This window comes from Pelobates fuscus, chromosome 3, assembly GCF_036172605.1.
Source record: "Pelobates fuscus isolate aPelFus1 chromosome 3, aPelFus1.pri, whole genome shotgun sequence".
NCBI classification, from domain to species: domain Eukaryota; kingdom Metazoa; phylum Chordata; class Amphibia; order Anura; family Pelobatidae; genus Pelobates; species Pelobates fuscus.
The window spans coordinates 196,620,028-196,692,116 of NC_086319.1; the positions used below are offsets into that span (position 1 = coordinate 196,620,028).

Below are 72,089 nucleotides of genomic sequence, written 5' to 3' on the forward strand. Positions count from 1 at the left end.
CTTAAAATTGCAAAGCTTCTGAAGCGTGATCATCGAACAATCAAGCGTTTCATTCAAAATAGTCAACAGGGTCGCAAGAAGCGTGTGGAGAAACCAAGGCGCAAAATAACTGCCCATGAACTGAGAAAAGTCAAGCGTGCAGCTGCCAAGATGCCACTTGCCACCAGTTTGGCCATATTTCAGAGCTGCAACATCACTGGAGTGCCCCAAAGCACAAGGTGTACAATACTCAGAGACATGGCCAAGGTAAGAAAGGCTGAAAGACGACCACCACTGAACAAGACACACAAGCTGAAACGTCAAGACTGGGCCAAGAAATATCTCAAGACTGATTTTTCTAAGGTTTTATGGACTGATGAAATGAGAGTGAGTCTTGATGGGCCAGATGGATGGATTGGTAAAGGGCAGAGAGCTCCAGTCCGACTCAGACGCCAGCAAGGTGGAGGTGGAGTACTGGTTTGGGCTGGTATTTTCAAAGATGATGGCCTTTTCGGGTTGAGGATGGAGTCAAGCTCAACTCCCAGTCCTACTGTCAGTTTCTGGAAGACACCTTCTTCAAGCAGTGGTACAGGAAAAAGTCTGCATCCTTCAAGAAAAACATGATTTTCATGCAGGACAATGCTCCATCACACGCGTCCAAGTACTGGCTGGCAAGAAAGGGTATAAAAGAAGAAAATCTAATGACATGGCCTCCTTGTTCACCTGATCTGAACCCCATTGAGAACCTGTGGTCCATCATCAAATGTGAGATTTACAAGGAGGGAAAACAGTACACCTCTCTGAACAGTGTCTGGGAGGCTGTGGTTGCTGCTGCACGCAATGTTGATGGTGAACAGATCAAAACACTGACAGAATCCATGGATGGCAGGCTTTTGAGTGTCCTTGCAAAGGAAGGTGGCTATATTGGTCACTGATTTGTTTTTGTTATGTTTTTGAATGTCAGAAATGTATATTTGTGAATGTTGAGATGTTATATTGGTTTCACTGGTAAAAATAAATAATTAAAATGGGTATATATTTGTTTTTTGTTAAGTTGCCTAATAATTATGCACAGTAATAGTCACCTGCACACACAGATATCCCCCTAAAATAGCTATAACTAAAAACAAACTAAAAACTACTTCCAAAAATATTCAGCTTTGATATTAATGAGTTTTTTGGGTTTATTGAGAACATGGTTGTTGTTCAATAATAAAATGAATCCTCAAAAATACAACTTGCCTAATAATTCTGCACTCCCTGTATATTATATATATATAATATATATACATATTATATATGTAACGTCATACAAAGTGTATTTTAATATTAATATAAGTACATATATTAATATTAAAATACACTTAGAATGACGTTATATATATATATAATATTTATATATATATATATAATAGATGTACATATACATATTATATATAAATACGTATAATTAAAATAATAAATAAATAAAAAAATAAAATAAATAAATAAAATATTGAAATTTAATATAAATTATATATGCATATGTAATTTCATTCTAACTGTATTTTGTCATTAATACAGGGCCGCCATCAGGGCATGACAACCGCAACGGTTGTCATGGGCCCGGCGGTCCTGGGGGGCCCGGACTGCTCAGGTCATCCGGGCCCCACATTCAGTGGGAACATACCGGGTCGCAGGGGGCCCTGCGACCCGGTATGTTCCCACTGGGCCAGCCTCTTCTCCTGGCTGGCCCTGCTGACACCCGGCGGGCGCGCGAGGGAGCACTCTCCTTTGAGTGCTTCCTCTTCAGCTCCCTCGCGCACCGTACTGATGCCGGAGCCGGAAGATGACGTCATCTTCCGGCTCCGGCATCAGTACGCGGCGCGCGAGGGAGCTGAAGAGGAAGCACTCAGAGGAGAGTGCTCCCTCGCGCGCCCGCCGGGTGTCAGGAAATTTGAGTGAGTGGGGGTGGGGGTGGGGGGGAGAGGGAAGGGAAGGGAGGAAATTTGAGGGAGGGAGGAAATATGAATGAGTGGGGGGGGGGAGGGAGGGAAGGGAGGAAATTTGAGGGGGGGGGATTTGAATGAGTGGGGGGGGGGAGGGAAGGGAGGAAATTTGAGGGAGGGGGGAGGGAGGAAATATGAATGAGTGGGGGAGGGAGGAAATATGAATGAGTGGGGGGGAGAGGGAGGGAAGGGAGGAAATTTGAGGGAGTGGGGGTGGGGGGGGATTTGAATTAGTGGGGGGGAGAGGAAGGAAATTGGGGGGAGGGAGAGGTAGGAATTTGAGGGGGAGAGGAAGGGAGGAAATTTGAGGGAGGGGGAGAGGATGGGAGGACATTTGAGGGGGGAGAGGAAGGGAGGACATTTGAGGGGGGAGAGGAAGGGAGGACATTTGAGGGGGGGAGAGGAAGGGAGGACATTTGAGGGGGGGAGAGGAAGGGAGGACATTTGAGGGGGGGAGAGGAAGGGAGGACATTTGAGGGGGGAGAGGAAGGTAGGAAATTTGGGGGGGAGAGGAAGGAAATTTGAGGGAGGGGAGGGAGAGGTAGGAATTTGAGGGGGGAGAGGAAGGGAGGAAATTTGAGGGGGGAGAGGAAGGGAGGAAATTTGAGGGAGGGGGAGAGGAAGGGAGGACATTTGAGGGGGAGAGGAAGGGAGGACATTTGAGGGGGGGAGAGGAAGGGAGGAAATTTGAGGGAGGGGGGAGGAAGGAAATTTGAGGGAGGGGGGAGAGGAAGGAAATTTGAGGGAGGGGGGAGAGGAAGGAAATTTGAGGGAGGGGGAGAGGAAGGAAATTTGAGGGAGGGGGGAGAGGAAGGAAATTTGAGGGAGGGGGAGAGGAAGGAAATTTGAGGGGGAGGGAGGAAGGAAATTTTAGGGGGAGGGAGGAAGGGAATTTGAGGGGGGGGGAGGAAGGAAATTTGAGGGGGGAGGGAGGAAGGAAATTTGAGGGGGGAGGGAGGAAGGAAATTGGAGGGGGAGGGAGGAAGGAAATTGGAAGGGGGAGAAGGAAGGAAATTGGAGGGGGGAGAAGGAAGGAAATTGGAGGGGGGAGAAGGAAGGAAATTGGAGGGGGGAGAAGGAAGGAAATTGGAGGGGGGAGAAGGAAGGAAATTGGAGGGGGGAGAAGGAAGGAAATTGGAGGGGGGAGAAGGAAGGAAATTGGAGGGGGAGAAGGAAGGAAATTGGAGGGGGGGGGGGAGAAGGAAGGAAATTGGAGGGGGGGAGAAGGAAGGAAATTGGAGGGGGGAGAAGGCAATGAGAGGGAGGGGGAGAAGAAGGAAATTGACGGGGGTAGGGGGAGAGATTGACATCCATCACACACACACACAATGCACCCCTTGCACACAGAAAAACACACAATGCATTACACACAGACACACATACACAAGCAATGCATCCCTTACACACAGCAACACACAATGCACCCCTTCCACACACTCAGTGCATCCCTTACAGACACACACACTGCATCCCATACATACACAAACTCACCTTGCAGCCCTTACACATACAAACACAGACTCACACAATGCATTCCTTACACACATCAGGACATCTCCCCCCCCCCCCCCCCCCCCCACACACCCCTGTGAACAAACTCATTCGTGGAACATGAAGGTGGACCCTGGGACCCAGACCTTGAGCTGTGTAAAGGTCCCTCAAAAAATGGAGCTGTTTCCCGTTTTCCCAGAGCATTGATTTTTGTGACCACAGTTACAAACCGCCTCCAGAGAGCCTGTTCTACACCAGACCAGTGGAGCCAGACGGCAGCTGAAGCCCATCATCATCCTCATCTGGTTGTAAGTAGGCAATCTAGTATATTATTCGTGGCACTAATCTTTAATTTACCTCACATTAAAGGGACACTATAGTCCCCAGAACCACTGCAGCTTAATGTAGTGGTTTTCTGGTGTCTATAGCCTGTCCCTGCAGGCCTTTTATTGTAAACACGGCGGCACTGCGTTAGTTAACATGGCAGATCATATGGGTGGGGCACTGTGATGTCACATGGGGGGCGGCAAACTTTACTTTTGCCTAGGGCGGCAAAAATCCTTGCACCGGCCCTGCAGACACTGCATCCCTGTGGGCGGACTCAGGGGGGGGGGAGGGGGGGGGGACTCGGTTGCAGGCGCCAGGGGGCCCAGACCTTGAGCTGTGTCAGGGGCCCCAAAATTTCTGATGGCAGCCCTGCATTAATATATATATCGGTAACACAATACACTTAGAATGACATTCTATATATATCTATATATAAAATACAAATAACCGCAAATATATATATATATAGATAAATACATATAATTACATAAAAGATTACATTAGTATACACGTAGAATTTAAATACCTATAAATGCATATATATTAAAATTCTACGTGTATATTTAAATAATCTTTTAACGTAATTATGTGATTTGATTAATTAAAATTTGATTGACATGCCTGACAACACAGGGAGAAAGTGCAGAGAATTTAATTCGCAAGCACTATATTTGACCCTGTAACTCTCCAAGACACCATAAAACCTGTACATAGGGGGTACTGTTTTACTCGGGATACTTCGCTGAACTCAAATATTAGTGTTTCAAACTGGTAAATTGTATTACAATGATGATATGTTAAGTAAAAGTGACCTTTTTCGCATTTTTTACAAGCGAACTGCAGTTTTATGGTCTATATTATTATTGTAATATGTTTTACTGTTTCAAAACACTAATATTTGTGTTTAGTGAAGTCTCCTGAGAATAACAGTACCCCCCATGTACAGGTTTTATGGTGTTTTGGAAAGTTAGAGAGTCACATATAAGGCTTGCATTTCATTTTTTTCACATTGAAATTTGCCAGATTGGTTATGTTGCCTTTGAGAGCGTATGGTAGCCCAGGAATGAGAATTACCCCCATGATGGCATACCATTTGCAAAAGTAGACAACCCGAGGTATTGCAAGTGGGGTATGTCCAGTCTTTCTTAGTAGCCACTTAGTCACAAACACTGGCCAAATATTCGTTTTTTGCTTTTTTCACACAAAAACAAATATGAACGCTAACTTTGGCCAGTGTTTGTGACTAAGTGGCTACTAAAAAAGACTAAACATACCCCACTTTCAATACCTTGGCTTGTCTACTTTTTCAAATGCTATGCCATTATGGGGGTAATTCTCATTCCTGGCTACCACACCGTCTCAAAGGTAACATTACTAATCTGGAAAATTTCAATTTGAAAATGGAATGTTCTATATTTGACCCTGTAACTTTTGAAAACAACATAAAACCTGTTAATGGGGGGTACTGTTGTACTCGTAACACATCGCTGATTACAAATATGTGCATTTTTTTTTGCAGTAAAACCTAACAGTATTATGACATTCACAGTTAAAATGTCAGACGGAAATGCAAATTTTTAAAAAAAATCTTATTTTCTCACATTTTTTTAAAATTTTATTCATAATAAATTATGTTCCATATATGAATAGTTAATGATAAATTAAAGCCCTGTTTCTCCTGAACAAAATGATATATAATAAGTGTGGGTGCATATAATTTGAAAGAGGGGAACTACGGGTGAACAGACATATAGCGCAAATTCTAGTTTTTGTTTACGTATTATTTTGATGAGAACGTGCACTATTGACTCCATCCTGAAGGGGTTAATAGTTACCTTTTAAACTGGAATGTAAACGTGTTTCTGAGAAATACAGGTATGTACTTAAAATCTATGGGTTAAAATACAGTTACCATCATGCTGTGTGTGTAACATGTATGCATTATTATGCTTGTATTTTGTTTTATGATCTGTTACTAATAATAATCATCTTGCTACAATTATAATGCAATATTGGTTCTGCTACACACTATTAAAACTAAACCTAAAAGACGCTTCAAATTAGTTTACAGAACAGAAATATCCAGTGTTACCCCCCAGCTGTTGCAGAAATACAGTTCTTAGAATAACCTGGCAAAAACAAACACTGGGGAATGTAGTATGACAATGAACTCTGCAAAATAAAAAACAAGAAAAAAATAAAAACTACCAATATAAAAGTAAAGTAAAATGTCCCTACCGCCCACCGGTGCTGCATTGACGTAATTTTTTTGCGCAATTGTGAAATTTGTTTTAGAAAGGAGGGTTTTTAAAAAAAAAATATGTACTTACATTAATTTCTATATTTCTGCTTTATGCATGTTTACACACATATAATTTAAATTTAATGAATTTAAAAACGCTTCCATTTTCCTTTTTATTACAAACACCAACAACAATGCTATATTAGGTGGCCATTTGTATTACGAGTTACCATAAAAAGAAGTTTAAACCTTTTCTTCCTTTATTTCTATTTAATTTTTTTCCTTTTTTTAATTTTTCTTCCTTTTCCTTTCTACTTCTTTTTTCGCCTTCCTTATTGTACTCACCAGCAGGAAGGCTGAACTAGGTGGCCCACTTTATTATTAGTCAACAACAAAAACAGAAAACAGAAAAAAATGCACATATATATATATATATATATATCAAATGTCTTTTTCCTTTCTCTGTATTCCTTTCTCTGTATTATGTGATCCTCATCGATCTTAGCGGGCACCTTCCTGAATGCTGGGGGTGTGCCCTTAGCTAGCCAGCAGCCAGTACTCGTCTTGCTGCTAGTGTTACTTTATTACATACAGAGCTGTCTTTAACATGGGGCAAATCGTGCAGCTGCCCTGGACATGTTGTGTACCTGGGTCTGAGTCAGTGTGTATCCGACAGTGTGTGTGTCAGTGTGTATATCTGGTTATGTGGGTGTCAGTGTGTATCTGACTGTGTGTGTGCTAGTGTGTGTATCTCGCTGTGTGTGTGTGTACCTGATTCTGAGTCAGTGCGTGCATCTGGCTGTGTGTCTGTCAGTGTTTTTATCTGGCTGTGTTTTTGTCAGTGTGTGTATCTGGTTGTGTGTGTTTTTGTCAGTGTGTGTGTATCTGGCTGTGTGTGTGCATCTGACTGTGACTCTGTATCTGGCTGTGTTTTTGTCAGTGTGTGTATCTGGCTGTGTGTGTCAGTATCTGGCTGAGTGTGTATCTGGCTGTGTTTGTATCAGTGTAAAAGAGTGATAAACAAGAACAGAAGGTGCCTGTAGCAAGTGTGTTAAAAAATGATAAGCTTAGAGTCATGTCTACAAATGCTCGCAGTTTAGGGAATAAGATCGATGAACCTGGGGCAATAATGGCAGCTGATAATGTAGATTTAGTGGCTGTAACTGAGACATGGTATAATGAGAAAAATGACTGGGACATGGCAATACCAGGGTACTCTTTATATAAAAAAGACAGGGAAGGCAAGAAAGGGGGAGGGGTGGTCCTGTAAGTAAAGAATAGCAAAAACTCTAGCCTAATAAAAGTTAGTGAAGTGAACATAGAGTCCGTTTGGGTTACGTTAGAATTTGGTAATCACACAGTAACTGGTGTAGGTGTAATTTTTAGGCCCCCAGGACAAATAGAAGAATTAGATAATCTACTAGTGGAGGAAATAGCTAAAATGACAATGAAGGGGGAAGTTATCATCATGGTTGACTTTAATATTCCTGATGTGAACTGGAAAATAAAAATATCTGCTTGTGCCAGGAGCACACATATTCTAAACTCCCTACTGGGATTGTCTCTAAAACATGTCGTTGAGGAGCCAACTCGTAAAGAGGCCATACTAGATTTAGTGTTAACAAATGGAGATTTGTATCAGATATTACTGTACGTGAATGTTTAGGATCCAGTGATCATCAGTCAGTGTGGTTTAACCCCTTCAGGACCGGCCTGGATTTGCAATGTTGTACGTTAAGAACCAGGGCTATTTTAACACTTTTGTTGTGTTTGTGTTTAGCTGTAATTTTCCTCTCTCTCATTTACTGTTCAAGTTATATATTGGTTTTTTTTCAGGACAAGAAGGGCTTTCTTTACATACCATTATTTGTATCATGTCATATAATTTACTTTAAAAAAAATAATAAAATATGGTGAAAAATTGAAAAAAAACATGTTTTTTGACTTTTGCTTGAAAAATCTTTTACTTACCTATGAAAGCCAATGAAAGAAACTGCTAAATAGATTAGAAATTTTGTCCTGAGTTTAAAAACACCCAGTGTTTACGTGCTTGTTTGCTTTTTTTGCAGGTTATAGGGTTAAGTACAAACAGGAAATTGCTGTTTCAAAATATATATTTTAAAAATGTATCAATAGTGACATTGTAACACTATTATCTGTCATACATCTCTGAATCAAACCCCACATGTACATATTTTTTTTAAAGTAGGCAACCCAGGGTATTCAATATGGAGTATGTCCAGTCTTTTTAGTAGCCACTTAGTCACAAACACTGGCCAAAGTTAGCGTTCATATTTGTTTGTGTGTGAAAAAAGAAAAAAACTAAATTGAACGCTAATTTTGACCAGTGTTTGTGACTAAATGGCTACTAAAAAAGACTGGACATACGCCATTTACAATACCTTGGGTTGTCTTCTTTTGCAAATGGTATGCCATCATGGGGGTAATTCTCATTCCTGGGCTACCATACGCTCTCAAAAGCAACGTAACCAACCTGGCAATTTTCAATGTAAAAATATTTGACCCTTATATTTGACCCTGTAACTTTCAAAAACGCTATGAAGCCTGTACATGGGGGGTACTGTTATACTCGGGAGACTTTGATGAACACAAATATTAGTGTTTCACAACAGTAAAATGTATCACAACAATTATATCATCAGTAAAAGTGCTGTTTGTGTGTGAAAAATGCAAAAAAGTCACTTTCACTGACAATATCATCGCTGTGATATGTTTTACTGTTTTGAAGCACTAATATTTGTGTTCAGCGAAGTCTCCCGACTAAAACAGTACCCCCCCATGTACAGGTTTTAGGGTGTCATAGAAAGTTACAGGGTAAAATACAGTGCTAGCAAATTAAATTCTCTGGACTTTTGGCCTTGGTTGTCCGGTAGGTCCCTCAAATTGCAAATTGCAATTGCAAATTGCAAAATTATATGACATGATACAAATAATGGTATGTAAAGAAAGCCCTTCTTGTCCTGAAAAAAAACAATATATAACTTGAACAGTAAATGAGAGAGAGGAAAATTACAGCTAAACACAAATCAATAAAATTACTTAATTATGTAAAAATATTACATAAGTACGCACGTAGAATTTAAATATATATGCATATTTATATATTTACATATATATAAATGGGCTGAATCCTATATAGGGAAGAAATAACATAACATAGTGCAGAACTATTTGTTTGCAGTGTTGAAATATATGACAAATGGCCACTCACAAAAGTAAGATGTATAATTGCCTTCAAAATAGGTGAAGATGCAATTCAGCCCAGGAATTGGAGGGGTTTCTTTCTCCAAGTGATGTAATTAAATGGTAAAGAGGTCCAATTAGTAAGCAATTTGCATGTGCAGAATAAAATTTTATTTTTTTTACTCACATAAAAGTATAAAAACGTCCTACGTGTTTCATCCTGTCTAAGGACTTCCTCAGGGACAATACAGCAGTTACAAAATCAGAATACATATAAATACCCCCCTTCTAGTTCTTATATATCTTCCTTCTTGATTGAAGATCATTTTCAGTTGGTCTTTCGTGCTCCGTTTGGTCACATAGATATTTCCGGGTTCGTGACCTTTTCTCACATTCTACGCTTGCGTTCCACGCTTGTAACTGCTGTATTGTCCCTGAGGAAGTCCCCACTTGGAGAAAGAAACCCCTCCAAGTCCCCACTTGGAGAAAGAAACCCCTCCAATTCCTGGGCTGAATTGCATCTACACCTATTTTGAAGTCAATTATACATCTTACTTTTGTGAGTGGCCATTTGTCATATATTTGTAGTAGTAAAAAACTAAATGTTAGCATTTATTAATTATAAAAAAAATAGAGTAAGGAAGATAGACAGATCTATAAGATTAGGCAGAATGAGGCTAAGCAAGTTATAAAAGCTTCCAAATCACACACAGAAGAGAAAATAGCACAATCAGTAAAACAAGGGGACAAAACATTTTTAAGATACATAAAAGAGAAAAGGTTAAATTAAAAACAAAAGAAGGAAGGTATGTAGAAAAGGATAAAGGTGTAGCTGACTGCCTCAATTAATATTTTTGTTCAGTATTTACAGATGAAAATGAAGGAAAGGGGCCTCAGTTAGGAAAAATGACAAATGAGTCATTTGTTACATGTGAGTTTAAAGAGGAAGAGGTTCTATTTGAAATTTCAAAAGTAAAGACAAATAAGTCAATGGGGCCTGATGGAACACACCCAAAATTATTGAGAGCTTTGTGGTGTACTTGCAAAACCATTAACAGATTATTTTAACCAATCATTATTAACAGGAGTAGTACCAGAAGTTTGGAAGTTAGCGAATGTTGTGCCCATTCACAAGAAAGGTAGTGGGGAGGAGTGGGGCAACCATAGGCCAGTAAGCCTTACATTAGTAATGGGGAAAGTAATGGAAACCATGTTAAAGGATAGGATTGTTAAACATCTAAAATCACATGGATCTCAAGATCAGAGACAGCATGGGTTTAGTTCAGAGAGATCATACCAAACTAATCTTATTGATTTTTTTGATTGGGTAACTAAAATAATAGATAAGGGTGGTGCAGTAGACATTGATTACCTAGATTTCCTCAAGGCTTTTGACACTGTTGCACATAGAAGGCTTATCAATAAACTGCAATCTTTAAGTTTGGATTCCAATATTGTTGAATGGGTAAGGCAGTGGCTAAGTGACAGGCATCAGAGGGTTGTAGTCAATGGAGTATATGCGAAGCATGGTCTTGTCACCAGTGTGGTACCTCAGGGATCTGTACTTGGACCCATTCTCTTTAATATTTTTATTCGTGGTATTGAAAAAGGTCTTGATGGTAAGGTATGTCTTTTTGCTGATGATCTGTAATAGGGTTGATGTTCCAGGAGGGATAAGCCAAATGGTTTAGTTAAACTAGATAAATGGTTAGAGTTGTGCCAGCTGAAATTTAAAGTGGATATGTGCAAGATAATGTATGTTGGATGTAAAAACCCAAGGGCAGTGATTTATATATTTAATAGTCTTAAAGCAGCACTGTCATGCCGAACTTACCTTTCCCCAAACAATTCCTCTTCTCTCCCTCTCTCAGGATCTGTTATTCATTTTTTCCTGTCTGCTCTAGTTTTCTAGTTTGTTCAATCGTGATAGGATGCAATTCGGGAGTTTGTTCGGATCGCAATTTCATTCGAACGAATGAAACTCCGATCCTATTCATTGCCGCAGCTGCATCTTGCAACCGCTTAGTAGATAACTCCCTAATTTGCACGGTATCAGGGAGCTATCTACCAAAAGGCTGAAAGATCTAAATTGGTCTTTCAGCCATATTTACTAATACTAAGTAAAGATTACTTAGTATTAGTAAATTCAGCCCCTACTCGCTATACCGCGAGTAGGGGCATGTCTACTAAGAAGTGAGCAGCCTGTGGCGGGGGGGACCTACTGTCCTCCGCCCCCTGGCCCCCACCCCTGCGTGGTGGGTGGGGGCCATAAATCACAATGGGGTGAGGCGGACCTACTGTCCTTCCCCCCGGCTCCCCCTCTTATCCTTTATGGCCCCCACCCACCACTCAGGGGTGGGGGCTGGGGGATGACAGTAGGTCCCCCCCATTATCCTTTATGGCCCCCACCCACCGCTCAGGGGTGGGGGCCAGGGGGGAGGACAGTAGGTCCCCCCCACCCCATTGTGATTTATGGCCCTCACCTACCACGCAGGGGTGGGGGCCAGGAGGAGAAGACAGTAGGTCCCCCCCACATTCTTATTTAGGGCCCCCACCCGCCACGCAGGGGGGGCTATTCGTTTTTTTTTTTTTTAACAGTGAGCAGCTCACTGTTTAGTAAACATGCCCCTACTCACAGTATAGCGAGTAGGGGCATTGGGGAGATTTGAATCTCCCTTATGCTATTATGGGGGTCATATTGACTTCCATAGAGTGAGGGAGGACATGGGGGGCTTAGGAAGTGGCGAGGAGCACTGCTCCCTGCCACTTCTATCTTTACATATTACAAGGAGGGAGCTGCGTGCCGTTAGCTCCCTCCTTGTAATACACTAAACGAATGAACAAACACTGATATTCCTGTTCGCATGTCCAAGTGTTTCACTGGGCATGTGCGGGAATCTCAGTCTGTCTAGTGTGGGCAGATGACGTGTCCCACAGGGACTTCCTCTACCCACACAAAGATGGCGACGCCCTGAATATAGATCAGGGCAGAAAATAAAGATTAAAAATAGGTAATATGGGGGGCTTAGGGGCATTTAGGGGTGACTAAGGGGTCGGTTAGATGTAGTGGAGTCGGGAGGGGGGGTTGACAGTGCCGCTTTAACCTCAACATCTGAGGAAAGGGATTTAGGGGTAATTATTTCTGATGACATGTAATAGAGGTAGGCAGACATGAAATAGAGCAGCAGGAAATGCTAGCAGCATGCTTGGTTGTATAGGGAGAGGTATCAGCAGTAGAAAGAGGGAAGTGCTCATGCCATTGTACAGAACACTGACGAGACCTCACTTGGAGTATTGTACGCAATACTGGAGACCGTATCTCCAGAAGCTCTACTAAACTGGTTCATGGATTGCAGGATAAAACTTACAAGAAAATGTTAAAGGATCTTAACATGTATAGCTTGGAGGAAAGACGAGACAGGGGGGATATGAATAGAGAAAATTTATGCCAAACTTACCGTAATTTTCTTTTCCTGGCTATTTCTCATGGCAGCATCACTTATGGGTAGCTCCTCCCTTAGCAGTCACAGGACAGGAATTAAAATTAGATTAATTAATTAGACTGATAGGTATAAAGAGTCCCTCCTCCCCTTACACCACAGTCCAATTATAAAGCTGAAAATAAAAAATGGGCGGGAACCCTGATGCTGCCATGAGAAATAGCCAGGAAAAGAAAATTACGGTAAGTTTGGCATAAATTTTCTCTATTCCTGGCTAATCATGGCAGCATCACTTATGGGTAATACCCAAGCTCACAGAAAATAGGGTGGGAATAAAATCACGATAAAATACACAGAACAAATTATTATGCTATGACTGAATTTAATATCAACGGGACAAAGAAACCGTAGACAAGACACTCTTCCCAAATGAGGTGGAAGGAGTATCCACATCTAGTTTGTAGTGTTTCATGAAGGTCATCGGGGAAGACCAGGTGGCTGCCTTGCAAATGTCATCGTATGGAACCTCTGCCCAATTAGCCCATGAAGTCGACAATGCCCTGGTTGAATGAGCCTTTATCTTCAGTGGAGGAGAGCGATCTTTATTGAGATATGCCTTTCTGATTACAAGAGCAATCCAACGCTTCAACGTAGATAGAGAGGCTGCCTCACCTCTCCTGGCCCCTGAAGGCAAAACGAAAAGCTGGTGAGTTTTCCTGTAAGGAGCAGAACGTTCAAGGTACATAGACAGGCAGTTCATGACATCCAAACGTTGCCACTTGATCTCCTCTGGTGAAGAAGGATTGGGGTAGAAGGATGGCAGGACCACCTCTTGAGAGAGATGGAAACGAGAGACCACTTTAGGCAGAAATGCTGGATTAGGTTTCAGGCACACCCTATTGTGGTAGAATTGTAGACAAGAAGGCAGGGTGGAGAAGGCCTTGATCTCTGAAATTCTCCTAGCGGAAGTAACTGCTACTAAGAACAATGTTTTGTAAGTTAGGAGGACAGCATCCAAATTCTCAAGAGGAACGAATAGATCCTCAGTCAGGTAGTCGAGAACAAGCGGAAGGTCCCAAGGAGGGGTAGTGGATCTCGAAGGCGGTCTCAACTTGAAAGCTGCCTTGAAGAACCTGGAGATCAATGGGTCTGATGACCAAGAGGTGTTGCACAAAGCTGACAGGGCCGAAGACTGAACTCTAAGAGTGCTGATGCTAAGACCCTTATCCAGACCTTCTTGCAGGAACTCCAAGATTTCAGTGTTGCGAGGGCGTATGAAGTCAACTCGCTTGGCCGAAGCCCATTCCTGAAACACATCCCAGATTCTATGGTAGCATGAGGACGTAGAAGCCTTCCTTGAGTGTAAGAGGGTATTGACCACTGCTTCTGAAAGGCCTAATTGTTGAAGTCTTTCTTTTTCAAGACCCACACCCCCAATTTGAGGCGTTCCGGATGAGGATGGGATATTGGACCCTGCGTTAGCAGATCCTTCAGAACAGGCAGGGGCCGAGGCTGTTCCTGGCTCAGCGTTGACAGTAGGGGAAACCACGGCCTTCGAGGCCAAATCGGGATTACGGCAATAACCTTCTTCCCTTCTGCCCAAACTTTTCTCAGGAACCTGGGTATCATGGGTAGGGGAGGGAACGCATACCCCAGATCGAACGACCAAGGAAGAGATAGAGCATCCTGGCCCAGTGCCTGACTCTCTGGGTGGAGGGAGTAGTAATTCTCCACCTGGCGATTCCTGAACGAGGCCATCAGGTCGATCTGGGGCATGCCCCACCGATGGGTGATCCAAGCAAAAACTGACTGGTGAAGTTTCCATTCTCCCGGGAGAATTTCTGTTCTGCTGAGAAAATCCGCCGCTACGTTCTCCGAGCCTGGGAGATAGATAGCCTTCAGTCCCTGGAGACAGGTCATGGCCATTACCATTAGAGGAGCTAGCTCTTTTAAGAGCTGCTTGCTCCTTGTGCCTCCCTGGTTGTTTACATACGAGGCCACCGCTCGGTTGTCCGTCTTGATCAACACCCAGGAATTCCTGATCTTCGGAAGGAACACCTGAATGGCCTTGGAAATAGCTCGCAGTTCTCTTAGGTTCGAGTGGAGCCGACTTTCTTCTCGAGTCCACCACCCCTGAGTCCATGAGGAATCGAGGTGGGCACCCCAACCAGAAGAACTGGCATCCGTCGTAATAACGGTCCACGGAGGCTCTTCCAAGGGAAAGCCCTTCGCTAGGTTCTTCCCGTTCTTCCACCAGTTCAACTCTCTTCTTACTGGCAGTGGCAGAGATATTTTCTGATCCCAATCCGTTTTTTCTCTGTCGAACTGGAGAAGGAAACAACTCTGTACAGGGCGAAACTTCCATTGGGCCCACTTCACCAAACCTATCGTAGATGTTAAAGAACCCAGGAGACTCATGACTTCCCTTGCCGAGGCCCTTTCGAGAACCTGGAGCTTCTTGACTTTGTCTTGTATCTTCATGACCCTCTCTGGAGACAAAAACACACGGGCAGAAATTGTATTTATCACCGCTCCGAGGAACACGATGGTCTGAGATGGAATCAGGGAGCTTTTTTACCTCTACCTCTCATCCTTATGACGGCAATCAAAGAGACAAGGACCTTCGAGAAAGTCCTTGGCGCTAAGCTGAGACCAAACGGAAGCCCTCGGAACTGGAAATGTCTTCCTAAAGCCCAGAACCGAAGGAACTGCATGTGATTGCTGTTTACAGGGATTTGGTAGAAGGCGTCTTTTAAGTCTATGGAGGTCATCCAATCTCCTGGTTTTACGCACTTTAGGATAGTCTGTAAGGATTCCATTTTGAATGTCTTTACGTCTAGAAAAGCGTTCACTCCTTTCAGGTTCAGGATGAGACGCCACTTTCCCTGGGGCTTTGGGGCCAAAAACACAGTGGAATACATCCCCTGGAACCTTTCGTGAGTAGGGACCTCCTCCAACACCCTCTGTTCCAGCAGAGTGGAAATGCAAGTCCTCATGGCCCTTCGTTTGACACCTTCTGACACTCTTGATTTTCTGAAATGGGCAGCATATGGACGAGAGGAAAATTCTATCCTGTAGCCTTCTTTTATGATCGAGGTGACCCACTCGTCTGTGACATTTGCGGCCCATACCGGGTAAAAGAACTGCAGTCTTCCACCCACCGTACCCGGATGGGCCCGAGGACCTTCAGAAGGTCTTCCCGGAGGTTCTGGCACCTCTACCTCTGGAAGCCTTATTGGAAGAGGAGTGAGAGAAGGACTTCCACGAAGAGTTCCTGGAATACTCCCTTCCGGGCTTGTAGCTTCTACTGTCCCGAAAGGACCGATCCTTAAATCGCCTGGTTTTCCAGGAGGAGGAAAAACTCTTTCTGCTGACTTGTGGAAGAAACGCTTTTTTCCCATCAGCTGCTTTCTGAATGGCATCCTCCAGGATCTTACCAAACAGGAGGTCCCCCTGGAACGGGAGACCACACAAGGACACTTTGGAGGCATAGTCCGCCCCCCAGGAATGAAGCCATAAGGCCCTTCTGGAGGCCACAGATAGGGCCATACCTTTGGCAATCATGCGAGTGATGTCCAGGGAGGCTTCAGAGCAAAATTCAGTAGCAAGGCTCAAATCCTTGAGACTTTCCAGGAGATGTTCTCTACGGACACCTTGACCAATATCTTCCTCCAAATTAGCGAGCCAAACTCTTAAGGCCCTGGAGAGAGTGGTCAGCGCCACTGCCGGATGAAGGGCGGAGCCTAGCGCCAGATAGGCTTTAATTAGGTCACCATCCATACGCTTTTCCATAGGTTCTCTTAAGTATGCCATGGAGTCTATAGGAAGCGTGGTCTTTTTAGCCATATGGATCACTGCGGCATCAACCTTGGGAACCGAATTCCAAAGGCAGCAGTCCATGGCAGAATAAGGATAAGTCCTTGTGAATTTGTTTTTCAAGGTGGACTTCCTCTCCGGCTTATTCCATTCCTGAAGGATCATGTCCCTTATAGAGGAATGTACTGGGAACGTTGGTCTATTAGGTTTCAAGTCCTCAAAAAACCTGTCAGCCTCTCTCAATTCAGATTTTTCTTCCGTGAGGCTAAGAGTGTCTCTGAGGAGGGTAATAAGTCGATCTATAGATTTAGAGTCCAGAGACCTGGAGGCATAGTCAGCCTCCTCCTCCCCCTCATCAGAGACCTCCCACAGGTCAGGATCCTCCTCAGAGCTGGAAGACTGAGGTTCCGCTCTGCGTCTCTTAGGAGGGCCACCACATCCCGTGGTAGACTTAAAGCCCTCAGCAATTGCACGGGAAATCCAAAGCTTAAGGTCGTCCTGCGGCGAAGTCTTACTGGGGACATTAGCCGCTTCCGCCAAGCATTCCCTGCAGAGGTTCCTTCCAGGTGGAGCAGGCGATGAGCAATTAATGCATTTATTGGACTTTTCCCTTGATTTCCTCGCTGGGGAATCCAGATGCTTGCTGGGGCTGAAATAAAGCCATATATGACATATATTACAGGCTTAGTTTGGCACTCTTTTTAACAACCCCCCCAATAGAAAAAAAGAAATGGCTCACCTATGTTTTCTAGAGAGGGATCTTGCAGAGGCAGAGGGGGAATCCATACTACAAAGGAGAACCAAAGGGAAATTCAACACACAATACCCAACCAAAGGTCAGAGCAGACTGACCAGCAGAGAGAGAGAGAAAAAATAAATAAATAAATAAACACTCAAACCTCAAACAAGAATTATCAGGAATCCTACCTTATAATGACACAAAAATTCCTCCAGGCAGCCAAGAAACAGCAAAGGATGAACTGCAGAGAAGCCAGGAACGAGATCGCTCGAACAGCTGATGCAGAGCACAATCAGACTGTCAGAATCTGCCAGGTTAAATAGAGCCGGGGAAAACCATCCGGTCCGCGCATGCGCAGACCGCTGGAACGCACGCCGTGCGTTCCAAACGCTCACGGCCAATGAAAATCACTTCCGGGTTCGCCGGATCCGGCCGCGAGCACCAGCCTGTCTGCTGGAACGCAAACTGTGTCCCAGCCTGCGATGCCCGAACCCCCAGGAAGCCACAGTCAGTCGGGGAAGAGCCCCATGGGCCAGAAGGCATAACCACAAATCCTGGAGACCCCACAGGGAACCAGACAACACACCAAACCACAGGTAGGACCACTCCAGGACCCCATAGTATGGATTCAAAGAACTGCCAGAAATAGGCGTGGGGGGGATTTTTGACCCCAATTAAGAGGGGCAAGCTGATAACAAGGGGAATTTTTAAGGAAGACCAACCCCATCAGACAAACAGAAAACCAGTGTCTCCCTCAGAACACCTAAATCCCACGCAGCGGTTCAGTACTTACACGGAACCTGACCCAGTTAGTCCTGCTCATGCAGGCTGTTTACTGGGGCCTTCAAATGAAGAGAGGCTGAACTTCATTTGGAACGAACCCACGACAAACGCAGGAAGGTGGCCATAAAATAAAAGTAAAAAGTCCTGAAGAACTCGCTAAGGACAGGAAAAAAGACTGTGGTGTAAGGGGAGGAGGGACTCTTTATACCTATCAGTCTAATTAATTAATCTAATTAATTCCTGTCCTGTGACTGCTAAGGGAGGAGCTACCCATAAGTGATGCTGCCATGATTAGCCAGGAAAGAAACATTTAAATGCATAAAGGGAATCAACACAGTAAAGGAGGAGACTATATTTAAAAAAAGAAAAACTACCACAACAAGAGGACATAGTCTTAAATTAGATTGGCAAAGGTTTAAAAACAATATCAGGAAGTATTACTTTACTGAGAGAGTAGTGGAGTGTAATGCGTGGAATAGCCTTCCAGCTGAAGTGGTAGAGGTTAACACAGTGAAGGTTTAACCATGCATAGGATCGGCATAAGGCTTTACTAGCTATAAGATAAGGCCAGGGACTAATGAAAGTATTTCGAAAATTGGGCAGACTAGATGGGCTGAATGGTTCTTATCTGCCGTCACATTCTAATTTTCTATGTGTATGTATACCTGTGTCTGTGTACTTGTGTGTCTGTTTGTCTGTGTATGTGTACCGGTTTGTGTATATGCGAGTCAGTGTGTGTAAGTGTGTATTTATGCAGGTCGCAATGCATACATCCCATCATTCTAGTGCCAACATTGCATACAAAAACACTACTACATTCCAACGCTTAAACTGCACTCAAATACAGCAATGCATGTGTATCTGTGATCCTGTGTGTATCTCAGTGTTTGTGTAAGTGCGCTTGTCTGTGTGTGGCAATGCATACATACCAGCATCCCTACACCAACACTGCACACAAATTCATCCCTGCATGTGTACCTCTGTGTATGTGTACCTGTGTGTCTGTGTGTATCTTAGTATGTGTACATATCTGTATGTGGATGTGCCAATGTTTTTATCACAAGTGCGTGTATCTGAGTGTATTGATGTGTCCAGGTGTGTTCATGTGTCAGTGTGTTTGTGTGTACTGCGTGCTAATGTGTATGTATATCTGTGAATGTATAAAAGGCATACATCCCAGCAATCAAACACAACATGCAAACACAACATGCAAACACAAACATTACATAAATACACACCCCTGAATTCAAACTCAAACGCATGCCGGAGCATTGCCATGGCAACCCGCGGCAATGCTATCACGGCTCGCGAGAGGAAAGGGTATGCTGCTGCTGAAGGGTGCAAGATGACTCCTGGGAGTTTGCTATTGCCACCAGACCACCAGGGAAATGTGTCCCCCCTTCCTGGCCACAGGTAGGAGGCAGGGATGGGGGAAATAGTGTGATGTATGTGTGGATGCAGTGTGAGTGTAGTGCATGTAGTGTGTTTTGTATGCAGTGTGTGTTTGTTGTGTGGGATACTGGGGGAAGTGGGTGCAGTTTTTTTTTCAATTTGTTCAGCTTATTCCCACCTCCCTGCCTCTTGCCTGAGAAGGGAAGGGGGGAATAAGCCCAACTAATTAAAAAATTAGCCCACACAAAATACACTACATCCACTAGACAAACACACACTGTATCCACTACACACACACTACATGCACTACACAAACACACACTGCATCCACTATACAAACACACTGCATCGGCTACACAAAAACGCACACTACATGCACTACACAAACATGCACACTACACAAACATGCACACTACACAAACACACAAACTACATAAAAAAGACACACTACATGCACTACACAAACATGCACACTACACAAACATGCACACTACACAAACACACAAACTACATAAAAAAGACACACTACATGCACTACACAAACACGCACTGCATCCACTATACAAACACACTGCAACGGCTACACAAAAATGCACACTACACAAACACGCACACTACATGCACTACACAAGCATGCACACTACACATACACGCACACTACAAGCACTACACAAACACACACACTACATGCACTACAGACAGACACTGCCTCCAGAATAAAAACACACACATTGTGTACCTGTCTATCTGAGTGTGTATCTGTGTGTGTTTGCATCTGTGTATCTGTATGTCTGTATTTGTTTGTGTGTCAGCGTTTGTATCTGTGTATCTACGTGCGACTGTGTGTCTGTGTATTTGCATGTGTGTACCTGTGTGTCTGTCTGGATTTGTATGTGCGTTTGTATCTGTGTATTTGTGTCAGTGTTTGTGTCTGTGTAGCTGCATGCGTGTCAGTATCTGTGTGTGACTGTGTGTCTATGTATCTTCATGTGTGTACCTATGTGTCTGTGTATATGAATCTGTGTGTGAAGCTGTGTGTCTGTGTATCTTCATGTGTGTATGTGTATCTGTCTGGCAGTGTGCATCTGTATGTCTACATATTTGCAAGTGTATCATTGTGTGCATATGTGTGAGTGTGTGTGTGTGTATGTGGATACATCTTAGCATCTTGCCAACACTGCACACAAATACACCCCTGTATTCAAACCTCAACACTACAAACACACCTAAGTATTAGAACACCAACATTATATATAAACACACCACTGTATTAAAAAAACACACTACACACAGATGCACGTCTGCATTCAAATGCCAAACACACACCTACATTCACTTACATACTCCATACAAAAACATGCTTACATTCAAACACACAAGCACTGCTCAGTGCTAAATACATTAAAAACAGTTTGCATTTTTTTTCTTTACATTTTAAAGTTGGGGGTGCTAAACTTAGGATCCACTCCGGGTGCCAAATGCTCTAGGTACACCCCAGAATTCTAGTAATTAAGGCACTAAATAATAAGAACATGAACACGTGCCTTGGTCATGAAAGTTTTTCATAAATATATTAAAATATCTTATCTGTGTATTATCTGTATAGTTTGTAAATATTAAACTCTCTGACATTATACATGACTAAAAACCTCTTAGTGCACTGCACACGCATGCAAACTTCTTCAATCAACATTCGCCCTAATATCTGCTTCGTTTAGTTTGACAGGCCTTAGTTACATTCTACAGTATAACTCACCATTCAGGAAGTCTAACCTAATTGGCTTTAATGCCATATCTTCCCCGAAGCATCATATTCAACACTATTGGCGGCTTACTACAAACATCAAACACATACTTGTTCTGTACCCCAGTTTAGTGTATGAGCTACGCCGGTGCTCCCTATACTTAACCCATATTGCCATCCAATGCATAATTACCAGCCAGTCTGACAAGTGCTTCTAAATTACAGAGATTACAGGATGGTTTTTCTGCAAGAAAAAAATTTGATTTTTTTTTTGAAGCAGGTGTGAGATTCAAAGTAATGCAAACAGCATTAGAACAGCATTGCTAAGGACAAGAAAGAAAGAGAACTATTAGACCTTGGGTTAAATTTCTGTAAGGCAGAGTACTGTACATACTTATTATACAGCCAAACATTCCTGTTTTTATCATATGTAGATTTTTACTGATTGCATGCAAACCTGCAGGTGTGTCAGCTTGGGGCGCGGTTCGCGTCAGGGAAATACTACTTCTCAGATCAGTGATCTCTGCACCACTCTCTGTGCCAAGTGCAGGAGTTAATTACTCAGGCCTGCAGATAACGTGGAATTAAGCTGTTATTGCACCAAAACAGGGCAGCCATAAAGAACTGTAGAGATACAACTTCAAAGAGGAGGCATCTTATCTCAACCACAAAGATATATCGCACACCACTCTCAGGTAAAATTAAAGATGTTGGCTTTGTTATATAAAATAAGATGTGCAGTTACTGGGTACATGGGCATTAAAATGTTCCTGTAGAATTCTCTCCACGTAATATAGAACGTTCTAAATGGGCTGATTCTAAAATTATTCAACCATAGTGTTGCTTAAATATGTTATGGGTCTTTGTCAAAAAGTGGTCCTAATCCTGATATTGAATGGCTCACTCATTTAACATTATTGGCATAAACGCATCATCCTGGTTTTTAAAGGGGAACTGTTACTTCTCTTTTTTTTTTTTATGTTATGTTTACTTATCCCTATATTTAACAATTCTGAATTTGTGAGGTGTAAAAAATAAAATAAAGGGTAGAAATGCACATGCATTTATCCTGCAACTGGACGCCTCCATCTTAGCTCCCTGCCAATCATTGTTATAGGTTCGGTCCTTTGCACCTGTCAGTCAGCAGAGAAAACATATAGAAAAGAGGAGAAAGGAAACAATGTTTCTCCTTCTCCTCTTCATTTGCAATGTTTGCCTTGGCTTTTCTTGGTCTATACTGTTTTATGATGTTTTTCGCTTAATCTTTAATTTAAATTTAACAGAAAAGGTTTTGCATGAGAAAAGTTAACTCAAGCTATGGGTGATGTGAATTCCAGAGAAGTGATAGTTCCCCTTTTAGAAACAGATTGTGATGATAGAATGTCTATTTATGCTACTAAGATTCTATGTAGAAATACTAAAATTCAGAATTCTTTTTATAACTTCTGACAATTCACACTTGGATGAATAACCCTGAGAGGAGTTGATTTCTGGAAAAAAGAACAATTTGCTGCTTTGCTTATCTGATATTCTTTTTTTGTTTTGCTTAGTAAGTAATCATGTGGAGTGAGACCTGATAAAAAAGAGAACTGGTTTACATTTTATAGTTGTTGTCTTTTGGACAAAGGTCAATAAGTCAGGGTTGCAGGGGATACCGACACATCCATTTAATGAACTAAAAAAAAGAAATTGTTGACTAGTTACTGACATCCTTTTATTTACAATATTGTGATGGGGCAAGATTTTATTGGCTTTTCTTTGCACAGAGGAAATGATCGCTATAAGCACAAGTAACTTGTAATGACAATTTTCACAAGAATACTCATATGATTTTTCACAAGGATACACTCATATGATTTTTAAAATCTTGATTTCTACATTTGACAATAGTAATGAGTGTGCCTAACTTTAAATAGAATAATAAGGTGGGTTCATGATAGTGTCACTTTACCGACATCCATAACTGAGTCATTTGTCTATAAGTAGGGGTTTCCTGTATGATATCCTAGTAAGAACATCACCAACTGGAATCATAAGTCAGAAATAGAGAAAAAGAATTCAGTCCCAGACTGAGTGACCCTGGCAATCTTCCTTGTTGCCCATTCACCCAGAGACACTGCAAAATGAGTAGAAACCCAGATACGATATTGGGATTGTAGCTAAACCCTCAGGCTTATACCCTGAATCTCAGCATGGCATCATAGGAATTGTAGTCTGCAGCTGGTGGAGTGCTGGAAGTTGCCTATTCTTGCTATTAGAAAAAGAAATCTAAATCATTGACGTTTGTAAGTATTTAGTTACCCTATTTCTGTCCTTTTTGTAAATCTTTCTTTTAGGTAGTTTATTATTCTTTATTCTTATAATTGCCGTTCATTTTTATTTTAATATTTTTAACAAAGATAAGAGTCTCAATGGAGTATTTTTACAGGGATATTTACTAAAGTGCAAATTGTCGAGAATGCAAAGTAAAATCAAAGAAAATTTCACATTTTAGCCACAATAGCCAAATTGGAAAAATTCTCCGTCAGCTATGCTTTCAGTTCAGTTATTTTCCCTTGTTATTTGAAATTCACTTTGAATTACCAACAATTCATACTTGACAGGGTTATGTGCTAAACACCACATTGTAGCATTATAAAATCTGAATTGCAAACCTGAGAATAATATAACCAAGGTGTAAAAATAAATTCCTAACAGATTAATCCTATTTTCTAATAACCAAGATATAGTAAGCGTAACTATAAACACCAAGAGAACATATGACAGTTTACAGTATAAAAGTATTCATTTTACAATAGCAACACAATCTGCAATCCTTGAGTGACTAAACTGATATTAAACATGCTGCATATAAAATGGGATGACAGTATCCAGCTTGAATAGGAGATTTACTTATTAGCAGAGATACACTAAACATCAGTGTATCAAGCCTAGTGTCGGTGAAAATTAAAAACATAAAGTGTGACTGTTTTAAATACCAGCTCTGCTATGGACTGTCTTTCTGAATTAGTGACTGGTAGCTAGCTATGCCTGGAGGCTTTTAGCTAGAGAGTGAGGAGTGAGGAAATTGTTATATTTAGTTCGGATGTGACCTGGGGGTATACCAGAAACGTGGACAGTAAATTTCTATGACACTTTGTGTCTTTCTAACTCTTCTCTTTATAGTAACAACCCCTGGATATTGGGCTACGGTAACATCCCCAGGACGTACTTGAAAACCAGTGTAATCTGAATGTACTTTTCCTGATGAAATACGTTGTTATTAATATTATTTATAGCTGGATAACATTTTACTAATTGTTTTTCCAACTGTGTTTCTCTTTCTGAGTTTGCTGATTTAATAGTGAAAAATATACATTTAGGAACTTTGTTGGATTTGTTAGATTTGGTGTCAGCAGTAGGACCATATATATGCAGGAGGAACGTACATGTTCCAGCTGAGCTTGATAGGCAGGTCACGGAGAAGCACCACATATGAAGCCTATTATGACGGTGATTTCCCCATAGAGGCAGAACACGATAAAGCGTGAGAAAGGGAGTGTTCTTGAAGTGTAATTACAGCTGCAGAAGGTGCTTGTTTCTACTATGTTGAGAGACACATATGTAATTCACTAAGGGTAATTCACTAAGTGCGATGATTATGGCTTACAGCTCATGAAAACCCCAAATCCACAATCTCAGTAAATTAGAATATTACATGCAATCAATAAAACAAGGAGTGTGCATAGAACAATATCGGACCACTGAAAAGTATAAGCATACATATGGACTCAGTACTTGGTTTGGGCCTCTTTTGCAGCAATTACTGCCTCAATGCGGCGTGGCATGGAAGCTATCAGCCTGTGGCACTGCTGAGGTGTTATGGAAGACCAGGATGCTTCAATAGCTGCCTTCAGCTCTTCTGCATTGTTCGGTCTCATGTCTCTCATCTTTCTCTTGGCAATGCCATGGGGTTCAGGTCAGGCGAGTTTGCTGGCCAATCAAGCACAGTAATCCCACGGTCATTTAACCAGGCTTTGGTGCTTTTGGCAGTGGAAAATGAAGTCAGCTTCCACATAAAACTTGTCTGCGGAAGTAAGCATGAAGTGCTCCAAAATCTTCTGGTAGATGGCTGCGTTGACCCTGGACTTGAATGAAGCACATAGGACCAACACCAGCAGATGACATGGCTCCCCAAATCAACACAGACTGTGTAAACTTCACACTGGACTTCAAGCATCTTGCAGTGTGTGCCTCTCCATTCTTCCTCCAGACTCTGGGTCCTTGGTTTCCAAATGAGATGTAAAAGTTGCTCTCATCAGAAAAAAGGACTTTGAACCACTGAGCAACAAACCAGGTCTGTTTTTCTTTAGCCCAGGTAAGACGCTTCTGACCTTGTTTGTTGTTCAGGAGCGGCTTAACAAGAGGAATACGACATCTAAAGCCCATGTCCAGGATCCGTCTGTGTGTGGTGGCTCTTGATGCACTGACTCCAGCCTCAGTCCACTCCATGTGAAAGTCCCCAACACTTTTGAATGGCCTTTTCCTGACAATCCTCTCCAGGCTGCGGTCATCCCTGCTGCTTGTGCACCTTTTTCTTCCACACTTTTCCCTCCCACATAACTTTCTAATAATGTGCTTTGATACAGCACTTTGGGAACATCCAACTTCCTTCGCAATTACCTTTTGAGGCTTTCCCTCCTTATGGAGGGTGTCAATGATGGTTTTCTGCACAACTGTCAGGTCAGCAGTCTTCCCCATGATTGTGATTCCTACTGAACCAGACTGAGACCATTTAAAGGCTCAGAAACCCTTTGCAGGTGTTATGGTTTAATTAGCTGATTAGAGTGGGACACTGTGAACCTAGAATATTGCACCTTTTCACAATATTCTAATTTACTGAGATTGTGGATTTGGGGTTTTCATGAGCTGTAAGCCATAATCATCGCACTTATGACAAATCACGGCTTGAACTATCTTGCTTTGCATGTAATGCGTCTATCTCATTTATTAATTTCCCCTTTTACGTTGCATTACTGAAATAAGTGAACTTTTACATGATGTTCTAATTTCTCGAGTATCACCTGTATTTACTAAATCCAAATGGAGTCAGGATATGGTTGTTTTGACCGATTCTGTATCATTTGTCAGGAAAATCAGTTCCATTTGCATGTGAACCACTATAACACAAACCGGACATTTATCTACTGAATATAAACCAGACACATTCCCTAACATGTGCATTAACAAAATATCATTCACTTGCTAGTAGCTGGCAGACAAATAGATAAAAAAAAAAAAAAAACCTCAGCAACGCAAGGGTAAAGCAGGGATAGCCTGCCCCTACATTAAAAAAGTAAAATAAATAAATAAATTATATTACTATAAGAGAAGTTTTAGACCTCCCTATGACCAAACCTGCCATGCGTACTGATTAGAATGAGGCTTGCTACCCAGTAGCTGAAGAAGTGTTGTTTGGTAGACAGAAAATGGATCCAGATCACATTTTTCTTTTGTAGTGTTTCCCCTTCCCTTCTTTTGTTTATGTTTGCACTTATTTCCCTGCCACACTTTTTGTATTTCTGCCATGTATATTAATTGTTACAATAAGCCAGCATATTCAAAGAATGTTTCCTGCCGATGTTCCTGGCAACATCTGGGATTGCGGTACATTTTATTTTTGTTTGCAACCGAGTAGACATGTGCATTCCATAAACCAATTGAAAATGAATTGATTCGTTGGGCATAGAACCCCTCTTGAATAATTTTTAGACTGATCAAAAAGTTTAACTAAGGTGAGAATTCAAGGTGACGTAAATTTCAAATTTAAAGGGACACTATAGTCACCAGAACAGCTACAGCTTATTGTATTTGTTCTGGTGAGTAGAATCATTCCCTTCAGGCTATTTGCTGTAAACACTGCCCTTTTAGAAAAAATGCAGTATTTACATTACAGCCTAGAGAAGGCATAGGCAACCTTCATCACTCCAGATGTTTTGGACTACACCTCCCATTTTGGAGGATATAGTCTACAACATCTGGAGTGCCAAAGGTTGCCTATCCCTGGCCTAGAGATAACTCCACTGGCCACTCCTCAGATGGCTACTAGAGGTGCTTCCTGGGGCAGCACAGTGTGCAGCACTGCCATTCAGTGTCTTCACCCTTTGCATGGAGACACTGAACTTTCCTCATAGAGATGCATTGATTCAATGCATCTCTATGAGGAGATGCTGATTGGCCAGGGCTGTGTTTGTGCTGGCTCTGCCCCTGATTTGCCTCCTTGACAGTCTCAGCCAATCCTAGCATTGTGATTGGTTCAGACCACCACTTCTGATGATGTCAACATACAGTAGGCAGATCAGAGGCAGCAGCTGCAGACTTGAATACTATATTTAGGGGGCAAGGAGGCGCCCGGGTGGCTAGGTGGTGGTTTTAACACTATAGAGTCACTATAGGGTTTGTGTTCCTGTCGTTATAGTGTTCCTTTAAGGGAAAACATTCTGCAAATCAACTATGCTTCCAGTTTGACTATTTTGGCATTAAATTTGAAATTCACTTTTCATTCTCACTTAAAGGACCACTCTAGTGCCAGGAAAGCATACTCGTTTTCCTCGCACTAGAGTGCCCTGAGGGTGCCCCCACCCTCAGGGACCCGCTCGCCCCCGGCTCAGGAAAGGGGAAAGGGGTTAAATCTTACCTTTTTCCAGCGCTGGGCGGGGAGCTCTCCTCCTCCTCTCCGCCTCCGTTCCTCCCCGTCGGCTGAATGCGCACGCGCGGCAAGAGCTGCGCGCGCATTCAGCCGGTCACATAGGAAAGCATTCATAATGCTTTCCTATGGACGCTGGCGTGCTCTCACTGTGAAAATCACAGTGAGAAGCACGCAAGCGCCTCTAGCGGCTGTCAATGAGACAGCCACTAGAGGACATAGGGGGAAGGCTTAACCCATTCATAAACATAGCAGTTTCTCTGAAACTGCTATGTTTATGAAAAAATGGGTTAACCCTAGAAGGACCTGGCACCCAGACCACCTCATTAAGCTGAAGTGGTCTGGGTGCCTAGAGTGGTCCTTTAAGAGAATGACCCTGTAAAAGTCAATTGACAGGGGCTCTATGGCCTCAATATATTTTTTTCATGTGTAAGACTTTTTTCAAAAAAATGTTGTCTAAAATTGGGGGTCGTCTTATACATGGAATGTCACTGTAGGGCCTAAGTTAAGATAGCACCTGCAACATTTCAGTGAATGCTGTGGCAAGGAGAAAGAGGCCCCTTTATGCATGGGAGCTGCAGCAGACATCAGCACTTTTATGCCACACCATAAAAGGAGCAGCCATATTAAGGTTTGCTCTACCTCAGGTAGGTCTTGCTTTCTGATTTATATTTATGGGGGAGGAAATGGGGATCAGGGAGAAGAGGGAAAACTACTGTTACATCCCAGAATGCCCTCACACCATCTGCTTTATTGTCTTATAAACAGCCTGTCGTCATGGCACATATGTATGTAGACACATCGCTCCTACCGCTAATTGCATCATGAATATACCTATCTAATGTCACTGCCCCTTCCTCTTCTGATATCAGACCTGCCATCTTGACAGGTACGCTCTTTAGTGAATAAACCCTTTAGCTCACTATGTAAGAGTGGGCTGACAACAGAATTTTCCAATTTAACTATTTTGGAATATCTTTTTTTCATTCAGTTATCATCTGGCTGTTTTACTGCTAACTATAGTGCATTTATACTCAGTGGTTTGTTAAAAAAACCCTCATCAACCACATCAATAAAATCATTGACGGGTGAAATGAATAACATTGATTATATCATTACAATGGAACCTGTCGCAGTTGGGATATACAAGGCAGCAAGTGATCAGTCAGTTCATGAAGTTCATGTGTTGGAAGCAGGAAAAATGGACAAGTGAAAGTTCTGAGTGATTTTGACAAGGGTCAAATAGTGATGGCTAGATCACTGGGTCAGAGCAACTCTAAAACAGTAAGTCTTGTGGGGTGTTTCCGGTATGTAGTGGTTAGTACCTACCAAAAGTGGTGCAAGGAAAGACAACCAGTGAACTGGCATCAGCATCATGGGTGCCCAAGGCACATTGATGAATGTGAGGAGCGAAGGCTAGCCCACCTGGTCTAATCACAAAGAAGAGCCTCTGTAGCTCAGATAGCTGAAAAAAAATATTTTGGCCATGATAGAAAGGTGACAGAGCACACAGTGCATCACAATTTTCTGTGTATCGGTCTACATAGCCCTAGATCAGGTCAGATTGCAGATGATGATCCTTGCCACCTCCAAAAGTGTTTTCAGTGGGGACGTGAGAATCAGAACTTGACAATGAAGTAATGGAAGCAGGTTGCCTGGTCTGAGGAGTTATTTTCTTTAGATCAAATGGAGGCTGGGTGCAATTGTGTTGATGAACTATGGGAAAAAGGTAATGTTATACTATTGACTATGTTCTGCATCCTGTCACACTGCCTAAATTGTTCAGAAATGGTTTGAAGAACATGACAAAGAGTTCAAGCTGTTACCTTGGCCTCCAAATTCCTCAATCTGATTGATCTCTGGGGTGTGTTAGAACAAATCTGATCTATAGAGGTCCCACCTTCCAGCAGATACTGTCTTGGACTTAAAGGATCTGCTTCTATCGTCTTGGTGCCAGATACCACAGGACACGTTCAGACGCATCACACCAGTTTCGGCAGCACAAGAGGACCTACAAGAAATTAGGTGGATTTAATGTTGTGACTGATCAGTGTATGTATTGTGGACAACTGACAAGGACATTTCAAATTTTAAGTCAAATAACTGAACTGGAAAACTATAATTTCCTGATGATTTCTATTTTAAGTGAATTAATATTATTTAAGTTATATAGTATCAGCATATTACATAACACTTTGCAATACTACATTGGGGAGATAAAAAAATAGTATTACCATACAAAGTTATTTTGACAGAAACTAGGGGTTAAGAGGGTCCTGCACACAATCTAAGAATAACCTTGACCCTTAACAAAATTTGACTATGATGGTATTGGGAAATAAATACCAAGGGACAGACTAGTAAGCGGTTATTATTTGGAGAGTTTTGGGGTATTCTAGATAGTAATTCTCAAGTATAATAAGGCATAAAACTCATCCAATAATTAGTCAGCAACAATGCAACGTTTTAGATAAATTCTCTCTAAATTCTCAATCAATCATTCTCCTTAAATGTATGTGAAAAATTCTACATGACTTTAATTCAGGCTGTATATCAGATTTCAAAAGACAGCACACATGCCAAAAATATTTTCATAATATGTAAATTACCTGACTTGAGGGAATACCTGAAATTGTAAACGTTTTTGGATTAAATTCAAAGTACTGTACAATTCATTACACCATGTGTGTGGCCAGCTGGATTTAAACATTTTAATGTGCTTTGAAGATAAAAGGGATTTTGATTATGATTGTATCTGTATAAAGCTGTATAATGTCTTAGCAACAATGAATTTGAGAACCTTTTTTTCTAAAGAGGAACTTTATAACATAAGGACATTTTGTAGTGACGCCTTTAACCTTTAATAAACAATCCCTGCCTTTGCCTGTGGTAAAAAAAATGAAACCATGGCCCTGTTGGTAAAGGGCAAGCAGATAAACAAAATTATATCTAACAATGCAATTTCCTACACGCTCACACACGCCATGACTTAGCTAAATTTATAAAGGAACACAGTTCACAGCTCTCTATTACGTCAAGGTAACACTAAAAGTGTTATTCAAAGTGAATTTCTAATTTAAGGCTAAAATAGCTCAAATGGAAGCACGCCTGACTTGGAAAATGTGTCTAGTTCAACTATTTTGACCTTAAATTTGAAATTCACTTTGAATTCCTGACAATTCTCACTTTAGTGTCCTATTGTATTTTACACCCCACCTCCTATAGATTGTAAGCTTGTTTGAGCAGGGCACTCTTCAACCTATCATTCCTGTAAGTTTTCTTGTAATTGTCCTATTTATAGTTAAATCCCCCCTCTCATAATATTGTAAAGCGCTACGGAATCTGTTGGCGCTATATAAATGGCAATAATAATAATAGTGAATAATCCTCAAACTTTGTAATTTTCCACTAAGTTAACAGAGGATTTAATGAGTTTAAATTAGTGAGTTTCTGGCCAGTCAACTAGTACAAAATGGTATTCACTCAACTACACTATTAGTTTGAGCATCTATATTTTTGGTCATGCTACAACCGAGGCTACTGGCCATTAATACATTTTATTTTATTAATGTCCATGAGCCATTTGAATACTGGGTAGATCTCAGCTCGCAGACAGGGCCCTCATTATCTTTGATGTGGGTATGTGTATATTGTACTATTTCCCCCCCCAATTGTACAGCACTGTAAAATATGTTGGTGCGTCATAAATGCCAGTACTAATATTGAGGATACATGTAAGAATGTCATGGGTCCATTGAACAAGTAGTAATGTTATATTGCTCTGCAATAACTGGGGTAGGTTAATCCAAGATGTAAACACTGTTAGCACTCTTTGCAAGCTCTGACAGAGCCACTGGTGGCGGCATGGCTCATGGGTGGAGCTGGGAATTGGCAAGTTGCCTTCTGTCACACCTTAATTTCTTAACAATTATATCACATAAGTACACTCTGGCCTGAAAGACATGGGAACAATATACACAAGATTGCAAAATCTTATCGAGAGGCTTTTGTCACTCTGCGGACCCACAGTATGGGCCTCTTTTTTATCATGTGCCTACCATGGCAACTGTTTATGTGTCTCCATATTCAGAACATGTAAGAGGTTTTCCAACTGAAATATAAGCCTTTTCATAGCATTTGAACAATTTTAAAGGGACACTATAGTCACCAGAACAACTACAGCTTATTGAATTTGTTATGGTGAGTAAAATCATTACCTTCAGGCTTTTTGCTGTAAACACTGTGTTTTCAGAGAAAATGCAGTGTTTACATTACATCCTAGTGATAACTTCACTGGCCACTCCTCAGATGGCTGTTAGAGATCCTTCCTGGGTCATGGCTGCCTAAAATGCATCCAAACATTCAGTATCTCCTCCCTCTGCATGCAGACACTGAACTTTCCTCATAGAGATTCATTGATTCAATTCATCTCTATGAGGAGATGCTGATTGGCCAGGGCTGTGTTTGAATCATGCTGGCTCTGCCCCTGATCTGCCTCTTTGTTAGTCTCAGCCAATCCTATGGGGAAGCATTGTGATTGGATCAGGCTACCACTTCTGATGATGTCAGCATGCAGATCTACAGCTTCAAGCTTGAATACAGTAAGATGTTGCTATATTTATGGAGGCATGAGGAGTCCAGGGGGGCTAGATGGTGGTTTTAGAATACATGTTTGTGTTCCTGACCCTATAGTGATCCTTTAATGTTTTTTTTCTTTTTTCGCATGTCTCTTTCTTATATGCAATTTCTGGTGGGTAATATTGTCCTTGAAAGACTAAATAGCTTTGTATAATAATGGTCAATTTCATTTGTTAAGATCAAGGGATTTATCCATGAAAATAGTGATTTAACAATTGGTTTGCACATGTTAGGCCATTGGAGCTACTCCCCAACAATTCAACAGATCTGGGTGGGGGTTTCTCTTCCAGTTTTTCTATCACCCTTAAAACTAGCATTCTAGTGGCATTCGTCCCAACAATATCCAAGTTAATTAATACATTCTGAGAATCAACCCATTTTTGGAATAGTAAAATATTTTGCAAAACGCAAGTTAATCGTATTGGAGAATTTTGTTGGCAGCCCACAAACTCCACACTTTAGTAATCAAAGAAATTAAAGGTTTGTGGAAAAACTAATTATACAAAATATGATTAGATAACCAATCAGTTACTGTAGCTGAGTTGGATCATTTATCCAAATCAGGGATTTTAGCCTAAAATATGCAAATCTGTTTTCAATGTACTTCAGTTGGGTGTTTACTGAATAAACCCCTAAGTATCCTGAACAGGCACTGTTAAACTTTTCAAGTTATTCTCATAGTGTGGATTTTGTACAGTGAAAAAATAGCTGTGGGTTTTAAAAGGAAAACACACATGTATGTGTTTTCCAGACATGCTTCCCAGTCCTTCGACTATTCTGGGCATATCTCCACCCAAAATTAATTACAGATGCAAAAAAACAGAACACTTTGACATATTTCACAACTACTGTGGTGTGGGAATCTGAATTATTTCAGAGTAATGTGCGCTCCCAATCCTGATGTATAATGTGTTATAGCTTTCATGGGCTTTTCAATACAGCAATATCAGTCCTGGAATTAAAGCACTAAACAGAGTACCCTGCACCAAGTCTGAGCCTTGAGAGAAATCAGGCTGGCCATTAGACAACCAGAATTCTTAGTTAAAACTTCCTATATATCAATTTTGTTGAAGTTGTGCATGTGACTAATACTGTCTTTCATTCTTGAAGACAGCGCATGCATGGACTGCGGCTTTGCCAATACTTTCTGCACAGGTTTAAACTTATAGCACTGTTTACTCAACCATAAAAAGAGCTGAGTGTAAATTGATAACTTTAATATGGCTGCTCTCAGTTCCTATGTGGAGAGTGGAATTGCTCTTGGGGATAAAATACGTATCCATACGTAAACCCAGGCCTCATTACAGTCCTTATTACAGGGTCCTGTCCCGCCATCCTGATTATGTTTCCTGGTGTCCTGCTTCTAGGAACCTTTCATTGAGCTGGCCTTCCCCATTTCTAAGCAGGACCACCCATTATGGGCATGGTCATTGATGAGCGTTACATCACTGGCGACTTGCTACCTTAGAGCAAGCCGACATGTTTAGATCTCTTACCTCACAATGGTGGCAGGTATGTAAACTCGACTTTGAACAGGAATTACTTTACCCACAACCCAAGACAGGCTGAGAGTAAAGGTGACGGTGTAGGATTTCTGCTTTCACCCCACTGCTCCTTTAAAAACTCTGCCCACCCCCACCTTTCCTATCTTTCTCTAGCTTTGAAATTCACTCAATTTGTCTGTTCAAATCCATCTCTGCTAATATAGCTGTTATCTATTGTCCCTGTGGTTCCCCTAGTCTGTTCCTTGACCATTTTTCTGCTCGGCTTCCCTACTTCCTCTCAAGTAATATTCCTTCCCTAATTCTCAGGGATTTCAACATTCCTATTAACCCATCCATGACCTTAGTAGCTTCCAAACTCCTTTCTATTACCTCCTCACTTGGCCTATCACAGTGAAGTAATACTCCTACACATGTAGCTGGCAATACCCTCAATCTTATTTTTTTCAATGCATGCACTATCTCTAAGCTCCACAACACTCCATTTCCTCTCTCAGGTCACAACCTCTTATCATTTGTTCTTGAAAGACCCCTCACTCAACAGCCTCACCCTAACCCTCTTCAACTCAGAAGGGACCTGAATTCTCTTGACCTCCAGCAACTCTTAGCTGATCTCCATTCCATCCATCCCCACCTTCTCCTGTCCCTCTCTGGCTATTTCCTCCCATAATGCTACCCTTACCGCAGGCCTTCACTCCAGCTACAGAGCAGGAGGTAGCTTTGCTTCTTCTCTCCTCTCGTCCCACAACCTGTCCGCTTGATCCAGTACCTTCCCAGCTTATCAGATCTCTCTCCCCTTGTATTGTACCATCCTTAAAACACATCCTCAACTGCTCTATTTCATCTGGTGTTGTCCCTGTTCCCCTTAAGCATGCTACTGTCATACCCATCCTAAAAAAAAAGCCATCCCGAGACCCGTCTTCCCCTTCCAACTATCGTCCCATATCCCTGCTTCCTTTTTCCTCAAAGCTTCTAGAAAGACTGGTCTTTACTCGTATGACTAACTTCCTAAATTCCAACTTCCTCCTCGATCCTCTTCAATATGGCTTCTGCTCCCTTCACTCAACTGAGACTGCTCTTATTAAAGTTACAAATTACCTAATCACAACTATATCCAAAGACCACTACTCCATCCTAATTTGTCTTGACCTCTCTGATGCCTTTGACACTGTTGAGCATGTCCTCCTTCTCCAAACTCTTCAATCCCTTGGTCTCTGTGACACTGTCCTCTTGTGGTTCTCCTCCAATCTCTCTCAACGTTCATTCAGTGTCTCCTTTTGCAATGACAAATCCTCCTCTTGCCCTGTCTCGGTTGGAGTCCTCCAAGGATCTGTTCATGGTCCCCTTCTGTTCTCTCTTTATACTGCCATAAGGGTTAATAGCACAGAGAGTAAAAAAAAGGGGGACAAAACATTTTTTTAGATACATAAATGAGAAAAGGAAAGTAAAACAAGGACTAGTTAGATAAAAAAAAAAAAAAAAAAAGATGGAAGGTATGTAGAAGAGGATAAAGGTCTTTTGGAAGGTTTGGAAGGTTTGGAAGGCTTCAATAAATAATGTTACTGTTTTTAGGATTTTTTTTATGATGCAAAAATATTCTGCATAATCTTTCATCATCAAAGAAATAAGTTTTCACTTAAAAGATAAAGAGAGAAATTCATCAAGGCAAAAACAGGTGCTATTCTAAGACAAAGTGCTAAATAAAGAGCAATCGCCATGGGAACCAATATTGTTAGAATTATCCACTAACGTATTCAAAATTAATTCTAAATTTGTATTTGATAAGATTTTATGTCTACATATGATGCAATGTTTTAATTTACTTGTGCATTTTGCTTTACTTGTTTAAGTAGCACTAATGATGTGTGGGTGGTTTAATATAAAAGCCTTTTATTTTCTGAATTTAAGCATTGCCATGTTAATCTCTAAACCTATTGCTACTGGTAATAATATTTTTTATGTTTGTTTTAATTCTAGGGTAAATTTGAAGTGCATTATCGTTTAGTAGAACAATATAATGGAAAAGATAATCCTGCTATTAATTTTCTGCATCTGCCCATCATCCAACTATCTTCATGGTCATGTGCTAAGTCAATCAGATGCAAATCACCCAGTCCATATTGTCGGACACCTACCCATTGGACATAGAGTGGATGCATTTCTCCCCAGGGATAAAGCAGCCAGGTAAAGATAGTAAACACATGATTGTACTTGAATTTGGTTGGGGTTCTAGTCAATGAAAAGCAAAGCATGAATTGAGAACCAAATTAAAGGACCACTATAGTGCCAGGAAACCAAACTTGTTTTCCTGGCACTATAGAATCTTTAGGTCCCCCCCCTCCTCCCCCACTCTCAGGGTCCCACTCCTGCTGGGCTGAAGGGGTTAAAATCCCTTCAGCCACTTACCTGAAGGTAGTCTCCTCCATCTGCCGACGTCAGCGCTGAATGCGCATGCGCGGCAAGACCTGCGTGTGCATTCAAACCGCCCATAGGAAAACATTTCTCAATGCTTTCCTATGGACGTCCAGCATCTTCTCATTGTGATTTTCACAGTGAGAAGCGCGGAAGCGCCTCTAGCGGCTGTCAGTGAGACAGCCACTAGAGGCTGGATTAACCCTCAATGAAATGTTTTGTTTTCAGCTGCAGGGTTAACACTAGAGGGACCTGGCACCCAGACCACTTCATTGAGCTGAAGTGGCCTGGGTGAAAATAGTGGCTTAACAGTCAGAAAAAACATTGTTGGAAATTATATATAATTTTCATACATCTTCCTGTAAGTAACTCTTTCTAACAAATGGTATATATTTCTTGTCATATTATTTGCGGAAATGTAAATCTCTCGATTCTAACCAAAGTGCAAATATCAAAACAAAAAAAGTGTCTCTGGCTCAAAATGTTGTAATAAGATGCAAAAATATTAAATCACCTAAAGTGCCAGTGCATGAAATTAAGTGCACTGTGTAACGGATTACCTGGCACCCCAACTAGGTACCTCCGTTGAAGGATGCTCCTAGCGCATCCTGAGGACTCCAAGCACTGCAGCAGACACCATAACCACCGTAGACTCCTCCAGAGTGCAATGCAGGAACAAGCTCTTACAAGGTAGTATGACAAGCATAGCAATCCCTTGTAGCAGCTTCCCCCAATAAGAGACGGCACTCCAAATTGAGGGTGAAGTAGAACTGACTGTACTGGCCCATACAGCCTCTTTTATTCACATTCTACAAACATAGTACTGCCCACAGGGTTTTGAAGAACAACCAATAAACATGTACAATACACTCAGACACTCCCACACAAAATCCTCCCCTCTGCCTGTGATACAATTACCTTACACAATGGGTTAATATAATTATCACAGGCAGGAAAATACACAGTTTTACACAATATTCATAACTTTAAAAGTATGCATCACATTCACATAACTTACATTTTCAGAATCAGCATACTCCAAATACCAACATACGTCAAAATCATACAAATTGGTCCAGTGGGTCAAAAGTTAGATCAACGTCCTTTGTGACCAAATGAAGCATGGCTTTTCTGCCCCAAACCAGTTCCACAGAGTCTTCTATCCTGGAGACAATTGGGAAGTAATCCAATTATCTCCAAGGACAGAGGCAAAACTCCATTAGCCACATGGTAGCAAAATACAATAAAATACATAAAAATATATAACTGTGCAGCTACCGCATAAAACAGGTACATTCAACATATCCCCAGATAGCTTAGATCTGAGCGCACATTATTACTGAATGGCGCTCAGATCACATACATACAGTTCAATTGCCATGGAGCCAAAGTCTTTCACATAGTCTTTCGTTATACGAATGGGCTTCATGGCATAGCTATCTGGGGTAACACTGCTCACATAGGGAAAGTACCGAATGACCCGGGTTTTGGGTCTTTGCAAGGGAAAATCAAGTATTTCAGCATGGGGCCATAGTCACAGGGCAGGAGGCTGGCAATCAGTCTTCTCCAATGCCCAGTTTCGCCACACACTGTTACCTAAAGAGACAGTAAACACTCATGGAAACAAATAATGACATAAATAAAACGGATGCCGAAAGGCAGTTGTGAATGATATAATTAACTCCTGAGGAAGTCATACTAGATAAAACGTGTCAAGCTACTTCAGATAATTTCTCTCACTTTGTCAGTTGGTTGCCTGCATTATAAGCCTCCTATAGCTACACCCGGGACCTCCTTTGTCAAAGATTTGGTGGACCAACAGCTTAGCACGTTGGTGGACCAATCCAGAGGTATAAGAACCCTTGCAGCCAAAGTTCAGTTAGCATAAATAATTGTTGTGCTTTATTTTTGTGAGTGGTATTACTGTGTTATTTTAATATTCTTGATTTAGATATGACTACACAAGCTTAGAGGATATGTCAACATCACAGTTACTTTAGGTAACTTCTCGAATACGTTGGATCTGTGAAGCTAGCATGTGCTAAAGACAGTTTTGTCCTCCAGACTGTATTTTGTATTAACAGAAACTAACTCTTTCTGTCCTTATATCACCTTGATATGGGAAGGGCACATATGATGACTAATACTACCAATAAAAAAGAGACTGTCTGAGACAGATCACCGTATTTTTCAGAAAAAAAAAATCTTGGCTACTGTAACAAACAACCAGCTTATTTACCTGGAGATGAAAGGGTTTAGATTTTTATCTTTGCTACTTTGATCTGGAGAATGTTTGAATATTTGCTAACTTTATCTCAGTAAGGAGTGTAGACATTTGTGAAGTCATATAGAGGAAGTGCTTGCTGAGACATATTTTGGGCTACTGTACATGTATATTTTATTTCCCCTCACATAGTTGCCTATGTGACATTGTACCATATGGAATAATGGAACAGTGCTTTAATTTTCAGTCATCAAGGGAGTAGTTGAGTTTTGGAAGTATGGAACCAACTCACCCCCTTCTGCATTTACATTATCCGTATTAGTGAATTACTAATGAAGGAGATGAATATCTTTGAAGGACCATGCATTATTTTTCATGACCAGTTAGATATCAGAGGACTTAGGGAGCGGTTATGTAAAACATGCAATGAAATTCCTTAATACATATTGATGGCTTCTTTAAATATTTACAACAAAAAAAAACCCCAAAGAAAATAGTTACTTGCGCACTATCCCTATGCACATTTAAATAACTGGAGGTTTTTAGTATTACTCCAGTGGCCACTTGAGCGTAAGCTCACCTGCCATATCAAGGCAAACTTCCTGGGTGAGTCCTACACTAACAATTCACCTTGCTTCTTTCTGCTTCAGGAAAAAAGTCTTAAATGAGACAGAGGTGTATTTTTTTTTATAAAACCCTTCATACTTATTAACCCTTATTAGGGAAGACATGGGTTGGGCGGCAGCATTGTAACATGGCAGGTGAACTTACACTCAAGTGGCCACTGTGATACTATTAACTTCCAGTTATTTAAAAGTGCATAAGGATTTGGGATAATACACATGTAACCAGTGGTGTATCCTGATTTTGTGCTGCCATAGGCATGACAAAACTCAGGCACCGCCATGGCCGGACTGGGAAAAAAATTAGGCCCAGGCATTTTTCAATCAGAGTGGCCCCCTAAGAAGGGGGCAGGGCCAGAGAGGGTGTGCTTTGTCATCACTAATGACAAGCACGCCCCCTCTCAAAGTGAGCATGTTAGTTCAATGCGCAGAGCCCCGCTGAAGAGCTCTGGCATTAGAAAAAGGCCCTGAATTTGTTCTGCGCAGCGCAAGCAATTTTAATAACATGTTTGCGTTGTGTTTGCTTTTAAATTGTCTCTGGTGTCTCCACAAGTGGGATACCAGAGGACAAAAGGGCCAGGAAAGTGTATGGTGCATATGTTTGGAGCTTGCTTGTGGGATTGCGTGTGTGTAGAGTGTGGTGTGGTATTGTGTAAATAGGTCAATTTCATTTGTGTTTGTGGTGTAATATGCTGGGGCTGTAGAGAGTGTGTGTATAGGGGGCATAGTGCTATAGGGGATGTAGCGAGTGTGTGCATACGGGCTGTAGTGTGTGTATAGGTGACGTAGTGTGTGTATGGGGTTGTAGAGAGGGTGTGTTTAGAGAATGTTGTATGTGTTTGCTGACAAGGAATGTTGTGTGTGTGTAGGTGGTGCAGTGTGTGTGTGTAGGAGATCTACTGTGTAAAGGACCTAGAGTGTGTATAGGAGATTTTGTGTGTGTGTGTGTAGAGGATTAAGAGTGCATATAGGGTAAGGGATCTAGCGTGTATCTGGAGCGTAATGTGTGTAGTGGTGCAGTGTGAGGGGTGCTGTAGTGTGTGTATGTAAGAGGGGTGCTGTGTGTGAGGGTGTTTTTATCTGCCGTCACATTCTAGGTTTCTAATTTTCTTTGTCTGTTAACTCACTGAGGGTTATTTTATATATTATAAATATATGTGTGTGTGTGTGCTGTATATGTGTGGGAGTGTGCTGTGTATGTGAGCGAGGGTGCTGTGTGTGAGTGAGGGTGCTGTGTGTGTCTGGGGGTGCACTGTATGTCTGGGGGTGCGCTGTGTGTGTTTGGGTGCTGTGTGTGTCTGGGGGTGCACTGTGTGTCTGGGGGTGCGCTGTGTGTCTAGATGCGCTGTGTGTCTGGGTGCGGTGTGTGTCTGGGGTTGCTGTGTGTGTTTGGGTGCTGTGTGTGTCTGGGTGCTGTGTGTGTCTGGGGGTGCTGTGTATGCCTGGGTGCTGTGTGTGTTTGGGTGCTGTGTTTTGTCTGGGGGTGCTGCGTGTGTGAGTGTGAATGTATTTTTTATTTAAGTTTAAATATATATTTTTTATTAATAAAAAAAAAAAGTTATACCCCCCCCCTTCTTACCTTACCTTGTTAGCCTGGGAGGGGGGGGGGGGGGAGGCGTTCTGCCTGGGGGTGGGTAGCCGTTCTGCCTGGGGGTGGGGTGCCGTTCTGCCATCCTTCCATGGTGGTCCAGTGGTGAAAGTGAACTCTAGCCTGCAGGCTAGAGTTCACTCTCGCGAGATCTGAGCGTTGCCACGGGTGTGTCTGTGTGTGAGTTGGAATGCATTGTATGTTTCTGTGTGTGTGTGGGGATGCATTATGTATGTGTGTAATGTAAAATAGAGGGTTTGTAGGGTAGGATAGGGACTGAGAGGGGAGCAGCTCTTTATTTTTATTTTTTTTAAATCATAGTGCTCTCCCCTCCTGTCAATTATTGATTTCCCCTTCCCTCTTGTCCCTCCATGTTCTCCCCTTCTGTTCCTTAGTGCTCTCCCTTGGCCCCCTGTCCCTCTGCAGTCCCCCCTTGGTCCCCCCCTCTGCAGTCCCCCCTCTCCCCCTTAGTGGTCCTCCCCCTCCCAAACCCGTTAGTGGTCCTCCCTCTCCCAAACCCCTTAGTAGACCTTCCCCTCCTACCCCCACCCACTTAGTGGTAATCCCCCCCCCCAGTGGTCATTACCCTCTTCCCCCCCCTTAGTGGTCCTTACCCTCCTCCCCTCTCCTTAGTGGTCCTCCCTCCTTACCCCTCTTTGGTGGACCTTCCCCCCCTTAGTGGTCCTCCCTCTCCCAAACCCCTTAGTGGTCCTTACTCCCCCCCCCTCCCCTGCCCTAGTGGTCCTTACTCCCCCCCTCCCCTAGTTGTCCTTACTCCCCCCTCCCCTCGTGGTCCTTACCCCCCCTCCACTAGTGGTCCTTACTCCCCCCCTTTCCCTAATGGTCCTTACTCCCCCCTCCACTAGTGGTCCTTACCCCCCCTTCTCTAGTGGTCCTTACTCCCCCCTCCCCTAGTGGTCCTTACTCCCCCCTCCCCTCCCCTAATGGTCCTACTCCTCCCCCCTCCCCTAATGGTCCTTACTCCCCCCCTCCCCTAATGGTCATTACTCCTCCCCCTCCCCTAATGGTCCTTACTCCTCCCCCTCCCCTAATGGTTCTTACCTCCACCCCCCTTCCCCTCTTGGTTCTTACCCCCCCTCCCCTCTCCTCTTTCCCCTCTTGGTTCTTACCCTCCTCCCTGCCTATGTAGCTTGGCCGGGCGGCGTGGAACGCGGGACAGGAACCTCTGTTTCCTGTACCCGGCCGCCGGTGGACTGAAGGGAAGTGCTCACTCAGTGCCAGACACTCAAACCCGGCCACCCTCTTACAGCAGTGCTGCACCGCCTGGGGCTTGCTAAAGTGCTCAGGTGGCGCATCATGAGGAGCCGCAGCGGGGACTCCGGGCACAGGGATCCGGCGCCCCCTGCTAAGGTGCGCCCTAGGTGGCTGCCTAGGTCGCCTTACAGGTAGCGCCGGCCCACACACTAACACACTCTCTAACAGACACACACACACTAACACCCTCACTAACAGACACACACACACACTAATAGACACACAGATAGTAACACACTCACTAACAGACACACACACATACTAACAGACACACACATAGTAACACACTCCCTAACAGACACACACAAACACACACACACACTCACTAACAGACACAAAATAAAAAAAAAATTCAATCCCCCCAGCCTCCCTACTTTTGGGAGTGCTGGGTTAGATTCTCGTTTTTTCTGGGGTCCAGTGGGGCTGTTGGGTGGCCGTCCGGTCACTGCAGTCGGCGAGGGAGCACCGATCCTTCTGTTCAGCTAACTCGCACGCTACGTAGTGATGCCAGGCCGGAGTGACGTCATATTCCGGCTCCGGCATCACTGCGGTGCGCGCAAGGGAGCTGACCAGGATTATCAGTGCTCCCTCGCCGCCTGCCCTGAAAGTGCCGCTGCCAGGGCAATTGGGGGCGGCTTTTTTTGCCATCCCCCAGAAAGTGCTGCCCAAGGCAAATGCCTTGTCAGCCTCACGGTAAATACACCCCTGCATGTAACTATTTTCTTTATTTTTTGTTGTTGTAGTAGTGGGAGTTTGAGCGAAGGACTTATTTTTGTATCTTTTTTAATTAAATAATATTCTCCAACACGCACAAATAAATGACCGCACAGAAACCTTGCAGAAATCACAGGTACGGTCAACCTAAAGATTAAATGTATCTATAAATATGGTCCATTTATTGAGTTACCAGTAAAATTGAGTCCCAATTGTCCTTTTTAGAAAGACAGGAAGTAATAGAGCATCCAGCAAGTGCAATTTGGAGCTAATCTGTGCAGAGAGACATTAACCCTTATTGCAGGAGTGAATGGAAATAAACATACTCTCCACGTTCAGTCAGTAATACATGGCCCTGTAGGGCTGGGCCATGAAACGTGATACCTAGATCCACTGGGACAATTTTGAAGTTCTCAGGTATATGGTTATACTTCGATTCATTATTAATTATAATAATAATAATAGACTTGCAGATTTTTATGTTCACTTTGCAAAAACAGAACATGGCTATTCACTAAAGTGAGAATTGTCAGGCAGTCCAAGTGAAATTTAAAGTTAATTTCACATTTTAGACCAAAATAGCCCAACTGAAACAATGGCTAAATTTTGTCAACTATTCTAGCAATCTACTTTTCCTGTACGAGAAGATACCTCCCACCTTGTGTCATATTACCTTACGAGAATGTAAGTTTGTTTGAGCAGGACACTCAACTGCCTCTGTTCCTGTGCATCCAGCTCATCTTGTTGCAAATACATGTATGTATTTGGTCCAGTCCACCTATTTTACAGAGCTGCAAAAATTGCTGTCACTGTATAAATAATAAAAATTGTTATACTTAGAGTGGGGGTGTGGCCTGTGGAGGGGCATTACTGTAAAACTCTGCTATACACTCAGATACAATGACAATACAGAGCAGATCGGGGGTGAGGCCAGCATCGGCAGACCCGCACGGTGCTGGAAATAAGGTGAGTTTTTACCTTTTATAAGAGGTCTAAGAGGGGGCAAGCTACCTAAATGGTGGGTTACACACTATAGGGTCAGGATTATATGTTTGTGTTCCTGACCCTAGAGTGTTTCTTTAAAGATGTTACAGTGGATGTGGCCAGGTGGCATGGCTGTTTTGAGGAATTTAGGTGAATGACTAGTAATATCTCCAGCTAAAAAGGTAATTTTGCATCAGAACAATGTATCCTATTGACACATACTGATTTCTAAACACATTTTTTGCATTTGAAAGACATATTACTGTGAATATTATTGTTAAATATTATTGTTGTCGACGACTGTTATACACTCAGACACACCAACAGCTTCTAGAAAAGAGGGTCCAAAATAGGAACTGTCTCTCCTAAATATGGACTTTTGAGAGGTATGCATTAGAAATGCAAAAATATATTCCTAATAGTTTTATTCTATGAAGAGGTATAGCATTACAGGGCCCTATGCGTGCCCCATGGCTTGACTGAGAACCTTAACAGAATACCAATTGCACCCCTGATGGTGGCCATGATTGTTAATAGCACTTTTACATTAACTTATAAAGTGCTGGCAATGTACAGATAGATTGATACCGGAGAAACTGACGGAAGCCAAGCACAGAGAGATGGACACAGGTTTCTTCAGGAAGGAAGAGATTCTTTATTCTGTTCACCGATCGGGACTCAGAGGGACTAATGTCACCAAAATACAGCAAGTTCTGAGCCCCGGACAATAGTGCAGGCTCCTTATATAGGCACATAACTCCTCCCATATTAAGCTCCACCCGCACATTCTCTTGACCAATCAATACAAATAAGAATTAACTTCCTGCTTGACCGCATGGCCTGTCCAGCACAATGGAGGAGGGGAATACTATATCCTGTATTCTTGCACATGCTCCGTACACTACTGATCGTATCTTGCCTCGTGCAACCAACTGATCGATACGTCAGCATATGCACGTACACATGCCACGTGGTAATCTCGGCCTACTAAATTTATTTTTACCGAGATTCCACCACAAGATCAACAATAATGAGTCATACTTGTGCAAATCACTTATACGTTTTTATCTTGACAATACAGAAAAATGTACCAATTGTCAGTTATTATCAATAATTTTGAAGTAAATGTGGCATACAAAACATTACAATGATTCTTGATAAAAATAATAATAATAGCCAAAGAACAGCTTGTTTTGTACACTTTGTTTTATAGAGAAAATGTGGTGACTCCATAATGTTAATGATTAAATGGTTTGCAGATCAGGGATGTATCAGGGAAAAGTTTTCACTTCTTATTTCCAATGAATGAGTGTAAACAAACAGTGATTAACTGAGTTTTGACCATAATTGTCATCACTTGTCATCAAATTTATTTTCTTTTATTAGGGGAATTATTGTGGGGATATCAGTCGTCTGTAATTATGCACGGTTGGCCAGTGATGGTACTCAGCTTATCTAATGGTCTTCACACAATGGTTCTAAGAATCTAAGCCATTCAGAGCTGCATAAACAGAACGAGCTGATGGATCTCCTGGCACATGGCTTTTAGCTCTGCCGTATTTCTTCTGAAATAGTCACTGTATTATTTAACCCTAAGTGTAAACAGTGCAGTATAAAGTAGCAGAGTTTCTCTTGTGAGAATGTGCTTTTCTCTCCATTGCGCACCTTTAATGGTATTGTTGTTTGCCAGCATGGCAAACTGCAGGCACGAACATTATTAGGCACAGACTGACTAGGCCTGGGGGTGTGTATACATTTTTTGGAACAGTTTGACAATTTACTTCTGTCTTCTTGAGCATCTACAGATGCATCCTCAACATCCATTCCTCTCCAGCAGGGCTTTGCAGGACATTGCTCATTGGCTAAAAGTGACAGCTGAGCTTTATTTTAGAGACATCCAGCTTCTCCTTCAGGAAAAAACTTGATGGGGTGCATGAACTTCGGGGACCCAGGTAAGTTGTCAAACGGTACTAAAATGGTTTGACTTCTTCCAGTGGGAACTAAGCACTAGGGCACACATGGCACCATACATACTACAGCAGGTTGTAGTGGTTATAGTGCTTAGACTATTTCTTTAATTTGCATTTAAAGACTCAATTTTTTACATTGACACATTGCTGTCGATATATTCATTTTTGGGGGGTTTTCTTTCACCAGTTCCTGCACCAACCCAATCTGCACCCTTGCTTGTATCAAAGCGAAAGATTTATCAAACTGATCTGAACAGTGTCCTTTCTTGTTGGTCTCTAATCTGTTTGCATTTATCATATTGTTCTAAAAATAGTTCAGCTTTTCCCCATCTTCACAGGAAAGTTAAGAAAAGACTGCCAAAATTTGAGTTCAGCAAAAAGGGAAAGTTAAGCAGAACATTTTCTGTTGTGTCGCTAATTTGATGCCACTTAAGGTGTAAAAGAAGCAACAGAAAAAAACAGATCTTCGCCAAATAAAATAAATTACACTGAATAAATAAATTTAAAAAAACAACATATTCTTTGTGACACTTTGACAAATTCTCACCAATATCATTTTCAGTTATGGTGTATTTAGCTCCTGGGCATTAATTGACCACTTAATTCACCTAAAGCACTTCATCTAAAGTAAGCCAAGTGGTCTGAGTGCAGTGGCCCTGTAGTTTTAACCTTGCGATGTAAAGCATTGCAGTTTTGTAGACGGCCATTAGAGGCGCTTCCTGTTCCTCACTTGAGGGAAACACGGTCACGTGACCAAATGCAGCTTATCAGAATGCATTGAATTCAATGTTTTCCTATGGGAAGCATTTGAATGGACGTGCTCAGTGCTTCCGCACACATCATCCCCGATGCTGCTCTGAGGAATATTGGAGTGGATGATAGCCAGAGAAGCAACACCTCCACCATGTTGTTACTAGAGGCGGTGCAGGCAACAGCACTGATCAAGTAAAACCTTTTTAAAATCATTTTTAATGCATACAAAGGGTGAGCTGAATCTAATTAGGGACTGTGGCACTCTATTATTTACCGCTCGGGGTTAGGCCCCTTATATGTTGCCCACTCAGTCCTTTTTTTGACTCCAGGACTCAAAAAAACTTAGCGGCTGATTACTACCTAGACGAATGGAGTGATTTGGGTATCTTTATACAAGAGGGATTCCTGTCAGTATGACTTCATTTCTTCTAATAAAGATTTATTATTTTTTCTACTTTACCAACCAGGGGAGTTTAGTACACCCCATGTGGGCACACCCTCAGCCGAGTTTGATTTTGTAGTTGGACCTTCGCTCTCCTCTCCAAACACCTTGAGCTTTGGAATTTCTCTATTGTCTGTCAGTGTATCCGTCTGTGCTTGTGTCAGTATGTCTGTCTGTGTATGTCAGTATGTCTGTCATTGTATGTCTTTTGTGTATGTGTGTTAGTATGTCTGGCAGGGGGCAGGGTCCAGGGTCCAGGGGCCCAAAGCAAATAGTTGCCCAGGGTCCGGTCAATATTAAAGACGGCCCTGAATGTAATGTCTAAAAGCAGAAACTTGGCTTTGTGAGTGCCATCATTACTGAACATTATTTCAGTAATCCGAAGAAGAAAAAGTTTACCAGTCCATGCCTAACCTTTAGAAAATGAATGTCACTAAAATAGTCTCATGTAAAGTGTGGAACTGCACCTCACAAAATGTTTCCAATATATTATATATATATACCGGTAGTCATGGGAAAAAGAAAGTACACCCTCTTTGAATTCTATGGGTTTATCAAAAATAAAGCCAGAATGGAGAAGCCATGTGTGACGATTACTGCTTCCATAGGAATAAATAGGCTAAGTAGGAGACAGTTGCTGGTAATCAGAAGCTCTCTATTAATTACTCATCAGCAAGTGTGACCACCTCTATAAAAGGATGTTTTTGCAGTTTGTTGGTGTGGAGCATTCAGGTGTGTGAGAACACAATGCCAAGGAGGAAAGACATCAGTGATGATCTTAGAGAATCAATTGTTGCTGCCCATCAAACTGGGAAGGATTATAAAGCCATTTCCAAACAATTCTACAGTCAGAAAGATTATTGGATTAGAAAACAGTCTGTGCAAATAAGATACATTGTAAATTACCTTTTAGTTCCCATGACTGTATGTTTATTTCCTGTTTGTATATTGTTAAACTGCTATAAATGATACATCATCATATGTGGACATTCCAAGTTTGGAAACTAAATACATGGAAATGTTCCAAGCATTCTCCTTTAAAGAACCACTGAAGTCACCCAGACCAATCCATCTCAGTAAAGTGGTCTTGATGCAGTCTACTTATAACCGTGGAATGTAAAACACTGCATTTTTACAGAAACTTTTTCCATTGCAGGGTTGACTTCTAGTCTTGCAGACAGCCACAAGAAGTGCTTCTGCGTTATATGAGCTTTTGATTGGCTCAGCGCTGTGTTTTGCTGTGCATCCGCACTACCCTGCCAATGTTTCTCTATGGGGAAACAATGGATTGGCTGAGTTCATTATTCTTGATAATCTCAGCCAAGAAGGTACAGCAGCATGATGGAGACTGGTGTTGTGAATGATGAAAGGTAAGTATATGTCAACCCTTTTAAACCCTCATAGGCATGGGGGGAGGACCTACATAAGTAGAATTAAACTCTAGCTTTAGAGTTTGTATTCCTAATGCTATAGCATACCTTCCAAGGATCCCTATTTAGAGACAGTCCCTGTTTTGGGTCCAAAACCCTCTTTTCTAGGAGCTGCTGGTGTGTCTGAGTGTATAACAGTAGTTGAATAAAATAATATTCAACAATAATATTCACAGTAATATGTATTTTTAAAATGCAAAAAACGTGTTTAGAAATCAGTATGTTTCAATAGGATACATTGTTCTCATGCAAAATTACCTTTTAGCTGGAGATATTATTAGTCATTCACCTAAATTCCTCAAAACAGCCATGCCACCTGGCCATATCCACTGTAACATCTTTAAAGGAACACTCTAGGGTCAGGAACACAAACATATAATCCTGACTGTATAGTGTGTAACCCACCATTTAGGTAGCTTGCCCCATCTTAGACCTCTTATAAAAGGTAAAAACTCACCTTATTTCCAGCACTGCAAGGGTCTGCCGAGGCTGGCCCTGCCCCCGATCTGCCTTCTTTGTGACATCATCAAAATTGCCGATTTTTTTTAACAATCCAATGCATTCCAATAGGGAAAGCATTGGATTGGCTGAAATTGGCAAGTATGCAGGATGGGGGTGGGGCCAAATGCCATCTTAGCCAATCAGAACCTCCATTTAGAGATGCATTGAAACTTCAGCATCCATGCAGAGCGTAGCTGTAGTTGTTCTGGTGACTATAGTGTCCCTTTAATTTTAAAGTGTCCCTCTTTGTTCATTTTCAATTTTTGGAGCAATGCTATTATGTTTGTTTTATTGCTTAAAAGGCATGGCAAGCCTATGAATTTTTTTTTTTTTTTCTGCAAATGCATAAATCATCTTTGAGAATTCCTAGGCAGCATGGGCATTAGAACTGCAATAAAACTGGTATTTCCACAGAATGCGACAGTCATTGCTTTTAAATTTAAATCCATATTAATTGACTTTGTATTTTGTTTGTTCTGTGTACTGACAATTCTATACATATCCTGGTCAAATATATTATTATGTCAGATATTTTTCTACAAATTGTTATATACACATAATCAAAGTAATCTTCCTGCAAATATATTTAATTTCCTTCTATTTGTGTTTGCACCTCTGTCCCATTTCTGCAGGTATTACATTGCTTTGAATGAAAGTCGTAGTGCTGTGACCATTAAAGTGATCCCCTGTGAGTCACCATTATATTGGGCTTTGTACGTTCTAGACAAAAATGACGACTTATCTCCATTAGAAGATGGTTTTAAAGATCTTGGTGGTAAATATATCGCTATTATTTATGCTGACTCTCACAACCATCATGCAGTTTAGAGATTAAGTTTGTTTTGAATTATATATTTGAGAAAATGTCAGTATTATTGGTGTTAGCGAAGTTTAGAGGGACACTCTATGTACACCATGCCTGGCTCTATTCTACTCTGTTCTGTCCAATCTTTACAGCAATGCTGATGCTGAAGTTTAAATTTATATTGGCCTACCAACACATACAAACTTTGGACATTATTCATTGTCTGAGAGAGTTCTGCAGTAGTTATGGTGCTTAGACTATCCCTTTTAGGCAACATTGCAAACACCTAACACACTTGCTGAAATGCCTTATATGTATCCTCTTTTTTTTTTTTTCACCTAACATGCTTGCTAAAATGCTTTATGTCAAGCATGGCAAACTTGCGGCCCGCAATGAATATGTTTGTGGCCCTCATACCCTGGGGCCGCTTTGTGCTGTGGCTGCAACCAGCCGCAAGACAGGAAAGAGCTTTCCTCTCTGATCCTGCCTTCTCTCTCATGGCCGCAAGAGGGCAGAGTGTCTGTCTGTCTGCAGAGCAGGCCAGCCACTCCCCCTTCCCTCCTGCTCGCATGGCCAGAGGAGCGTCTGGCCTGCTTGCAGAATAGAGCTGGAACTGGAGGACAGGCGGCTCATCTTAAGGAAGGAGAAGAAGGGCTTGAGGGACCTTCCTGTGTAGTGTGTTAAATTGGGGAGGGGGGCTGTGTATTAATTTGAGGGAGGGGGCACTGTATTAATTTGGGGGAGGGGGCTAGTATATTAAATTGGGGGAAGAAGTGGGGCAGTGTATTAGAGTGGTGGGAGGAGGCTATGTATTACATTGGGGGAGCGAGGGGGCACTGTATTAATTTGGGGGAGGGGGCCAGTGTATGAAAGTGGGGAGGGGGCACAATGTATTAATTTGAAGGAGGGAAGGTGTAGTATCTTCATTCGGGGGATTGAGGGGGCAGTGTATTAAATTGGGGGAGGTATTAGAGTGGTGGGGGGGGCAGTGTGTTAAATTGGGGGGAAGGCAGTGTATTAAATTGGGGGAAGAAGTGGGGCAGTGTATTAGAGTGGTGGGAGGAGGCTATGTAATACATTGGGGGAGCGAGGGGGCACTGTATTAATTTGGGGGAGGGGGCCAGTGTATGAAAGTGGGGTGGGGGCACAATGTATTAATTTGAAGGAGGGAAGGTGTAGTATCTTCATTCGGGGGATTGAGGGGGCAGTGTATTAAATTGGGGGAGGTATTAGAGTGGTGGGGGGGGCAGTGTGTTAAATTGGGGGGAAGGCAGTGTATTAAATTGGGGGAAGAAGTGGGGCAGTGTATTAGTGGTGGGAGGGGGGCACTGTGTTAGATTGGGGGGAAGGAGGGCAGTGTATCCAATTAGAGTGGAGAAAGAAGGGGCAGTGTATTAGATTGGGTGAATGGGGGAAGTGTATAAGAGTGAAGGGAGGTAGGGCAGTGTATTGGATTTGGGGGCAGTGTATTAAAATGGGGGCAGGAGGCAGTGTATTGGGTCTGCATGGATCGCTCCCCATGGAGCGGCTTTTTGCCACACATGCACAATAGCCTCCCAATGCTTTCCTACGGGAATGCATTGGACTGGCTGAAATCATCAAGTTTGATGATCTCAGTAAAAGTGAAGAACACAATAATAGGAGTTCAAAATCAACAAGATAATATTATTTGTTTTTTTACAGCTGTGCAACAGCATAAATTACCATTTCAGTCCCATTACCAAACTTTTCTTAATATGTCAAGGTAGTTGGACTGAAACGTTGGTTATATGGAAATGCACCTCTCCTTAAAATAAATTTGCTCTTTTGTTTACTTTGAAGCCCTACGAGCGTGAGGACGTCCAGTGACAGTTAGGCAGCTTTTGTTATATTGTACTTTTTTTTAAAATAAACCTACGTTTCTATGGAAACTGAAGTTTTTGTTTTTTTGAGGCCCATATAAACTTAACCCCTTAAAGAACGTCTGGAATAAAAGGGAATCATGACATGTCACACATGTCATGTGTCCTTAAGGGGTTAAACCTTGTTTATTTGGCCAGTGTTAGCCATTAAATTTGACATGCTTGCTTTATGTATATCCTCTTTTTTTCATTTTACAAAAAGTGCAGATTTTAATAGCAACTGGAACTTTTAGAAACTAACCTTGTTGCACACCCCAGCTGTCAATCAGACAACATGGCGTTTTACTTCCTGGTAGTTTAGCTCACTGGAGCTACATTGCCCACAGCACCTGCTTTGTAAATATATCTCAGTAAGCTGCATTGTGATTAAATAGCCACAGAAAGTCTGAGCTTGTGAAGATGGGGAGGTCTTGCAAAAGCTTCAAACAAGTGATCTGCAGTTTTTGTAAGCTGTATTTAGATATACTATCAATGATGAAATGCGTAATGAAATGTTTATGTGTTTGTAATGGGAGTATATCTACTTAACAGTGTTTGTTTTTTGTATTTGTCAGTGGAGTGTTCCTTTAACTGGATTTTACTAAATACAGTAGAACAAGTTCTAAACTGTATTTATAGCAGCATAACCCCTTCATGCTACCATTCATGTACACACGACTGCCAGGTTATGCAGCCATACCCTGCAATTGTGTATACACACTTTTAACCATTGCAAATGACATCCATTTATCACAAGCAAATTTTTTTTGCAATGACTGTCCAGACTAATATATATAATATAACCAAGAGGCTGACCTCAACCGGAATATGCATACATTATAGGGTGCTGCTGGGGCCAATTCATACAACATCCAGCGCATTCACTTATTCACTAAACTGCAATTTCAAGTCTCACATAATGTAATAGTTTTATTTAAAAACACCTCACCTAGGCAAAAAATAATAGTGGTTGGTTACAGTATATGATCATACATTGCATAATGACACACAGTCACCATATCACACTCAACCAGGGGCGTATTAGCCGCGAGGCAAACAAGGCATTTGCCTTGGGCGGCATTTTCCAGGGGGCGGCAAAAAAAGCCGCCCCCAAACGCCCAGGGCAAATGCCTTGTTAGCCTTGCGGCTAACTGACATGCTGTGCGGGCGGGCGGTCTGCTGGGCGGCCGGCGAGGGAGCACTTCCTCTGAGCTGTCTGCTCAGCTCCCTCGCGCGCCACACAGTGAGGCTGGGAGCCGGAATATGATGTCATATTCCGGCTCCGCCTCCCAGCCTCACTGTGCGGCGCGCGAGGGAGCTGAGCAGACAGCTCAGAGGAAGTGCTCCCTCGCCCGCCCGCCAGCACTGCCCAGCAGCCACTGGACCACCAGGGAGAGAGGGAACCCCCCCCCCACAGCATTCCCAAAGGTAAGGAGGCTGGGGGGGGGGGGTAAATTAAAAAATAAATAAAATAAATGTGTTAAATATGTGAGTGAGTGAGTATGTGTGTATGTCTGTTAGTGTGTCTGTGTGTGTATGTTAGTGTGTGTGTATGTCTGTTAGTGTGTGTCTGTTAGTGTGTGTGTGTATGTATGTATGTATGTTAGTGTGTGTGTATGTCTGTTAGTGTGTGTCTGTTAGTGTGTGTGTGTATGTATGTATGTATGTTAGTGTGTGTGTGTGTGTGAATGTCAGTGTGTCTGTGTATGTCTGTTAGTGTGTCTGTGTATGTCTGTTAGTGTGTGTGTGTGTGTGTATGTCTGTTAGTGTGTGTGTGTGTATGTGTATGTCTGTTAGTGTGTGTGTGTGTGTATGTCTGTTAGTGTGTGTGTGTATGTCTGTTAGTGTGTGTGTGTGTATGTCTGTTAGTGTTAGTGTGTGTGTGTATGTCTGTTAGTGTGTGTCTGTTAGTGTGTGTGTGTGTCTGTTAGTGTGAGTGTGTGTGTGTGTATCTGCTAGTGTGAGTGTGTGTGTGTCTGTTAGTGAGTGTGTGTCTGTTAGTGAGTGTGAGTGTGTCTGTAAGTGTGGGTGTTTGTTAGCGAGTGTGTGTTTCTGTTAGCTAGTGTATGCGTATCTTTAAGTGAATATGTGTGTGTGTATTTAGAAGGCGGGGCGGGGGAAGGGTGGGGGTGGTGCGGCCGGGGGGAAGGGTTGGATGGGGGTGGCGCCGGCGGGAGGGGGGCGCCTGAGTTTTGTCCTGCCTAGGGCAGCACAAAACCAGGATACACCACTGCACTCAACCATCAAACACAGTCACCCTTTCACAGTCACAATGCCAGAGTCACCTCAACCTTCTCACCCATCACATGTAGTCAATCTCTCACAGACACGCCTCACTCAATCAACACACAGTCACCCCTCACACACAAACAGCCCAGTCTTGCCGTAAAAACAACAAACACATAAAGACCACAGGAAGCCCTACCATTCACACAAAACAATGCAAGCAGCTCTCTCAAAAGCATGTACTCCCAGACACAGAGATAAAAAAAACACACACAGACACACATATGCATTACAGGCACAGTCACAAATACATGTTCACAAAGATATACACTAATAGACCAGCCGCATAAAGGCTACCCTAGGGGCAGGCAACCTTCAGCACTCCAGATGTTGTAGACTACATCTCCCCTGAGGCTTTGCCAGCATTATGGCTGTAAGAGCATTATAGGAGACATAGTCCATAACATCTGTCATGTCAAGTGTGTATATCTACGCATGTATGAGAGTGTATATATGTGTGCATGCATCAGTGTGTGTGTCGTCCAAAGTGGCAACATGGCTGCAATGTGAGGGCGATATGGTATGTGAAATGTCATGTTAATGTGACAAAATAAAATATACGGTGATATATATATATATATATATATATATATATATATATATATATCTATAAACAATACATTGTCAAGCCATAAGACTTGCTTTTCCCTCAGAAAGTTTGAATTTGCATTGATGTTACTACTGTAAGGGACTCTGGGTGGGTATATGCAAATTAGTTTATCAATAAAACTACTTTTTGCCTCATTATTCCATTTTAAACATGGATTCCTTAAGGTTATATGTGCTGTATACAACAGCTTTGAAACACAACTCGATGCAAAGAAATGCAAAGCCAGTTAACCACTCATGGAAAGCTGTTTTGTTCTTAATGCAACTCATCATCGATCGCTCATCCACAGTGATTTCAATTAATTTAACTTTGAGAGCTGTATTGAGATAATCTGTCATTCTGGGGCCAGACTGATACATGGGTCTCCCTGGTGGAAGAAATGATTTAACCTTGCTCACACCACATTGCTGTCAATGGAAATTTAAGAAAAGAATCTCACTTTGAGAATGTCATGTAGCTCATCTGTCAGCCACTAAAAATAGCCCCAGTTTACAGAGTGGATCCCCAGGTATTCCTGGGATTTAATCCTGCTCACACCAATTTTGCAGCATTGATGGATTTAAATCTCAATTTAATGTGCCGATTGGAGCACTGCATGCAGCTAATCTTTTAGCATGGGGACACTAACTCTAGCCCCATCTGACCATGAGGAGTCCCAGGTAATATTAATTTGATATTTCTAAATCTCCATTGTTTGCTTAAAATCTGTAGCTTTTGTAGGGACTAGTAAAATAATTTACAGCCAGTTATTATTTCCTATGAATGCACTGAGCATATCTAATCGTGAGTGGTTGGATTCATGAATAAAATGTAATCTGTAAATTAACAGAAGCTACAGCTTTATTAATTCTGTACAATCTCTCCAATAAAGCAGTATAAAGGTTTATAGCTGCTGAAGGTTGTGTCTATGATTATCATTGTAACAATAATGGTCTCCATAAACATATGAAACTCCTTGCTTTAAAACCAGGAAATGAGGATTTGTAAATTAATTAAATAGATTAAATAGATTCAAACAGAAGTAGTATATAAGAGTTGATGTGTCAACAGTCAGAATATCTTTTGCAGTCTGTTAGTGATCAGATTTTTATAAAGAAAGCAAAACACCCACTTGTGAAATTCTAATGAGATAAGATAACATTGTGGTAATGTTGGAAAGGAATGAGATAATGTTTTACACTTTCCTGTTTCCCTTAGGATATCATGCTGAACAACAACAGCATCGACATGTTGGCCCTAGGAGATTGTTTTCCTTTCAGGGAAATGGGGAGGAATCTTTTCCTACAATCATGACCGTAGAGGGATTTTACTTTATTGATTTTGTTTCACTAGAATCTGATACAAACTTCCAGGTATTTGTCTGGGATAATAGAAACCAGGCTAACCCATGGCCACAGCTCCCATCAGATCCACGTGTCGATATTGGTTTTGTGGAGGACAACAAGGTTCAGCTTTCTTGGAAACCTAGTCTAGGACCTTCTGACACTGGGACCTTTGAATATTGTGTGTTTGTAAATAAGCACTATAACTTCAAAACTCTGTGTGCCACAGAATTTAACTTGAAGAGACAGTTGGACTGGAATGAACAAGATGACCAGCTAAGTAATTTTGTAAATATAGCCAAGAAAACATCCAGAAACCATGCTCATACTTCCCACAAAATCAAGAAGAATATGAAAGGTTCATCTGAATGGAATGTCAATAATGATCTTTGGTCCTCCAAAGTTTTATTGGGAGGACAGAAAGTGTGCGTTGGGAGCGGGACAAATGCCACCATTTCTGGATTGAAACCACGGACTCTTTACTACTTGGATGTGTTTGCAGTAAATCCAAAGTATGGTACAAGTGTTGCTTATACTGGAACTTTTACAGAGACTAAACCCAAACACAAATCACACATTCCAAAAGTCCCTAGTGATGAGATAATGAACATTTTTCTCAAAAGTCGTGGTGTTAAGATATTGAATTTGGACCCTCCAGCACATGGCTACAAATGGCTCTATGTTCATTCTTGTCTCCATAAGGTCCACCTGCAGATCACTTCCAATAGAAATACTTTGGTATCCCAAAGTCTCCAGGGGGCTCATAATTTCAAGCTCAGTGTCAATTCAAACAAGTACACCATCACCTTAAAATCCAGTAGAGGTGGACCAGGCTTGGTAAAGCTTTTTACAACTAGTACACCCAATCGCTTGCCTTTCCCAAACTTGCCACCTGACATCAACCTTTCTGTCTCTAACAGATCCTGCTCATCAGCCACAGTAACATGGGCTGGGACTGGGTCAGGGACCAAGGTCTGTATCTTTGTCAGGCATCTAGAGCAGAATTTAGATCTGAAGCTTATTCACAAACACCAAAATAGCTGTCTTAGCACCAGTGCTCGGTCTAGAGCTGAAAAAGTGTTCTGTAGACAGGGGGGCCCTGAGACCCTGACAGAAGAACACATTACCGATCTTAAGCCAGGAAAAGCCTATCTCATAGATTTATACTTCCTAGGTCAATATAACAGCACCATCAAATTCCCTAGTCATGTTGTGAGAACTCAGGAGCACTGCACCTAAAAATGTCTGAACAACACGAACACTATACTCTAAAACACATTGTATGCAAAACAAAAGAATAAAAAAATGCATTCATGATATTATTCAAATATAACGTGTCAAGGAGGAGAAGAACACTCAGTAATTATAGGAGGTGAACGCATGCTTTAACATTTTAATCAAAGGAACTGACACCATGTACTGAATACTGTAAGGTAGAACCCAAGGCAATAAAAGAGAATTGGAGGTGGTGCAATGAATGGTATTATCACAGTTTTCATAAATGTTGTGAGTGAGGTGAGTTCTAATGATTTATTACTTTACTTGTGTTTTATATATAATATATGTTAAATAATTATGTTAAAATGCTTATCTTTTTTTTGGCAATTTTATATAATTGCCTTGCATGAAAGATCATGCCTGTTAATTAACCAGCAGATATGCATATGCCCAGGACTGGAATTTCAGGTGTGTCCTAATATATTTGGCAACTTCTAAAAGGAATTAATAAACCACAGCAAGAGGTATAAAAAAAAATACCATTTAGGACGGCATGTTTGGGGCATTAGTAGTACTGGACCACCATTTAGTCACATATCCTGTCATTCTTTTTTATTTTATTTTTTTATTTATTCCTGATCTCGGTATAAAAAAAAACAAAAAAGTCCACATTGATCTCACAAAAATGTAATAAGACAGGTCACAACGGATGTATATATATATATATCTTAAAAGATGTGCATGCATATAAATTAGATATATCTATATGTAAAATATATTATTTAAAACAATATGTACAATGTTTATAATGTTCCCTTTTAAACTGGATTGGGGAATGAATGTCGAGGCTGTTAACATATATAAGGAACTTGTGATGTTTTATTATGGATATAATGACATCAGAATATGACCTAATAATTAATATTAATAGTAATAATGACCTAAATACAAGTCACAGTTTAGCTTGATCACCACACATAGGTCTTGATTTAATGATTTTGGATACCGGTAATTTTAAAATGATTTAATATTCTTGGTAAACTTAATACTTTGAAAAATATTTTACTATTTTGATATTTTATCTTATATGGATATAAATTTTATATATGATAATTTAACATTTTACAAAATTATTTTAAAAGTGTATCTAAAAATATTAAATATCTTTAGATATTACAAACTTTAAATAGTTTTCATAATAGTTAATCATCAACAAGTGTAGCCAAATAATACGAAATCATTTGGAAAGCTTATTCAACATTATTAAATCGAGGCCATATTGAAATCGACACAAATATAATACACATACCTCCTCCTTTTTAGGATTTTCAGAATCACTGATCATGCTGAATATGGGGAACAAGGAAAACTATATTTTCTGATTTCCATAGAGACTGCAGACATTGGATATCCTGCCAATGCATGCACTGCAACTGTGCATTTAGAAAAAAAGAATATGGCACCAATCAATTTTAAGAGGCTAACTCTAATCTTGCCAATAAAAGCCCAGGCTCTACATTCCATGGTATTTTATTTTTTTAAATCGGGATGTAGAAGAGTGGACTCAAAGACACTGAATCCACAATTCCTTATATAACCATGATTGATATTAGCTATTAAATAGTATAGAATATATATTTTATTATACTTTCTGTTATCATTCCTATATTTTTGTAATGTACATAAACATGTTTACCATTGTTAATGTTTTTTTATACATAAGCCAAAATAAATAAAATTATTTTTGCCATTACAAATAAGCGTTTGTTTTGTAATACTACATTGTGTACTGTACATAACAGCTAAATACCATCATGATAGACATTTGTTTTGCAATGATCTTACAAAAAACCTTTGCACATTAGTTTACAAAGGAAAGCATAACAAAGCTATCCTGTGCTAGCACTATGAACTCTGCTACCTAATGGATGCTGCCTACTAGACTTGGAGATTTGTTTCTGGATGAACTGCAATCAGGCTAAAATTCTTAGGGTAACCAACTTGCACAAGACGAACATGTATGTTCAGTTGGTGATTTGGTGTACCGTTCCTTCTATATGAAAAGAAGGGTAATGGAATGGAAAAATATATATTTTTTTTTTTTTTAGTGGGGCAAATGAGGGACAGGATGTCTACCCGATCATGTGGGCTTGTATCTCCTGTGCAATCAAGAGGTGGAAAAATAATATTGATGGTTAGGGGATAGTCACTAAGAGTTGATTTCATTCACAGATAAAGTAACAACTGACCATTAGGAAAGTAGTGGGGAAAGGGGGGGAGGGGGGGTTTGAGGAGAGGAGCAGTAAAACAGTCTATGCTTCCCAGCAGGATTCTTCCAGAAACATTGACTGTTTTACATTTTACTATGAATTCCTGACAAATCTCACTTTTGTAATAACCCTGATAGTGTCACTATGTATCATTGCAAGTATTTGAATTTATTGGAGTTATGTGCAAAAGCATGGAGGTATATGTTGTTTAAGTGTGTGTGCACGTATGGCTTGTGTATGGTGTCATGCATGGGGAATGCTGTTTAGGAGTGTAGCATTGGTGTATGTGTATTAATGCAAGTATAGTGTCTAATGGCAGTGTTTTTGTAGTGTCAGCTTGTGTGTAAATGCACAATAGGTGGGTACATGCATGGAATGTCAGCTTCTGTGTGTGTTTAAATATATTAATGGAATTTGCCTGTACTCCATGACTCCCAACATGTCTGTTCCATTCTTTGTCTCTCTATCCACATTTCCGCCTATCTATTTTCATCTATATCTTTCCTGTTTGTCTGTTAACCACACTTCTCTCACTGGTGTCTCTCACCCACCCTTTGGTAGAACTGTACCTGTCACTCTATGTCAGGGCTCCGCGGGCAGCGGTGAGGGGAGGCTGCAATCCTCTCGCAGCACTCACCCTCGGTCCGTCGCCGCCCGCGGTCCCCTCTCCCCTTACCGTTAAGCGAGCGGCGTCCTCTCCTCCTGACACGCCGCTCGCGTCCTCCTCTCCTCCTCCCAGCGGCAGCATGTCTAACGCTGCACGCTGGGAGCCGGCACTATTATCTAAGCGCCGGGGTCACTCACGTGACCCGGCGTTAAAGCTACAGTGCAACAAACACAGTGGGGGGTATAGATATCCCCCACGTGTGTTTGTTAATACTGATTGGTGGTTAGCCAATCAGGATTCAGGCTAGGATTTAAATACTTACCTTTCCTGTCTATCTGTGCCCTGTTGTGGTCTTTGCTTTATAGTATCGATTGTGAACGTGTGCTTTCTGGTTACGTACCCTCTGGCTTGTTATACTGACTTTGTGACTTTCTCCTACCCTTTGACCTCGGCTTGTTTCTCGTTATTCTGTTTTCTGGTTCCCCTTACTCGGCTTGTCTCCTGACTATTCTTTGTGTGCTTAGCCCGGCCACTCTAAGGACCGGTACAGCACACTTTCTGTGTGTGTGTCTGTGTGTGTGTTAGCGTGTTGGGTTCCCCGGGATCGTGACATTACAACAGGGCCATAATGGAACCTGCTGACATACCACAGCTCCTAGTTAATCAGGAGGCTAGAATGGATGGCTTGGACCACCGTATGGATCAGTTTGCTCAAGCTTTGCAGACCATACTGGCTCGTACTGCACACCTGCAGCCTGCCGTCCAGGAGGCGGTTGCTGCTGTGTCCGAACCCATTGCCACTCCAGTACCCGTTCCTGCCCATGTAGTCCATATGACACCGCCACAGCGCTATAGTGGTGACCCAGCATTGTGTCGTGGTTTCCTCAATCAAATTGACATCCATCTGGTGATGAATCCACGTTCCTATCCCACCGACAGATCCAAAATTGCCTTTTTGATAAACCACCTGTCTGGGAGAGCTTTAGCATGGGCAAACCCCATGTGGGAAAATATGTCTCCTATGTCCTTTGCGGATTTTTTGTCCGCATTCAAACGCACGTTTGATCAACCCGGTAGGGTTGCCTCTGCTGGCAAAGCTCTGCTTAGGGTTCGACAGGGTAACAGATCTGTAGCGGATTATACTATCGAATTCCGCACTCTAGCAGCTGAAGTGGTTTGGAATAACGACGCCCTCGTAACAGCCTTTCAGGAGGGTTTGGCCGCTTACATACTGGATGAAATAGCATCCAGGGAACTGCCTGTCCTTCTAGATGATATTATAGACTATGTAATCCTTATTGATAACCGCATTAGAGAGAGACGTAGTCAAAGACGGCTGGATACACGGGTGTTACCTGCTCTACCCAGTACTGCATTACTAGCGTTACCCGCTCCTAGGCAACCATCCCCCGAACCCATGCAATTGGGTGCTACGGGGTTAACTGAGGCTGAAAGAACGTATCGTAAAAGGGAGGGGTTATGTCTCTATTGTGGAAAGAGGGGTCACCACTGTAATACATGCCCTAAATTACAGGGAAACTCCAGCACCTAAGGCCTAGAGAGGGGTCGGCCTCGGGTGTTATGACTTTGTCCCCTCATGTGTCCATCTCCAGACCATTTATTACGGTCTCTCTTTTGGTCAATAAAACCACCATAACAACTAAAGCCTTGATCGATTCAGGTGCGGCTGACAACCTTATGGATGAGACCTTTGCCAGAACCGCAGCCTTGACTTTGATCCAAAAGGCCACACCCTTGGCCGTTGAGGCCATAGATGGTAGACCCCTTGAGAGACCTCTGGTGACCCATGAGACCCAAGATATAGAGATGTGTGTGGGTGCTTTACACAAGGAAAGGTTAACCTTCCAAATAATTGACTCCCCTACTGCTTCCATAGTTCTGGGTTTTCCCTGGTTAGTGAAACACAACCCAGTACTTGATTGGGGTTGTTTAGACATACTCTCCTGGGGGGAATCTTGTCAACGAGACTGTATGGCCCAAGTACGTCCCATTTGTTTACTTAACGTGCCCACGGCTAAACCGCTTTCTGTTTCTGTCCCTTCTGTGTATGCAGACCTTGCTTTGGTTTTCGAAAAAAGGGAGGCAGATAAGCTACCCCCACACCGTGAGTATGACTGTGCCATAAACCTATTACCGGGTACTATGCCTCCTAGGGGTAAGGTCTACCCTCTTTCTGAGAAAGAAAACCAGGTCATGGAGGAGTACATACGAGAGGCCTTAAGTAAAGGTTTTATTAGAAGGTCCTCCTCTCCTGCTGGTGCTGGTTTCTTTTTTGTGGCAAAAAAGGAGGGCGATTTGAGACCGTGTATAGACTACAGAGCCCTAAACAATATAACGATTAAAAATGCCTATCCGATTCCCCTCATTACCGAATTGTTTGATCGTGTCAAAGGTTCTAGATATTTTACTAAACTAGACCTCAGGGGGGCTTATAACCTTGTTCGTATTAAGGAGAATGATGAATGGAAAACGGCGTTCAATACGCGTAGTGGGCATTACGAGTATCTGGTCATGCCTTTTGGATTGTGTAATGCTCCTGCCGTTTTTCAGGACCTCATAAACGATGTCCTTAGAGATCTACTGCATGTCTGTGCTGTAGTCTACCTAGATGACATACTTGTATATTCTCCAGATTTGAAGACACATCATACTCATGTTAGGATGGTGCTTAAAAGGTTGTTGCAGAATGGTCTTTATTGTAAATTAGAGAAATGCTTATTCGACCAAACCTCTGTACAATTCCTGGGTTATGTTATTTCTGAACAAGGATTCAGCATGGATCCTTCAAAATTGGAAGCTATACTGTCCTGGCCCCTTCCCCAAGGACTTAAGGCAATACAGCGATTTATAGGGTTTGCCAATTATTATAGAAAGTTTGTTAAAAACTTCTCATCCATTATTTCCCCTATCACTAAACTGACAAAAAAGGGTTTACACCCCAGGGTTTGGAATCCTAATGCTATTGTGGCCTTCGAGACTCTAAAAAAGGCATTTGCCACTGCCCCTGTGTTACACCATCCTGATCCTTCCCTTCCCTTTGTACTGGAAGTAGACGCCTCTGAATCAGGTATAGGAGCAGTGTTGTCACAAAGACAATCGTATGACGAACCCCTCCTTCCCTGTGGTTACTTTTCAAAACGCTTGTCAGAGTCTGAAAAGAATTACGACGTTGGGAACAGGGAATTATTAGCTATAGTGATGGCATTTAAAGAATGGAGGTACTTGTTAGAGGGAGCTAGACACAAGATTTTGGTTATAACCGATCATAAAAATCTATCCTATATCGCAGATGCTAAGAGGTTATCCTCTCGTCAGGCTAGATGGTCTTTATTTCTCTCACGTTTTCAGTACATAATCACATACAGGCCTGGTTATCGAAATGTCAAGGCTGATGCCATCTCCCGCCAGTACGAACCTGTAGATTCTATTACCTCCACTCCTGAGCCCATTGTACCCACAACTAATATAATAGCTACTACCCGTTTGGTTATCTCGTCTCTTTTTCTTGATGGTATCAAGTCATACCAACCCCAAGCACCCTCTGAGACACCTACTGGTAAGCTGTACGTGAAAGTAAAAGACAGAAAGAAGTTGTTGACTTTATTTCACACAGCCAAAACGGCTGGTCATCCAGGGGTTACCAAGACTTACAAGGGTCTTCTCCAACAGTTTTGGTGGCCCTCACTCAAAAAAGACGTGGTAGATTACGTGCAGGCTTGTCGTGTCTGTACACAGTGTAAGTCCCCTAATGTTAAACCCCTGGGACTCCTTATGCCCCTATCTGTACCCAAGAAACCGTGGACACACTTATCCATGGACTTTATTGTGGATCTTCCTTCATCTGATGGGCAGACAGTAATTTTGACTGTAACGGATAGGTTCTCCAAAATGGCGCACTTCATTCCGCTTAAGAAGCTACCTTCTGCGGTTCAGTTGGCTCAGGTGTTTGCCAAAGAAGTGTTCCGCTTGCATGGTATACCACAAGATATCGTATCTGACAGGGGCCCTCAGTTTGTCTCTCGGTTTTGGAGAGGCTTTTGTGCTGAGATGGGGGTCTCCTTATCGTTTACTTCCTCCTATCATCCGCAATCTAATGGAGCTGCCGAACGAGCAAATCAGTCTGTGGAGTTGTATTTACGCTGTTTCACGAATGCACACCAGGACAACTGGTCCCGTCTCCTTCCCTGGGCTGAGTTTGCCAGGAACACTGTGTCTCATTCTTCTACTGGCGCAAGTCCTTTTATGGTGGCTTATGGGTTCCAACCCGCTGTCCTTCCCGGTGTATTCTCCGACAAGGGAATGCCCGCTTTGGACGAGCACCTCGCCTCCTTACGGAAGATGTGGGATCAGGTCCATGCTGCTCTTTGTCGTGCTGCTGCTACTCAAAAGAGGTTTGCTGATCGTCGTAGGTGTGCGGCTCCTTCTTATGCTCCGGGTGATAGGGTTTGGTTGTCCTCTAGGAATCTCCGCCTTAGGGTTCCCTCGATGAAGTTCGCGCCCAAGTTCCTTGGTCCCTATAAGGTGTTGCGTAGGGTGAATCCTGTATCCTACTCCCTGGCCTTGCCCCCTTCCATGCGCATACCTAACACCTTTCACACCTCCCTTTTGAAGCCCTTGCTCTGTAATCGGTTCTCTGGCTCTCTCAGGCGTTCCGATGCCCTCCGCGCGGTCTCTAGTGACGTATATGAGGTGGCTGCTCTCCTTGATTCTCGTTTCTCTCGAGGTCGGTTGCAGTATCTGGTTGATTGGAAGGGTTATGGCCCGGAGGAGCGGTCGTGGGTTTCTGTCTCTGACTTGGACGCCCCCTCCTTGATCCGCTCCTTTCATGCGCGGTTTCCTTTGAAGCCTTCGGCTTCCCGCCCCCTGGGCGGTCTTCGAGGGGGGGGTTATGTCAGGGCTCCGCGGGCAGCGGTGAGGGGAGGCTGCAATCCTCTCGCAGCACTCACCCTCGGTCCGTCGCCGCCCGCGGTCCCCTCTCCCCTTACCGTTAAGCGAGCGGCGTCCTCTCCTCCTGACACGCCGCTCGCGTCCTCCTCTCCTCCTCCCAGCGGCAGCATGTCTAACGCTGCACGCTGGGAGCCGGCACTATTATCTAAGCGCCGGGGTCACTCACGTGACCCGGCGTTAAAGCTACAGTGCAACAAACACAGTGGGGGGTATAGATATCCCCCACGTGTGTTTGTTAATACTGATTGGTGGTTAGCCAATCAGGATTCAGGCTAGGATTTAAATACTTACCTTTCCTGTCTATCTGTGCCCTGTTGTGGTCTTTGCTTTATAGTATCGATTGTGAACGTGTGCTTTCTGGTTACGTACCCTCTGGCTTGTTATACTGACTTTGTGACTTTCTCCTACCCTTTGACCTCGGCTTGTTTCTCGTTATTCTGTTTTCTGGTTCCCCTTACTCGGCTTGTCTCCTGACTATTCTTTGTGTGCTTAGCCCGGCCACTCTAAGGACCGGTACAGCACACTTTCTGTGTGTGTGTCTGTGTGTGTGTTAGCGTGTTGGGTTCCCCGGGATCGTGACACTCTAGATCTCCTCATACATCTCCCTACTTGTCTCTCCCTCATTTCTTTATCCCACCTTCCCTGTCCTGTCTCCTCACCCTTTATGTTAGAATCCCTCCTTTTTAATCTCTATTAGAGGCTCTAACGGGGTCCTAATAGGACTTGAATTGGGGCCACTTACTGTCTGTTAGAGAATCTCTTTTCATAAGATCACTGTCCAGGCCCGTTTAATCTTCATTAGAGGCCCTGTGTGTAATGGGACCTTGGGGGCGAAGGGGGCCAGCCAGGGTCACTCTAACAGACACCCTTATTAATCTCCAATTGCAAGTTGTGGGGCTTGTAAAGTGGAGGTGTTGGGGAGGGGGGGAGGGGTTCTATTACAGAGACCCCCCTTTCCAGGCACATTTACAATCTGGTCCCCGCAATCCACAAAACCCCCTGCCCTGCCTCTTACTATAACGTAAAAAATAAAAAAAATACCAAAGAAAGGCTCCACTTACATTAACTAATCACAGGGTAATGTGGCCAAATCCAATTTATAATCTAGCATACAGAGAGGCTCCACTCCACACAGAGATGGGATCATTTCCTGCAAAGCTGCAGCTGCTCTCAGAGCACATCCTTCCGCGCACGGTGCACTGTTTGAGACACCGTGAAGGCGGTGCATGCATGGCCAGTGCATGTCGATGCACACCTCCATGGTCCTCCACAACATCAAGTAATGCTGTTAGACCACAAGTCGTGAGCGCAACAGATTGGGAAGGAGTCGGCCCAGAACAAGTAGTGAACTGAATAAAAAATGCTGTTTGTGGACTTGCAGCATGTTTTGTTCCATTCACAGTATGTGAGCAGTCCGTTTCAGTCTACTTGTTGAGAGCTGTGTCGGCTGCCCCGGCACCCCTGTTGTCATGGCACCCTGTGCTCGCACACCCCAAAGGCCGGCTGGGACTATTAATGGTAATGGCGTTCCTGCTGTGGAAAAAGTGGAGGAATGCCGTTCCAATGAGTTCCTGCAGGACTCGAGCCCTGCTTCAAACCACCAGAGCAGGTAGGTAACTAATAGCATTGGTTCTTATGGTCAGAATCAGAGCGAAAAAACAGGATTTGCCAGACACATATTAGGAGCTCGGTCAAAGCACGTCTGTCCACAATACTGGCAAGGCCCCACTCCTTCCATTTTTCCTTTTTGTGTGTCTTACACCTTCCTTGTCTTAAAATCCCCCTTTGTTTGTCTCATACTTTTCTCCAAACCCCTTAGTGTGTCTCTTACTTCCCTCCAGCCCATATGTGTTTCACTTACTTCTGCAATCCCTTGTGTGTCTCTTACTCCCCTACAGCACCTTTTTTTTTTATATTCTTTTTTTTTTGTTGGGCATTACATAACATACAAGCTTTGGAAGACATTTCACATAAGTATACATGACATAGATACTGCACTTTTAACATTTCTGCAAGAAAACATAACACAGCTCTAGTGAATTAACTGAGTGAGTATAAGAAAAGTTTAGAGCTAGAGTTAGTTGCAGGGTATAAATACCACGGGGGGAGAAGGATAAACAGCAGCAGTTGATCGGATGGGGAGACCCAGCCTTTTGTGTCTCTTACTTTTCCTTGGTCCCTCTGTGTGTCTCTTAGTCCCCCAACCTCTTTGTGTGTTTATTTCTCCCCATCCCCTCTGTGTGTCTCTTTCTCCCCCAGCCCCTCTGTGTGTCTTTCCTCCAAGTAATTTGCTTGTTTCTTTTCCCCAGCCCCTCTAATTTGCTCTTTGTCTTCCTAGCCCCTTTCAAGTGTCTCTTCCCTCCCAGACCATTTTGTGTGCCTCTTTCTCCCCTTTCCAAACCCCATGGTGTGTCCCTTACCCCCAGCATCTTGTCTTCTCTCTCCCCTGTTCTCAGTGAGAAACTTCCTATGCGCTCCCCTCCTGACAGTCACCCAGATGTTGCGCCCCTTATACGATGCTCCTTAAGGTGGCCTTATGGTTGAGCCAGCCCTCATGAGAACTACTGACACCCCCTTCACCACTATTAGTAATATTCAGCCGCAGGATAGTGAAACTAGCAGAATGTATGTTACATTTGATTCACCACCCAGGAGGCAAACTGATTTTTTTCAGCCTATTCATGCTGCAATAACTTTTGCTGCCGCTTACACTGTCACTGAAGATTTTTCAAACATTACTCAAGCAAGGAGCGCAACCGTAAATATATACAAAAAATCTTTACTAAATGGGTCCACAGCAATTGGATATCTCATTATACATATGAGTAAATCAAAGAAAAAACAAACATTGTCATACAAATGGTACAGAGAAATAGCCAAGAATTCTAGAATTGCATATGAGCAAAATACGTAGTAAATGAATTACTAAATACCAGTGTAGTAAATAGCTATATATGAGATACCAAATCATAACAACCCATAAATAAATCTATATACAGAAAACAGATGCATACCAGACCTAGTGAGAAGAAAGGAAAGAATCAATCAATCAACCAATCAATAAGCCCCCAACGTTTCGGCAAAATACCTTTATCAAGGGAGCCTGCACTGACTGACTGAAGATCTTTCTACCACAGCTAGTTCAAGTATTAGAGCTTCTGTGTTTTATGGTCCTCGGAGGAAAGAATTGCTGACACTTCTGTTGTCCCCTATTTCTTGTAGCTCCCTAAAAGAAGCGACCAAGTCTCTGCAGAGATTTTGATGGTGCCATCACAGCTGCTCTTTAGTGAAGATATAGAGCACAGTACCTGAGTAGTGTCCCCAATGGCTCTTGGAACTCACATGCTGTGTGAAAATCTGGAAGTGGCACTGTGTTACATGTCTGTAGTTAGATGGATTGTAGCCCTGTATCACACACACATTCTCTTGAGTGAATGTGTTTAGGAATGCTGGGTGCCATTCCTCCTGCTGTGTTGCCTATTCTGGTTTAGCTCCTATTTCCACCATTTACTTTGTATGTGTGTTATGACATCTGATAACCAGCAGGTGGAGACACTAGTATACACATTTGCTATAACTGTGGTGACTACCAATTTTAATAAAGGTGTTTTTGTATATTTGATGCAACATAATGACCTCAGCAAGCATACAGAGTGTGCCAGTCTTGCTACCCCTGATTATGGCAGTTTGGTGGCATCATAGTTTGGAAGTCTTCTGAAGGTAAACCAACACAGCAACTACAAAAAGTGGTGTGAATAATGAAAGAGTTTAAAACAAAAGTCATAGCCAAACTGGAAAAATAATGGAGTCAGATAATTCCAACAGTCTGATATTTTGGCAATACATCTGCAAATCCGATATCAAATCTGCTGCTTCAGTGCAAACACTTCAATGTGTTGAATTATAATTTGTAAAATCAGAATGCTAAGAACATCATAATGATATAAATTATGCTAATGTTTAAAATATAATCCTTTGGCCAATTCTACACCTTTAGGTACATGTAAAAACCAAAACATACTGAATATAGCACAATATGTGATTGTAATACTATTTATTATTTTTCAATAAATTAATACTCACACGTGAAGAGCAGAATTCTGCTCCAATTGTCAGAACATATAGGTGGAGCAGCCACATTTTTTATATTGATATTCCAGAACCTGGATGTTCCAGAAGGACAACTCAGGAAGAAAAAAAAACAAAGATGGGGCAGAACATTCCTTATATAAAAGTAAGATTTTTATTGGCAGCCTTTTATATTTAAAAAAAAGTAAAATAAAAATTGTTTTAATACCCTGAATGCATTAATTGCATGTGTATTTGTTTACTCAATGTTGTTCTGATCACCAGCAAGCATTTTTGTAGAAATGTGCTTATCATTATCTTTATCAAATTTCAAAACCTCTTGTTATTCACCAGTCTACTGAAAGTCCATGTTATTTTAGTGCTTTTTTCTTCTCAAAGGCCTTCATTTGACTACCACACAGCAAAGTAACAGTGTATCTTCTCTGGGGTCTGCTCAGGGCCAGATTAACATAGGGGCTGATGGAGCTGCAGCTCCAGGCCCATTCCCATGGAATAGGCCCATTTAATATTATTTTTTTTATTCTTTTTTGGTATTTGAGGCTGCCTGGCCGTGCCGGTATTAATACCGGCAATACAAATGAAGATATTTTTCTCAGTATAAATGGAGATTACTCTGCAATACCAGCACCGGTCACTGTGTGTGTGAAGAGAGGCAGGGATAGGAAGTTACAGCATATCCCTGCCTCTCTCTACTCACTGATCCGCGGGGGAGCAGCTACACAGAACAGAGAGTCCTGACAGCAGCTCCCAACCTGCAGAGACAGGTAAGTGAGGGATGGGGGAAAGGCATCAGGGAGACATGGGGACACTGAGACACTAGGGGACACATGAGGACAATGGGAGACCTGGGGACACTGAGACACTTGGGGACACTGGGAAACATGGGGACACTGGGAAACATGGGGACACTGTGAGACATAGGGACACTGTGAGACATGGAAACGCTGTGAGACATAGGGACATTGGGAGACATTGGGACATGGAGACACTAGGGACACAGTTTCCCCATGTCTCCCAGCCAGTCTCTCTAGTGTCAGAGTCACCATGTCTCCTAGCCAGTGTCCCCATGGCTCACAGCCAGTGTCCCTAGTGTCTCAGTGCCCTAATGTCTCCCAGTGTCCCCATGTCTCCCAGCCAGTGTCCCTAGTGTCTCAGTGTCCCCATGTCTCCCAGTGTCCCCTAGTCTCCCATTGTCTGTGTTCCCATGTCTCTCAGTATCTCTAGTGTCTAAGTGTCCCCAATTGTCTGTGTCTCCATGTCTCCCAGTGTCTGTGTCCCCATGGCTCTGTGTCCTTAGTGTCTATGTCCCCATTTTTCCCAGTGTCCCCAAATGACTCAGTGTCTCCATGTCTCCCAGTGTCCCCATGTCTGTATCCACAAGTGCCCCCATGTCTCCAAGTGTCCCCACGCGTCTCAGTGTCCCCATGTCTCTAAGTGTCCTCTAGTATCCTAGTGACATGGGGACACACTGAGAAATGGGGACACTGGGAGACTAGGGGACTGGGCAACATGGGAACACTGACACTGTGATACATAAGGACACTGAAACACTGGGTGACTTGGGAGACTGAGACACTGGGAGCAATCCATCTGTACAGCAGAATCAAACTGTGAGTAATTTGTTGGTGATTTTACAGAATTTTCTCTGTCACTCCTTGTGATTTACTTCATGTGAAGTCATGCATACATAATTAATTCACAAATGATTAAGGCCGATATTTGTTTCCAAGAAAGGTGGCATCCCTAACTACTCTTCACATACTCTTGCTTAAAGGAACACTATAGGGTCAGGAACACAATCATGTATTTCTGACGAGATTATGTTAAAACCACCATCTAGCCCCCTAACTCCTCTTGCCTCCCTAAATATAGTAAAATCTTACTTGCATTCAAGTCTGCAGCTGCTGGCTCTGCCCCTGTTTGCCTCTGAACTGACTGAGTCTGCTGACATAATCAGAAGTTGTGGTCTGAGCCAATTACAATGCTTCCCCATAGGACTGGCTGAGACTGTCAAGGAGGCAGATCGGGGGCAGAACCAGCACAAGTCAAACATAGCCCTGGCAAATCAGCATCTCCTCATAGAGATACATTGAATCAATGTATCTCTATGAGGAAAGTTCAGTGTCTGCATGCAGAGGGTGGAGACACTGAATGGCAGTGCTGCACACTAGGCAGTACTGCCCCAGGAAGCACCTCTAGCAACCATCTAAGGAGTGGCCAGTGGAGTTAATTTCTCTGAAAAGACAGTCTGTAATGCAAAAAGGCTGAAGGGAATGATTCTACTCACCAAAACAAATGCCATAAGCTGTAGTTGTTCTGGTGACTATAGTGTCCCTTTTGATATAGAAGCTTAAGAGGGATGTATGGGAAAAAAACTTGTGTGGACTGGCTGACAATAAAATTAGTTAAGGTAATGCAGACGTTGGTCTCTCTAACACTGTGGCATGTCCCCTTTTTTCTACACTCACTACATACACCTTTTCTCTGTCCCAAACTATATACCAGGAGCTTCTGCCTGCTAGTAAGACAGTAAGGAGACAAGTGGACATGTGAGTGCTAGTTTTTAGAAAGCGTGGAGTAGGTGCATCATTTAATGCATTTATGTCAAGCTCATGGCATTATCTGCATAGTATGCCCTTAGTTGGACAGCCTTCATGATTGGCAGGCAGTCTGACATGCATTCATGCCAGGCGGACCTTCCAATTCTTTGGTCAGACATGCCCTCTTTTTGGGCATGTTCGTTCCTTTTGACAGTTCTAGTAGCGTGATTCGCGTCAGTGTCACACCCTTTTACCCCGTCCATTGACTTCCTGCTTCACTGGACACTGCTGTTAGGGGTATGGATTGACTTGAAAGATAAAAGCATAAATTAGAGATATTACTGTATATACTCTAGTATAAGCAGGGTTTTTCGGCACTTTTTTGTGCAGAAAAAGCCCCCCTCGTTCAGCTCACAGTGTAATTCTCGTGAGACCCACGGCCGTCAGAGCGTTGCCATGGGTTACCGTGGCAACGCTCCGCGCGGCACGCAGACCGCGAGACTTACACTGTGAGCTGAACGGGGGAGCTGAATGGAGCTGCTACAAAGGTAAGTAACAGCTTGCTCCCGCCCCCCCACCCCTCCCCTGCACAGCCCATGCCAGGGAAT

At 42.4% G+C, this 72,089-nt stretch overlaps 1 protein-coding gene across 4 annotated transcripts; it reads left to right on the forward strand.

Annotated features, from left to right (window-relative positions):
- The first annotated feature begins 21,667 nt into the window (after positions 1-21,667).
- Positions 21,668-57,511, forward strand: LOC134600992 (protein NDNF-like). 4 transcript variants are annotated; one of them, XM_063445400.1, is made up of 5 exons: positions 21,668-21,840; positions 23,257-23,430; positions 35,948-36,154; positions 49,519-49,661; positions 55,665-57,511. In XM_063445400.1, exons 3-5 carry the CDS (start codon positions 35,988-35,990, stop codon positions 57,026-57,028), a joined length of 1,674 nt encoding a protein of 557 aa, XP_063301470.1. In that variant the 5' UTR covers positions 21,668-21,840; positions 23,257-23,430; positions 35,948-35,987; the 3' UTR covers positions 57,029-57,511. The 4 variants fall into 4 exon arrangements, with proteins under 4 accessions (XP_063301470.1, XP_063301468.1, XP_063301469.1 ...); XM_063445398.1 differs by lacking the exon at positions 23,257-23,430; XM_063445399.1 differs by lacking the exon at positions 21,668-21,840 and having other exon boundaries at positions 23,190-23,430.
- The last annotated feature ends 14,578 nt before the right edge of the window (positions 57,512-72,089 follow it).

Excerpts from the sequence above, each read along its gene's own strand:
- LOC134600992 (XM_063445400.1), top strand. The coding sequence starts at position 35,988 with ATGGAAAAGATAATCCTGCTATTAATTTTCTGCATCTGCCCATCATCC. Across the intron at positions 36,155-49,518 it reads CCCAGGGATAAAGCAGCCAG|GTATTACATTGCTTTGAATG; the intron begins GTAAAGATAGTA and ends CCATTTCTGCAG. Across the intron at positions 49,662-55,664 it reads TGGTTTTAAAGATCTTGGTG|GATATCATGCTGAACAACAA; the intron begins GTAAATATATCG and ends TGTTTCCCTTAG.